General features: G+C 46.7%; 2 protein-coding genes across 2 annotated transcripts in view; one reads left to right on the top strand and one right to left on the bottom strand.

Moving 5' to 3' along the window:
* mrpl42 (mitochondrial ribosomal protein L42) overlaps nucleotides 1-540 on the bottom strand; it is a 15,652-nt gene extending 15,112 nt beyond the window's left edge. Inside the window, exon 1 of the mRNA XM_055652801.1 lies at nucleotides 273-540. Coding sequence (XP_055508776.1) covers nucleotides 273-525 — 253 coding nt within the window. The 5' untranslated portion in view covers nucleotides 526-540. The remainder of the gene's footprint in view (nucleotides 1-272) is intronic.
* A 20,247-nt stretch (nucleotides 541-20,787) lies between these two features.
* On the top strand, nucleotides 20,788-62,008 carry socs2 (suppressor of cytokine signaling 2). Its single transcript, XM_055652800.1, has 2 exons — nucleotides 20,788-21,075; nucleotides 59,721-62,008. Exons 1-2 carry the CDS (start codon nucleotides 20,934-20,936, stop codon nucleotides 60,179-60,181), a joined length of 603 nt encoding a protein of 200 aa, XP_055508775.1. The 5' UTR covers nucleotides 20,788-20,933; the 3' UTR covers nucleotides 60,182-62,008.
* Nucleotides 62,009-71,856: the final 9,848 nt, after the last annotated feature.

Below are 71,856 nucleotides of genomic sequence, written 5' to 3'. Positions count from 1 at the left end.
CAGCATCTGCTCCCTGATGTGGACGTACCTGATGTGCAGAGTAATTCCTGCAGGTTCTGTGCATGGAACCAGAGGAATGAAATGATGTTTTTTTTTAAACTGCAGTTGCTGGAAAACCTTAAATAGAAACAGTTTCTGGTAGAGAGCCGTCAATATGAAATATTAACTCTGAGAGAGCGCGGTTGGGGGGAGAGGGCGAGTGTCCCCACTCACTCACTGTCGGCACCACTGACCCCACACACGGGGATCCGCGCACCAGCAGCGCCCGGTACCTGTCACTGCCGCCGCCGCCGTCGCCGCCACCAGCCGCCCGAGCACCGGCCGTCCCGCCGCCGCTGCCAGCGCCGCCATCTTGGCGCTCACCGGAAATGGAACGGAGATTCTTTCTTCCCCGCGCCCGTCAAACAACGTGGTCCGACCGGCAGCCGCGGACCGGGCCCCGGCACAACATGTCCGGTTCACCCGCCGACTCACAGATAATCGCAGCGTGAAACCGGCGCCGGGAATGGGCACCGGGCGGATCATGTATTGTATATATTTATTTCTCGAATAAAGTTTATTTAGACATTTAAATATATATATTGTGCTCGTTGATTACACCAGACTTTAACTTACAAAAGGGGGTTGGAGGGAACTCACTCTGGGAAGTAAAGAGTTGAGAGATAAAGTAGATTGGGAGGAGAAACATATTTGGACATTTGAAGAGAAACATTGCAACTAACCCTGAACTCCTTCCCAGCACTGGGATTCCCATATTTGACTAAACTCTTCCATTTGTGCTGTGATAATGAAAGAGGGTAAAACAAGAGGTGGTACAAGACCATCAACTAGGCAAAGTCCAGTGGTAGCTAGCTGGGCTGCACTGATGTGCTGAAGTACGTGACTACATAACATGGGCAGTGGAAGCCCAACACACTGAGGGGGATTATAGTTTTACACTCTCCACATGGTACAGTGTGAGTTAGAAGCAGGGAAGTTAAGGGCAGTATCAGATAGTTTAGTTTAGAGATGCAGCGCGGAATCAGGCCTTTCGGCCCACCGAGTCCGCACCTACCAGCGATCCCCACACACTAACACTATCCTACACACTAGGGACAATTTTCAAATTTACCAAGCCAATTAGCCTTCAAACCTGTACGTCTTTGGAGTGTGGGAGTTGACGTGGCAAATGGAAAATGAGTATAGCCTGCAGATCAACATAGACAGATAGATTTCACAGGATGTTTAAGAAGGAACTGCAGATGCTGGAAGATCGAAGGTACACAAAAGTGCTGGAGAAACTCAGCGGGTGCAGCAGCATCTATGGTGCGAAGGAAATAGGAAACGTTTCGGGCCGAAACCCTTCTTCAGACTGATTCTCCCAATTTTGTTAGCCCTTGCTGTCTCCTCCCCTTCCTATCAAAGATACTAGAGGAGCTCCTCTTGTATCTTTGCTTCCTATCTCTCCCTCAGCCATCGGGCTCCTCCTCCTTTTTCCTTTCTTCTCCCCAGTCTGAAGAAGGGTTTCGGCCCGAAACGTTGCCTATTTCCTTTCGCTCCATAGATACTGCTGCACCCGCTGAGTTTCTCCAGCATTTTTGTGTGCCTTAGATTTCACAGAACCCTTGCTCTAGTCATAAAATAAAGGGTACTATTGATTGATCACTTTACCCACTGGGTAATGGTATTCCCATGCCAAGATAGAACAGCTAGAATTGTGACATGGAGTCAAAGAGATAATATTTAGGTCGGGGTCCCTCTTCAGATGGACTCTGATCAGGGAACACATTTCACAGGGAAGGTGATGAAGGAGGCTTCTGTATTGTAAGTAGTTAAAAAGTGATTTTACATCCCCCATCACCAGTAGAGTTCTGGATTTGTTAAGCGAATGAACAGGACACTAAAGAGCCTTAAGTAAAGCCTCAACCGAGAACGGACAAGAATAGGTTAAGGTATTCCCAGCCATTCTGATGGTTCAGAGCAACTCCAGCTAGAGAAAGGTTGTCGTCACCCCCTATCAGTCTGAAGAAGGGTTTTGGTCCGAAACGTCACCTATCTCCTTCGCTCCATAGATGCTGTTGCACCCGCTGAGTTTCTCCAGCATTTTTGTGTACCTTCCAGCTAGAGAAACAAGGTTGACACCGTTTGAACTGATAACAGGACAAGCTATGAACCTACCAACAGATGAGATAACCAGAGGAGCAGTGGTTTGTAATGGAAAGGAAAGAGTTTACAGACGCGTCAGGAAAACCATTGCATAAACTTAAAAATGACGTAATTGATCGGTAGAGGATCAATGATTGGGAAAAAAAGGGAAAGTCAGTATTGAAATTAAAATGCCAATGAATGGAGATCAAGTAATGGTTACAATCCTACCAGATATGGCTGGTCATCAGTTCCATTGGGTGGTCAAATAGTGTTATAGCAGCAGGAGAAACGTGCATTAGTGGGCATGAGGGGTTACCTCACTTCTGCAGGAACCCCCATTTGTAACGGCCCTTCTCGTTGATACCTTCCTCCAAGCTCTGCAAAGCAGAGTAAATAGCTGCGATAAAGTGCGCCCCCCCCCCATGCATAAGCTTTAGATATGGTCTCAAAAGTTAATGATATGGCTGTTAAGGTAGCCAAAAGTGTTTTCATGAGGCCCTTTGTCACTTACTCTTCCCTTTACCATCCTATGATTTATTTTGTAATCCTAGCGGATTTATTAAGGGACATTCAGGAAATTGCTCCTAAACAGATGTTCCCCTATTTAGCAGCTGTTGCTCACGGACAATGTCATGTGAGCCGAGGGGGGATGATTAAATTACTATACAAACACTGTGATATGCACCGGGATTTTCTTCCACAGCAGCACGACGGAGTGGGAGATTGCAACCTTCACGTGGTCCACCCTGTTTCAACGAATGCAATCAACCTGGCGTGCACAAACAGAAGATCAAACAGAACATGTTGTCTTACAACTTTAGGCCGTGCACGCCATATTGAAGCTGAAGAAGAAGCAGCATGACACTGCGCAGGATGTGCAGTATGACACAAGTACAACGCAGGGGAAAAGAGTGCAAACGCACCAGACTCGTGGTAAAGGGAGAGGAACCTTTTGAATGATTACAGATAGATTTTATACAATTAACTAAAGAAGGGAAGGAATATGTGTAGTTATTGTACATACCTTCTCTGAATGGGTGGAAGCTTTGGCTACTAGAAAGGTTGACATCACCACTGTGGTAAAATTATTGTTAGATAAAGAATTTGTAGGTATGGAATACCAGGATACTTAGATAGTGGCCACTAGGGGCGCCGCATTGTCTGTGTTAAAGTCTGTCGTGTTCTGTGCTAAAGTGTATCGTGTTCTGTGCTCTTTATTATTCGTATGGCTGTATGGTGACAACACATTTCACTGTACCAATTGGGACTTGTGACAAATAAATGTATCTTGTATCTTGTAGTGACAGAGGATCGCATTTTACAGGGAAATAATGCAAGAAGTTTGCATGGCACTGGGAGTTAAACTGAAATTACATTGCCCGTATCGCCAAAAATCATCAGGCTTGATGGAAAGACAGAAGGGGGTGATCAAGAACAAATTGGCAAAATGTCGTCATGAAACTGGACTGAAATGGCCTGATGCACTACCCTTCATACTTATGAGTGTGAGAATGACTCCGGACCCACAGTCAGGTCTAACCCCATATGAGATGATCATGGGAGGAGTAATGGGAACACCACTAGGATGTGTCGGTCAAGAGGAAGTTACTCTACGAGGAGTGAGACAAATGGAAGAATATAGCAGAGGAATTGTGACGTCCCAAAAGAAAATAGGGAACGCATCCAGGAGGCGCAAGGGCAAGTCGCCTCGGAGCCATGTAACTGTGGATATGCAGGGATTTGGGTACTTTGGGAAATGGCAGCTGTCTATGAAAGACTGGGCTTCACTGATAGTGACAATACAGTGCAAGGTGCTGGAGACCCATGTCACCTAGCTGTCGCCAGTAGGTCTGGACCTCTGCAGAAGCTCCAGGAAGCTTCTGCCCATGTGACCCACCTGTCGCCACCAAGTCTGGGTTCCTAAAGAGGTTTCTGTTATGTTTCAATTCACTGACGCTTGTTCTGTGTTGGTGATTGGTCCAGAGGGGTTACCTCACTTAATATGTTTTACTTTGTTTCTGTGTACTGAATAGGTGCTGTGATTGGTTTGTAGGGGTAACTTCCCCCTGTACTTTTGCGCTGTTAGTTTTCCTGCCACTGTATAGGGGTATATAAGGGCGATCGTTTCGTTGGGGCTTGTCGGTTGACTTTTCTTCTGTTCTGTTTACGCGAGGCTGCTGAGGGCTCGAGTGAGTGGATCCGAGGCCGGCCCCGCGGTGTTGTATACAAATAAAGAAGGGTTTGGACTCCAGTGTTCAACTCAGTGGTTTACTGAACCAGACTAGGGAGAGAGTATTAGATCCAAAATCAACATTGCAATACAAGTCTGGGGGATATTGGATAATGATTAAAGGCCATAAACAGTTTTGAGTATAGGAGCAGGGAGGTTCTACTGCAGTTGTACAGGGTCTTGGTGAGACCACACCTGGAGTATTGCGTACAGTTTTGGTCTCCTAATCTGAGGAAAGACATTCTTGCCATAGAGGGAGTACAGAGAAGGTTCACAAGACTGATTCCTGGGATGTCAGGACTTTCATATGAAGAAAGACTGGATAGACTCGGTTTGTACTCGCTAGAATTTAGAAGATTGAGGGGGGATTCTTATAGAAACTTACAAAATTCTTAAGGGGTTGGACAGGCTAGATGCAGGAAGATTGTTCCCGATGTTGGGGAAGTCCAGAACAAGGGGTCATAGTTTAAGGATAAGGGGGAAATCATTTAGGACCGAGATGAGGAAAACTTTTTTCACACAGAGAGTGGTGAATCTCTGGAATTCTCTGCCGCAGAAGGTAGTTGAGGCCAGTTCATTGGCTATATTTAAGAGGGAGTTAGATGTGGCCCTTGTGGCTAAAGGGATCAGGGGGTATGGAGGGAAGGCAGGAACAGGATACTGAGTTGGATGATCAGCCATGATCAAAGTGAATGGCGGTGCAGGCTCGAAGGGCCGAATGGCCTACTCCTGCACCTATTTTCTATGTTTCTATGTTAAGAGAACCATGCCCTAGCTCCAATATGGAACACGTGCTTCTGGTAACAAACACTAGAAACATAGAAATATAGAAAATAGGTGCAGGAGGAGGCCATTCGACCCTTCGAGCCAGCACCGCCATTCATTGTGATCATGGCTGATCGTCCCCTATCAATAACCCGTGCCTGCCTTCTCCCCATGTCCCTTGACTCCACTAGCCCCAAGAACTCTATCTAACTCTATCTAATACTGCAGGAAAAGCGAACTGGATTCATGCTTCGCATTGTAAACAGGTGAAGAACCAGGATGATGAAACATGAAGTACCAGTTGGTAGCGATAACTGCCAACTATGATCTTGGTCGACCAGAATGAAACTGTCCAGAAAATAGCTGAAGAATCAATGAACCAAACTGTGTATCTATGTTTTGGCCAAGTGGTAACATGTAACAATGCTTTACTAGTGTCTGATGTATGGAACTAGACGCTGATACGATTAACGAGACATAGTGCAGCTTTCCATAAAATTGAGATTACATGACAAGGCACGCCAGATTAGTTTAAGGTATAGGAGGCGGGAAAGGAGGGACAGTGAATGATATCATATCATATACTTATTAAAAGTCTGATCTTGTACATGTGTATATGTGTGGGTATATGTGTGTGTATATGTGGTTGTCCTTACATCTTCGCAAAAACACTACGCGGTAACGATTACATATTTACATATTCTGATTGACATTTTTCCCTTCGAGGCTGGGAACACCTTATCTGAACATTTTATGCTTTATTTCTCGACTTATTCTCGACATTACTGAGTAAAAGTCTAAAAAGTCAAAAAACTTGAAAATTAAAATGACCAGCTTCAACTGATGACGTCACAATGGCTAGGCCGGCAATAATCAACCTCACTGAAGATTTAATCTTATATTTGACACGTTATTCGCGATTAAAGCATTAAAAATGCCAACTTTCACAAGATTTTTACATATTCTGATTCACATTTTCCCCCTCTAGGCAGAGAACACCTTCACTGCACATTTTATGCTTTATTTCTCGACTTATTACTGATCAAAGTTTTAAAAAAATCAAAAGACTTTGAATTTAAAATGACCAGCTTCAACTGATGACGTCCCAATGACTTGGCTAGCAGTGATCAGCTTAACTCACGTTCGGGAACGGCTAGACTTGGAGGACCATGCCTCCCGTGGGGGCTACGGGTAGGGAACGGGTGCATTGGGGGTGCAGACCGAATGGGTCTGCACTTGCTCTAGTAACACTTAAAAGGGAGATGTTAATATGTTTTTATATATGGCTTATAAGTATGCAGAAATAAGTAATCTTTCCATCTGTTGGGTATATACACACACGCACCTATCCATTTTAAAGCAGGTATCCGCCTTAAACACTTTCTAGGGGTGGTACCAGCCCAAGTACAGTTATTGTTGACATTCCCTATTCTTGGCCCTTACCAATACCTCTGGTGAAGGGTGGTTGGAGGGGGCAAGTTGCCTTATGAGGCGACAGAGGTTGAGGCCACAACGTTTGTGCCAATAATATGTCAACGTCTCTGATGGTCCCTATGATGGTATACATATGGGACACATTATGGCCCTTCAACTGGAAACCTTTTACAGGACACCAGGTTTCCCCTCTCAGTAGAATCCTTGACCATCTACAATGGTAACTACTTTGTCTGTGCCATAAAGTTTATGCCTGGCTGCCCGAGGATTGGTCAGGTTCCTGTTATTTGGCCTATGTGCTGCTTTTCATTGACCAGCTCCTTATCAGAAATGTACTCTCAGTCAACACAGATAAACAGGGATATCACTGAGAATGAAAGGTTCTTTGCTATTGCATTCACACGGTACATGGTAGAAAAGGTGGCAAGAGACAGCATCAATCTAGCCTCTAGAAAAGGTTGTTAATAATACCTCGATAACCTTTAAAGAAATAAATGCAGAGATAGTGATCATCCGGACAGTTGCCCTGCAGAATCAAATGGTTTTGGATTTCGCCTTGGCAGAAAGAGGGGGACATGTGCTGTAATAGGATCTGAATGTTGCACATATATCCCTGACGTAAGTGAAAACATCACCAGCCAAGTCAAGTCAGGTCAAGTCAATCTTATTTCTATAGCACATTTAAAAACAACTCACGTTGACCAAAGTGCTTTACATTGGTGGAGGTGCTAACGTTATACAACAGTGGTTCATAGATTTACATACATAAATACACACATATAGCCCTCCCTCAGAGGACGTCAAGAAAGGCTTGAGAGTAAAGATGAGTTTTAAGTCTCGATTTAAAAGAGTCGATGGAGGGGGCAGTTCTGATGGGGAAGAGGGATGCTGTTCCATAACCAGGCTGATCATATCCACAAAGAAGCAGCCATGGTACAAGTTGGTAACAGGAGGCGTACATGGTCTCTGTGAGGATGAGCTTATGGGTAGGCTGGGATTGAAAGGAAACTCCTTGGTACAGGAGTTGATTGTTTTTGTCCTGGTATTGTACGTCACGTTTGCGCATCTTAAATGTTGTGTGAGGATGATGGAGCAAAGTGTTCCTTCTTCTGAAGGAATGGGGCCTCAACCACCGAGGGTTTCAGGATACAAATATTTAGACGTGTCTTGGATACCCTGCAAATAGTGCCTTGTGATCACATGTGTATTGGATAGCATTAATTAATTGCAAAGAATTTACATGGCTTCACAAACCTTTTTAATAAATTGTAAGTAACATTTGTACTTTGTGGTTAAAGTGGAAAAGGGGGAATTGACACAGATAAATTGCAAAGCTTCAAGAAGACAGAATGGGATAGGGATAAGCAGAGCTTAAAATGTTTAAAGCTCTCTTCATGCATTATAATAATTCTGTGCTTCAAGGAAGGTTGAAACTGAGCATATGTAGCAGACACTGCAGTCTACTTTAGTCAGATTCTGTTCTCTGTTGTCAAAGGACAAATGGCAATCATAAAACAATAAAATAAGGTCGAAAGGGTAACAGGACATCTGTTTATCTGTAATGGAGCAGAATTGGGCTGAGTTCACTCTGCTGTGTCTTTCCGAGGTCCGTGAAGTATATTTGTAATAAGACCATTTGGAAGAAGGAAAAACCTCTAAAGTGCTTGCTATGGTAAACAGAACATCAAAAGGAAAGTGTATATAAGGAGCAGATGAATCGTTGTTCGTTGAGCAACCTCCTAAGATTGCTCCCAATGAGCACTGTGTTTGGCGCTTTTGAATAACGTCTTGATTGTCTCACCAGATCTTTGTGTTGTGTTTTAACGTTTTCTTTAACAGGCTGATGTCAGAAGATCCTTCAATAGACAATAGGTGCAGGAGTAGGCCATTCGGCCCTTCGAGCCAGCCCTGCCATTCAATGTGATCATGGCTGATCATCCCCAGTCAGTACCCTGTTCCTGCCTTCTTCCCATATCCCCTGACTCCGCTATCTTTAAGAGCCCTATCTAGCTCTCACTTGAAAGCATCCAGAGAACCTGCCTCCACTGCCCTCTGAGGCAGAGAATTCCACACACTCACAACTCTCTGTGAGAAAAAGTGTTTCCTCGTCTCCGTTCAAAATGCCTTACCCCTTATTCTTAAACTGTGGCTTCTGGACTCCCCCAACATTGGGAACACGTTTCCTGCCTCCAGTGTGTCCAAACCTTAACAATCCTATATGTTTCAATAAGATCCCCTCTCAACCTTCTAAACTCCAGAGTGTACAAGCCCAGCTGCTTCATTCTCTCAGCATATGACAGTCCCGCCATCCCGGGAATTAACCTTGTAAACCTACGCTGCACTCCCTCAATAGCAAGGATGTCCTTCCTCAAATTAGGGGACCAAAACTGCACACAATACTCCAGCTGTGGTCTCACTAGGACTCTGTACAACTGCAGAAGGACCTCTTTGCTCCTATAGGTAGACAAAAATGCTGGAGAAACTCAGTGGGTGTAGCAGCATCTATGGAGCAAAGGATATAGGCAACGTTTCGGGTCGAAACGCTTCTTCAGACTTCTTGGCTCCTAAACTCGACTCCTCTTGTTATAAAGGCCAACTTGTCATTCGCTTTCTTCACTGCCTGCTGTACCTGCATGCTTACTTTCATAGACTGATGAACAAGGACCCCCAGATCCTGTTGTACTTCCCCTTTTCACAACTCGCTACCAAAATCGATAATCTCACATTTCTCCACATTAAATGTCATCTGCCATGCATCTGCCCACTCCCCCAACCTGTCCAAGTCACCCTGCATTCTCATAGCATCCTCCTCACAGTTCACACTGCCACCCAGCTTTGTGTCATCTGCAAATTTGCTGATGTTACCTTGAATCCCTTCATCCAAATCATTCATGTATATTGTAAATAGCTGCGGTCCCAGCACCGAGCCTTGCGGTACCCCACTAGTCACTGCCTGCCATTCTGAAAGGGACCCGTTAATCCATACTCTTTGTTTCCTGTCTGCCAACCACTTCTCTATCCATGTCAGCACCCCACCCCCAATACCATGTGCCCTAATTTTGCCCACTAATCTCCTATGTGGGACCTTATCAGATGCTTTCTGAAAGTCCGGGTACACTACATCCACTGGCTCTCCCTTGTCTATTTTCCTAGTTACATCCTCAAAAAATTCCAGAAGATTATTCAAGCATGATTTCCCCTTCGTAAATCCATGCTGATCAGACCGATCCTGTTACTGTTATCCAAATGTGCGGCTATTTCATCTTTTATAATTGACTCCGGCATCTTCCCCACCACCGATGTCAGGCTAACTGGTCTATAATTCCTTGTTTTCTCTCTCCCGCCTTTCTTCAAAAGTGGGATAACATTAGCTACCCTCCAATCCACAGGAATTCATGAGGGTGAACCCTCAGAAACCATCCAACTGTAATGTATCTGGCTGTATTCATAAAATCAGCTCACAGCAACCAGCTGTAGTTTTTGTGGACATCTTCAACTTTTGTGGTGTAAGGGTCAAACAGACAATTTCAGCTAAAATGGGAAATGGAGTTATCTGCTAAATTAGCAGCCATACATTCCATCGCCCCTCGAAAGCGAGATTCAAACAAGCTGTTTTCCAGACAGAGGGAGATATTTTTTCCATTTGTCCATGTGTGGGGACTCACATTGCCTGGGAATGTAGCCTTTCTCAGGCCATTCTATGGGAAAGTGTAGCATTGGTGGACAAAACACAACAGCAACAGCTGGGTAGACCACCCGCGTGCCCTGCCGCTAGTAGCGCCGAAACGTTGCAGGCAAGGGGGGCTTATGATTGGCTCGAGGAGGGAGGGGGCAGTGGCACGGTCTGCTCCAATACGAAATGCCATAAGGGATGGTGTTGGGTGCCCTTACGATGAGAGAGCCCCAGCCGTGCCAGGTGATTGAGAACAGGAACATGCTGTGGCGTGCTCTGCTGTGCACTCGGGCTTTGCGAGTGCATACAGGGATATTCGGAGATACGTGATTGTATGTGCCTTATTTGACAGCGTAATACATTACTGAATGAATCAAACTGTTGTCTGAATCCGGTGATTTATCGAACATATGTCTGTTGTCTCCATCTGCTATAAAAGGACATTCATAATACTTGCTCGTGCATAGCAAGGTGACATGGCTCAATGACTACCACCAGCTAGTGGCACACACATCTTTTATGATGAAGTGCTTTCAGAAGTTGGTTCTGACACACATCAATTCCTGCCTAGGTAATGTCCTGGACCCACTGCTGTTCACTTACAACCATAATAGATCGATAGCCAATGCTTTAGACTTTAGAGATACAGCGTGGAAACAGACCCTTCAGCCCACTGAGTCCGTGCCGACCACCGATCACCCCGTACACTATCACTATCCTACCCACTAGGGGCAATTTACAATTTTTACCAAAGCCAATTAATCTGCAAACCTGTATGTCTTTGGAGCGTGGGAGGAAACTGGAGCACCCGGAGAAAACCCACGCAGTCACAGGGAGAACGTGCAAACTCCGTACAGATTGTACCAGTAGTCAGGATAGAACCGGGTGTCTTGCCATCTGTGCCATCTTATTTTATATTAGTGTGGTCCCTAACATGCACAGTGTACACCTGCTGGGATTATGCACTTATTTAGAGAATCGTGGACAGTTCTGTGTGGAGTTGCAAAAGCAAATAAATGTAATGCTTGTTAGAGATGGAGGCTCAAAGAAAGTCTCAGTTTCAATTTGGTTTATTATCACGTGCACCGTGGTACAGTGAAAAGCTTTAGTTGCATGCTAACCAGTCAGCGGAAAGACAATACATGATTACAAACAATTACAATTCACAGTGTACGGACTAGAGATTTAAAAGTGTGGAGCGATTGTAATGTGTGATTGCAGATCCACTTCTGTGACTAAAGGGCCTGTCCCACGAGCATGCGACCTGCATGAGGCAAGCGCGACCAAACTAGAAGCGGGGGCCGCGCAGAGGTCGAGTGATCCCCGTACAGGGCCGGTCCCACCAGCATGCAACCTGCATGCGGCAAGCGCGACCAAACCGGAAGCGGGGCTCGTGCGGAGGTCGAGTGAGTGACGTGAAGTTCGAGTGTAGTCCGCGGGAAGTTTGCACGTGACGTACAGCGGCAAGACGCTGCGTACGGGGTCAAGACGCTGCGCACGCCCGTCGAGGCGGTGCGTACCGCGTTGAGGTGGCTGCGGGCCGGCAGGCCGTTGCCGCGCGGAATTTTTGAACACGGTCAGTTTTTCGGAGCCCAGCGCGATGTCGGGACCAGCTCCGCCCAACCCCATACGGCTCTGGCGATCGAAGTGTGACCGGCCCCGCGAGGCCGTACGGCTCAAGCGACCACGTTAGGTCACGCTTGCCGCGTGGAGTTGCATGCTGGTGGGACAGGCCCTTTACACACAAAGAGTCGCCTGTGTTGGGCGCCATCTTGGATCCATTAACTCATGGTTTAAATACATGAGTGTACTTGAACAACAGTGTGTGCAGTTGGAGGGATACGGCACTGTATGTCCATGCGAGTACATGTGGGGGTGGGGATTGTCACCAAGTTCTCCTCTCACCACCCCCAGCAGTGTCTTCCCACTGCCTTCTAGCTTCCCTGCCTCTCGTAGGCACAACACAATCCTCCCGCTCGCTCCTCACCAGAGCCTCCAGAACCCTTGGACCACGCGCTCTCTCTTCCTCTGGCCAGGCCATTCTCGCTGCTTCTGGGATCAAAGTCACTTCCACTTGAAACCACGTGGCATCACAAACACCAGAGATGAAATACCAGTGTTAGACACAAAGTGCTGGAGTAACTGAGCGGGTCAGATGGCACCTGTGGAGAACACGGATAGGTGATGTTCAGGGTCTGTGAGTGGTTGTGGTAGGTGGGGGAGGAAAGTGGAAGAGAGGTGGGAGTGGGACAGAGCTTGGCCACTGAATCTCCTCAAGCTATGCCAACTTTGAATGCCGACGAGTATTCTGCAACACCCTCTCTCACTGCTTCCCCTCTGTGATTCATCCTGCTCTCCAGCTCTTCCACCACGTTTTACATTTGTTCAAGTCAGGTCAAGTCAAGAGAGTTTATTGTCATGTGTCCCAGATAGGACAATGAAATTCTTGCTTGCTGCAGCACAACAGAATATTGTAAGCAGTGTGTCTATGCAGCAGAGACCATATATATACACATAAATAAAACAGATAAAGAGCAATAGGCTGTTATAGTTCAGAGTTTGTTTGAAGTGTTTAATAGCCTGATGGCTGTGGGGAAGAAGCTGTTCCTGATCCTGGATGTACCAGATTTCAGGCTCCTGTACCTTCTATCTGATGGCAGCAGAGAGATGAGAGTGTGGTCAGGATGGTGTGGGTCCTTGATGATGCTGCCAGCCTTTTTGAGGCAGAGACGGCGATGGATCCCTTCGATGGTGGAGAGGTCAGAGCCGATGATGGACTGGGCAGGGGTCACAACTTTCTGCATTCCTTTCCGTCCCTGGACGCTCAAGTTGCCGAACCAAGCCATGATGCATCCAGTCAGCGTGCTCTCTGCTGTGCACCTGTAGAAGTTAGAGAGAGTCCTCTTTGACAAACCGACTCTCCGTAATCTTCTCATGAAGTAGAGGCGCTGATGTGCTTTCTTTATAATTGCATCAGTGTGCTGGGACCAGGAAAGATCTTCAGAGATGTGCACGCCCAGGAATGTGAAGTTCTTGACCCTTTCCACCATATAAACAGGATTGTGGGTCCCTATCTGACCGCTTCCAAAGTCCACAATTAGTTCCTTGGTTTTGCTGGTATTGAGAGCCAGGTTATTGTGCTGGCACCATTTGGTCAATCGGTTGATCTCACTTCTATACTCTGACTCGTCACCATCAGTGATTCGTCCCACAACAGTGGTGTCGTCAGCGAACTTGATGATGGAGTTTGCACTAGGGCCGGCTACGCAATCATGAGTATAGAGTGAGTACAGCAGGGGGCTGAACACGCAGCCTTGAGGTGCTCCAGTGCTGATTGTTATCGAGGATGACACATTTCCACCAATACGGCCAGACTGTGGTCTGTGGATGAGGAAGTCGAGGATCCAATTGCAGAGGGATGCGCAGAGACCCAGATCTGAAAGTTTGGTAACCAGCTTGGAGGGGATGATGGTATTAATCCTCTGGTGAAATCCTCTGGTGAGATTCTGGTGAACTTCTACCGCTGCACCATCGAGAGCATCCTTACCAACTGTATCACAGTATGGTATGGCAACTGCTCTGTCTCCGACCAGAAAGCACTGCAGAGGGTGGTGAAAATTGCCCAACGCATCACCGGTTCCTCGCTCCCCTCCATTGAGTCTGTCCAAAGCAAGCGTTGTCTGCGGAGGGCGCTCAGCATCTTCAAGGACTGCTCTCACCCCAACCATGGACTGTTTACCCTCCTACCATCCAGGAGGCGCTACAGGTCTCTCCGTTGCCGGACCAGCAGGTCGAGGAACAGCTTCTTCCCTGCGGCGGTCACACTACTCAACAATGTACCCCGGTGACTGCCAATCACCCACCCCCCCCCCCCCCCCCCGACACAACTCCCACAGGAAAAACACTATGACTGTATGCATGTAAATAGATTTATTGATTGAAATCATAGTCGCTCTTCCAGGGAGATGCTAACTGCATTTCGTTGTCTCTGTACTGTACACTGACAATGACAATTAAATTTAAAGTTGAATCGTAAATGCCGAGCTGTAGTCAATGAATAACAGCCTGACATATGAGTTTTTGTTATCCAAGTGGTCCAGAGCGGAGTGGAGAGCCAGTGAGATCGCATCCACTGTTGATCTGTTGTGGCGGTAAGCGAGCTGCAGTGGGTCAAGGTTTTTGTCGAGGTAGGAGTTGATATGCGCCATAATCAACCTCTCAAAGCACTTCATCACCACAGACGTTAGTGTCACTGGTTGATAGTCGTTGAGGCACGTCACCTTGCTATTCTTGATCACCTTCTATATCTCTTGTTTCACCTTTTCCCTGACACTCAGGCTGAAGAAGGGTCTCGACCCGAAACGTCACCCATTCCTTCTCTCCAGAGATGCTGCCTGTCCCGCTGAGTTACTCCAGCATTTTGTGTCTTATCTTCAGTTTAAACCAGCATCTGCAGATTCTTCCTATACAGATGAGAGGGGTGGAGGAGGGTTGATTGGACAAAAGCCAGAGATGAAAAAACAAAAAGGAGATATGGATAGAAGATAGACACAAAATGCTGGAGTAACTCAGTGGCTCAGGCAGTTACTCCATCATTTTGTGTCTATCTTTGGTGTAGAGTTACTCCAGGATTTTGTGTCAATCTTCCGTGTAAACCGGCATCTGCAGTTCCTTCCCACGCTCAGAAAATGCATGAAATGGGAAGCCAGAGGAAGGAATAAGCCAGAGGAGATGTGAAAGCAAGAAGTGTGTGTGCCTCCAGGTTGGCCACGGGGAAGACAGAGGGAAATCATTTAGTTTCAGAGAATCAACGCGGAAACTGGCCCTTCGGCCCACCGAGCCCGCACCGACCAGCGATCCCCACATCTGAACATTAGGAACAATTTACATTTGTACTAAAAACCAATTAACCTACAAATTTGTACGATTTTGGAGTTGGGGAAGGAAACCGAAGATCTCGCTTGTCACATGGCATCTGTACAAACAGCATCTATATTCTAGGTATGTTACAAAACCTACCTGAATCGTCATTGGGAATCTGCCCTCAGCCATGGCCGCGATTTTGGCGCTGTTTGGAGGGGGCGGGTTTAAAACGCGATTTTTACTAGGCTGTACTAATCGCACATGTTCAGCCTAGTAAATCATTAACGAAAAATCGCTGCAAGACCCGGTCGCAAAAGGTATTATTAGTTTTATAGGCCTCGATAATATAGTTATAATAGTTTTAAAATTACTCTCTGATTCCGCAACCTCTCGCAGCCCCAGGGTTTTATAGAGCAAACAATTAAACGTATGTACCTTATTTTTACATTAAATGGGGCATATATATAACCCTATATATCAAGTTATCTATAGCGAGTAGCTCATTTTGGGATTTTTATATCCCGCAGTATTTTTCTCGGCATTTGAGGGCACTAATCCAGCGCTATGTCAACGTTCTAAACCAGCGCGTTCCACATGAACCCACTAGAAAGCCGATTTAAATGGGCATTTATTTACAGCAATTGAACACTAAATTCCTTCCATTTGGCCTATAAATTAATGTAAATTAGATATAAAAATCATGTTATATTGTGAATTATTTGTGAATAATCTTTGGACACTTAGGCTATTTAAAAATGTTAATCTTTCCTTAATAAATGGGCTTTTGATTATCCAAGATCACAGCTTTTTTGTAATGTCCATTGAAAATCAATAGGGAACAAGATGCTAATTTCCGAGTATGAAAATGGTCATAACTTTTTTAATACTCGAGATATGAAAGTGAATTTGGTGTCAAATTAAACTTATTGTTATGCTTTATCTGATGGGATAAATTGCAGACTTGATTTTTTAAATCTCAAAATTTTGTAACATTGCTACATATTCAGCATCGAACGCGAAACCTCTCACGTCCATACAGGCGACCCCTGGCGACATGTCCATACAGCCTGTATGGTCGTGAGAGGTCTCCTGTGGTAGTGAGAGGTCTCCAAAGAGTCATAGCGTCTTTCAGTCGCCGCTGAATTTTCAACAGGTTGAACATTTCGGCGACCTATCACAGGTGCCGGCAGTCCCCTGTCAATATTGCATAAGTGGGACAGGCACCGAAGGCAGCCACTCTGCCGCTGCGCCACCGCTGTGTGTCTGAGTTATCTTTCTGCTGCCTATCCACCGGAGATGACTGTGCCCGCTTTTGTCCCGGCTCTGTGGGAGCGCGGGAGCTAAAATAATGTTATCGCCAAACTAAAACAGTGGAAATGGTCAACCGATCAGCGAGGCAGAGAAACGAAGGTGGAGCCTGAAGACACAGGCAGCATCTCTGGAGAGAAGGACGAGGCGAGGTTTCGGGTTGAGACCTTTCTTCAGACGAGAGTCAGGCGAGAGGGAAACTTCGGTGTAAGCCGGCATCTGCAGTTCCTTCCTGCACATTACAGTCTGAAGGGTCCCGACCCGAAACGTGGTCCTGTCACGCTGTGTTCCTCCAGCACTGTGTGTGTTTTACTTACTCTAGATTTTCCAGCCTCTCTCTGTGTGGCCAAACAGGATAGTATCAGGGTCAGCGGCCTCTCATCACAACTGTGGAAAGAGCAATGACCCGCTGAGTATTTCCCAAGGTTCGTTTTTATTTTGGATTTGCAGAGCGACAGCGTAAACTGTTGACGAACATTTATTTCCACGGTGTCAACTCCCCACTGCCCGGCCGACAAGCAAGGACCCGAACCCGTCACCGTCCGTGTGTGTGTGTGTGTGTGTGTGGGTACTGATACGGTCCAGGCATTGATTTATAATGGATTAGGTTAGAGATACAGCGTGGACACAGGCCCTTCGGCCCACCGAGTCTACGCCGACCAGCGACCCCCGCATATTAACACCATCCTACACACTGGGGACAATTTAATCATCTTTACCAAGCCAATTACCCTACAAACCTGTACGTCTTTGGAGTGTTGGGAGGAAACCAGAGCGCCCGGAGAAAACCCACGCGGTCCCAGGGAGAAATGTACAAACTCCGTACAGACAGCACCCGTGGTCAGGATTGACCCCGGCTCTCTGGCGCTATAAGGCAGCAGAAAGATCAGACCAGATCCCCCATTATATACCACAAAATGACGCAGAAACCGGTCTGAAGGATCGAACCCGCTATGGCATGGCATGTTGGCCTTTATAACAAGAGGAATCGAATATAGTAGCAAAGAGGTCCTTCTGCAGTTGTACAGGGCCCTAGTGAGACTACACCTGGAGTACTGTGCGCAGCTTTGGTCCCCTAATTTGAGGAAGGACATTCTTGCTATTGAGGGAGTGCAGCGTAGGTTTACAAGGTTATTTCCCAGGATGGTGGGACTGTCATATGCTGAGAGAATGGAGCAGCTGGGCTTGTACACTCTGGAGTTTAGAAGGTTGAGAGCGGATCTCAATCTTATATAAGATTGTTAAGGGCTTGGGCACGCTAGAGGCAGGACACATGTTCCCGATGTTGGGGGGAGTCCAGAACCAGGGGCCACAGTTTAAGAATAAGGAGTAAGCCGTTTAGAACGGAGACGAGGAAACACTTTTTCTCACAGAGAGTGGTGAGTCTGTGGAATTCTCTGCCTCAGTGGAGGCTGGTTCTCTGGATGCTTTCAAGAGAGAGCTTAAAAATAGCGGAGTCAGGGGATATGTGGAGAAGTCAGGAACGGGGTACTGATTGGGGATGATCAGCCATGATCACATTGAATGGCGGTGCTGGCTCGAAGGGCTGAATGGCCTACTCCTGCACCTATTGTCTATTGTCTATCAATACTCAGTAGGTCGGCTCCAGGACTTTCGACATGAGATTAAATATTAAATGCTTCCCGGGACGAGGTTGTGTTCTGCGGAATCGGAAATGGCCATCCCGGACGTGGCGCTTTGGAGGAGAGGGATTTACTCGAGGCTGTGGTTTGGCTCCAGTTTCAAACAACAGCAGTTCCTTGAAGACAGACACAGAAAGCTGGAATAACTCAGCGGGACAGGCAGAACCTCTGGGGAGAAGGAATGGGTGACGTTTTGGGTCGAGACATATTCCTTTTATCCAGAGATGCTGCCTGTCCCGCTGAGTTACTCCAGCTGTTTGCGTCTGTCTCCGGTGCAAACCCAGTTCCTTTCCACACATGCAGTTCCGTGTAAATTACTCGGCATCCCTCCCACCGCCTGGCTTTGCCATCGAGAGTAACAAAAAGGCGGAGACTTCGCTCCAGCCCTGATCTGATCTTCACCTCGAAGAATTCATCGAAACACCTCTCCTTAAAGGGAGGCAGGAATTAGAAGCGGCTGGGCGCGTTGAAGCCAGCGAGGGAGAGAGAGAGAGAGCCGGACACGGCGCCGCACCTGCTTTAAGACTGGATGCCGGCCAGCCTCGTCACGGGACCCAGTTCTTGGAAAGTTCCTGGAAAGCAGCCTGCGTGTTTTGTAGTGGGAGAGGGGGGGGGGGGGGGGGGGGGGGGGGGGGGGGGGGGGGGGGGGGGGGGGGGGGGGGGAGAGGGGAGGGGAGGGGGGGGGGGAGGGGAGAGGGGGGAGTGGATAACAGAGGAGGGGGGGGGAGGGGAGGAGAGGGGGGGTTAGAGGGGGAGGGGGGGAGGGGAGGGGGGGAGAGGAAAAGGAAGGGGAGGAGAGGGGAGGAGATGGGGAGGAGAGGGGAGGGGAGGAGTGGGGGGGAGGAGGGGGGAGGGGAGGAGAGGAGGGGGGAGGAGAGCGGAGGAGGGGGGGGGAGAGGGGAGGAGGAGAGGACAGGGGAGGAGAGGAGAGGGGAGAGGAGAGGAGGAGAGGGAGAAGGGGGAGGAATAGGAGAGGAGAGGGGAGGAGAGAGAGAGAGTAGAGAGAGAGGAGGAGGAGAGGGGAGAGGAGAGAGGAGAGGAGGGAAGGTAGAGAGAAGGAGAGAGGGGGGGGGAGAGGGGGGGAGGGGAGAGGGAGGGATGAGGGGGAGAGGAGGAGGAGAGGAGAGGGAGAGGGAGTAGGAGGGAGGGGTAGAGTGGGGGTGGAGAGTGAGTGGAGAGGGGAGGAGGGGGAAGAGAGAGAGAGGAGAGAGAGAGAGTCGGGGAGGAGAGAATCCCCCCCCCCCCCCTCGCAACAGCTCACAGCAAGGCTGGAGTAGAGAAGGCAGATTCCCTGACCCCATTGCCGCTTGCCCTCTCTAACCCCTCCCCTCCTCATTAACCACCTCCCCCCCGCCTTCATATCCCCAACCCTCTCTCCCCATCTCTGTCCCCTCTCTCCTCTCTCTCTGGCCCCCCCTCCCCCCCCCCCCCCCCCCCCCCCCCCCCCCCCCCCCATCCCCCCCCCCCCCCCACCCCCACTGCCGTCACTGCCGTCACGCCGTTGTTATTGCCAATCCCCAGTGAATGGCATTTCCTTTTCGAGTCGAACGCAACTGGTCCGAGATCAGATATCCCGGGATAGAGTGAAATATGTTACAGCAGCGAGCGTTCGCTTAAAGGGGAAACCTCAGATAGCTAATGGGGCTGGAAATTCCTCCTCCGCTCGCCTCTTCACACACTCGCTCGGTTAATAGTCTGAAGAAGGGGGTCTCGGTCCGAAATGTCACCCATTCCTTCTTCTCCAGAGATGCTACCTGTCCCGCTGAGTTAACTCCAGCATTATGTGTCTCTCTGCGATTGCCCCCCCACCTCGTTCGGTTAAGATGGGATAGGGAGAGAAAGACGGATCACATACAGCCCCTGTTGCTGGAAAACCGATTGGAAAACTATTTGCCACTATTCTCGCTGCTTGCTCCAAACGCGGGCACACTCGTGATGGCACACCCGAGTGTAGATCCACGGTGTGCCATCACCAAGGCTAGTCCTCACACACGCAGAGAGGGTTTATATAACTCAACCCCCGACTGGAAACCCCGTCCGTAGAAGGGTCTCGACCCATTCCTTCTTCCCCGGAGACGCTGCCCGTCCCACTGAGTTACTCCAGCCTTTTTTTTTGTCCGTCTTCGGTTGGAAACAGAATCTGGGGCCGCCGGGCTGAAGCGAGTAGGAATCTCATTATTCCGGTTCATATCCGGAGCACATGACACAGAAAAAAAAGAAAAAACGCTCGTGAAATGTCCCCTCAAGTCGTTTCCGAGTATCGCGGATCTCCGGCAGGTGATCACAGGCTGGGTGACTGTCTCCCAAACCCTCTCCCTCTTCCTCTCGTTCTGTCCCTACCCCTGCCTCTGCCTCTGTCCCTGTATCTCTCTCTCTGCCTCTGTCTCTCTCTCTGCCTCTGTGCCTCTGTATCTCTCTCTGCCTCTGTCTCTCTCTCTGCCTCTCTCTCTGCCTCTGTCTCTCTCTCTGCCTCTGCCTCTGTCTCTCTCTGCCCTCTCTGCCTCTCCTCTCCCTCTCTCTCTTCATCTCTCCCTCCTCCCTCCCTTTCTCTCACACTCCCTCCCCCTCACTTTCTCGTTTTCCCTCTCCCCCCCCTCTCCCTACCTCATGCTTTCTCCCCCCCCTCCTTCTCCCCTCCCCCTCCCCTCTCCCTCTCCCCCCCTCCCCCCTCCCTCTCCCTCTCCCTCTCCCTCTCCTCTCTCCCTCTCCCTCTCCCTCTCCCCCCTCTCCCTCTCCCCTCCCTCTCCCTCTCCCTGCCTTCAGAGAGGGAGCGAGTCGTTAATACCTTGTGTTGCAAAACCAAAATCCCGCTTCCCGGTGGAAACCTCTTGGGACTACAAGCGTTTGAAACTTGGGAGAGCCATTTTCGCTGGAGTTTCCACCCACACCAATGACTGGCCTGGAAGCGGCGGACGATGTGAATTCAATGCAGAATGAACGGGGTCCTCAGCGAGAGCCGGGGGCGTCGGAAAGCGACCGGGACCGAGACCGGGACCGCATCTCGGCGGCCATGGCTGATTTACAGAGGACAGGTAGGTGTCCAACATACACCTTCACCTCCCCATGCAACGCACCTGTGATTTGTCCCCCCCTCCCCCACACTAAAGCCACCTCCAGCCGCTCTACCGCTAACCCCACTTACACCAAAAAGAAATATAAACATTTTGAATGATTTCATTGTACTAGTCTTCTGGGAATGGACTCTCTCTCTCTCTGCAGCAACTAAACGCCCCGCTATCTCACGCTTCGATCTTCGGCGGAGTTTACTGAACAATTGTTTACAGAATCTCGTCCTTTCCACCGCCCTTTGCTGCTGTTGATAAAAACATATCTGCACAACCCGTAAAAATGACCGCTACACGGTGCAATATCCGCCGAATCTTACCGCGCGGGAATGATAGATGTTGCCTTGTGGCCGCGCTAGCAGTTATCCCATTCGCCCATTTTACCCAACACAAATGTTTTGCATTCTGTTCATCTATTTAATTTGTTTGTAAAATTCGTTTCGTACACTGTTTGTTACATTGCAAATCTTACTGACACGGCTCAGTGGCCTGGCCGCCAGTTTGACGTTTTAAAGCGATTGAAACGACATTTTCTATTCAAACTTGTGGAGGGTTTATTTTATAGATGAAAACAACCTTTCATAAAAGTTCAAAACTGAAGCAGAATCTTTAAAGGGATGGGCTAAGACTTGTTATGTGTGGATTTGAAATAAAGTCATATTTAAAATGAAATTGGTGACATCAGATTTTCCTTCATTCCTGAAAGAGATGAAGTGAGAATCTTAGAAAGAAAATATGAGCACACAGGGAAGGGAATGGAGAGAGGGGGCGAAGTGGAGAGGGGGCAATTTGAGAATGGCGGGCAGTTTCAGATTGAGGAGATACAGCGCGGAAACAGACCATTCGGCCCACCGAGTCCACACTAACTAGCGTTCACCCCGTGCACTAGCACCATCCTACACACTTGGGATAATTCACTTTTTTTGTTTAACCCAAGCCAATTAACCTACAAACCTTGTACCTTGTGGCCACCACTCCCAAAGAGTCCACCAGGGAATATACTGGAAGTTGAGGGGGTCGGGAGAGTCATAGAAACATAGCAACATAGAAATTAGGTGCAGGAGTAGGCCATTCGGCCCTTCGAGCCTGCACCGCCATTCAATATGATCATGGCTGATCATCCAACTCAGTATCCTGTACCTGCCTTCTCTCCATACCCTCTGATCCCTTTAGCCACAAGGGCCACATCTAACTCCCTCTTAAATATAGCCAATGAACTGTGGCCTCACCTACCTTCTGTGGCAGATAATTCCACAGATTCACCACTCTCTGTATAAAAAATGATTTTCTCATCTCGGCGGGTCCCAATGGCGGGACCCGGTGCTGGGGCGGCTGCCCGGAGCTGATGCTGTAGCGGGCCGTCTCGGAGCGGAGACGGCGTTCCGGCTTTCGGCGGCGGCGACATCACCACGGAGGTCCGCTGGATTGGAGAGCGGCATCTTCGGCCTGGATCAATCGCCTCAGCGCAGAGGGAGAACAAGGAGGGAAGAGACGGAGACGAAGACTTTGCCTCCATCACAGTGAGGATGTGCTTGGTGAACTCACTGTGGTGGATGTTTAATTTGTGTTTATTATATGTTTTGTTATTATTGATTCTGTGTATGACTGCAGGCAACATAATTTCGTTCAGACCATAAGGTCTGAATGACAATAAAGGATCTATCTATCTATCTATCTATCTATCTATCTATCTATCTATCTATCTATCTATCTATCTATCTATCTATCTATCTATCTATCTATCTATCTATCCATCCATCCATCCATCCATCCATCCATCCATCCATCCATCCATCCACCCACCCATCCATCCATCCATCCATCCATCCATCCATCTATCTATCTATCTATCTATCTATCTATCTATCTATCTTCCCACTTATCCTTAAACTGTGACCCCTAGTTCTGGACTTCCCCAACATCGGGAACAATCTTCCTGCATCTAGCCTGTCCAACCCCTTAAGCATTTTGTAAGTTTCTATAAGATCCCCCCTCAATCGTCTAAATTCTAGCGTGTACAAGCCTATCCAGTCTTTCTTCATATGAAAGTCCTGCCATCCCAGGAATCAGTCTGGTGAACCTTCTCTGCACTCCCTCTATGGCAAGATTGTCTTTCCTCAGATTAGTCATGTGCAAAGTCGCAATTATACACTCTTACACTCACTAAGAACCTTTGGGGTTTAAAAAAAAACATTTACCAAGCCATTTGAACCTACACTCTTTCGAGTGTGGGAGGAAACCGGAGCATCCGATGAAAACCCACGCAGGTCACGGGGAGAACGTACAAACTCCGTACAGACAGCACCCGTGGTCAGGATCGAACCCGGGTTTCTGGCGCTGGAAGGCAGCAACTCTATCCATAAATACATAAATACATAATTACATAGGCAATAAGCGCAGGAGTAGGCCATTCGGCCCTTCGAGCCAGCACCGCCATATACTGTGATCACGGCTGATCATCCACAATCTGTACCCCGTTCCTGCCTTCTCCCCATATCCCTTGATTCCGCCAGCCCTAATATCTAACGTAGACTAAACAAATGCTGGAGAAACTCAGCGGGTGAGGCAGCATCTATGGAGAGAAGGTATTCGCGACGTTTCGGGTGGAGACCCTTCTTCAGACTGAAACGTCGCTAATTCCTTCTCTCCACACCCGCCTCACCCGCTGAGTTACTCCATCATTTTTTGTCGACGTTCGATGTTTCCAGCATCTGCAGTTCTTTCTTGAACAGCTCTATCTAACTCGCTCTTGAATGCAACCAGTGAATCGGCCTCCACTGCCTTCTGAGGCAGGGAATTCCACAAATTCACGACTCTCTGGGTGTAAAGGTTTTTCCTCATCTCAGTTATAAATGGCCTACCCCTTATACTTCAACTGTGGCCTCTGGTTCTGGACTCCCCCAACATCGGAAACATGTTTCCTGCATCTAGCTTGTCCAATCCCTTAATAATTGTATATGTTTCTATAATATATCCTCTCATCCTTCTAAATTCCAGTGTATACAAGCCCAGTCTTTTATCATATGACAGTGCCGCCTTCGTGAACCTACGCTGCACTCCTTCAATGGAAAGAATGTCCTTCCTCAAATAGTCAGCTGTATGTTGTGAAATTCATGTTCCAATCAAATACTTATATTTGTTTTATCTGTCCGGAGTCAACGCTGGCGATTAGAAATGATAATTTCCCCCAAATTCCCAAACAATTTCAAAATGTAAAAAATATCAATAATCTTACATTATAACATATAACAATTACAGCACGGAAACAGGCCATCTCGGCCCTACAAGTCCGTGCCGAACAACTATTTTCCTCTTAGTCCCAGCTGCCTGCACTCATACCATAACCCTCCATTCCCTTCTCATCCATATGCCTATCCAATTTATTTTTAAATGATACCAACGAACCTGCCTCCACTACTTCCACTGGAAGCTCATTCCACACCGCTACCACTCTCTGAGTAAAGAATTATATTTAAAAATTCTTAACTACAGAGACCTTTAAAGACTTCTAAAGACGCTCCAGTCGCATCTCTGTTTGTTTGAATGAACCTATTTTAATTATTGGAGCCACAAGGAGATGCTGGATTCTTGAGTTCAAAAAAATGAAAGTTCAGACCTCAGACTGAAGGAGAGACTTGACCCGAAACTAAACACAAACTGCTGGAGTAACTCAGCCGGTCAGACAGCATCCCTGGAGAGAAAGAACAGGTGGCGTTTCGGTTCGAGACCCTTCATCAGACTTTGTGTCTATCTTCGGTGTAAACTATCATCTGCAGTTCCTTCTTACACGTGTTGTCGGTCATCGTCCCCCCCCCCCCCCCCCCCCCCCACACACGGAGCCCCACGGAGCACTTTGCTTTTTAGTTTAGTTTAGAGATACAGTGTGGAAACAGGCCCTTCGGCCCACCGAGCCCGGGCCGACCAGCGATCCCCGCATATTAACACTATACTACACACATGGGACAATTTTACAAGGCAATTCACCTCCCACTCTGTACACTGTGCCGGAGCACCCGGAGAAAACCCACACAGGTCACGGGGAGAACGTACAAACTCCGTACAGACAGCACCCCGCAGTTAGGATCGAACCCGGGTCTCTGGCGCTGTAAGGCAGCGACTCTACCGCTGCGCCGCCCTATTTCTGACTGATGTCCTAGATCCCGATACCCCCACCGCATTGAGGGAAGTGGATTCCTACTCTAGGAATATCCATCCCAGTTGCTGTGCTGACTAGCTGGGTTCCAGAGGAGATCGCTTCCCTAGCCGTTGACATGTCGTGTGGAGACTGGTGCAGGATACTGCTAGCCAAGGCAACCAGCCAGCGACTGAAAACGCCAGTAGACCGTACTCACCTTTTCAGACCTGCCCGCGGTCTCCCAGCCTATAAGATAGACAACGAAGAGAAAAATAGATCCCCTTACATCCAGCATCAAGAAGGATTCCGACTGTATATATTCTTGTTCTCCAGAGTTGCTGCCTGACCCGCTGAGTTACTCCAGCATTTTGTGTCTGTCTCCGATATAAACCAGCATCTGCAGTTTAGTTTAGAGATATAGCGCGCAAACAGGCACACCAGGTCCCCGCCGACCAGCGACCCCCGCACAATAACACAAGGGAGGATTTTACAATGTTACCCAAGCCAATTTACCTACAAACCTACTGTATACGTCTTTAGGATATGGGATATTTATTCACATGTGTATATATTTATGCAATGGTATATGGACTCTTGACTCTTGACTTGACTCTTGGATATTTATTCACGTGTGTATATATTTATGCAATGGTATATGGACACACTGATCTGTTCTGTATTCATGCCTACTATGTTCTGTTGTGCTGAAGCAAAGCAAGAATTTCATTGTCCTATACAGGGATACATGACAATGAAACTCTTTTGAATCTTGAGGAAATCGGAGCTCCCGGAGAAAACTCACGCGGGTCACGGGCAGAATGTACAAATTCTGTACAGACACAGCACCCGTAGTCAGGATCGAACCCGGGTCTCTGGCGCTGTAAAGCAGCAACTCCACCGCTGAGCCCAGTCCCTTCCTGCACATTTTGTCTCCCAGAGATGCTGCCTGTCCCGCTGAGTTACTCCAGCTTTATTGAGTGTACACCAGCATCTGCAGTTCCTTTCTCTATATATACCCAACCCAACGTACGGTTCCAGGTCTTGCCACAAGCTCCCCGCAGTCTCAGTGTCCTTGCACCGCTCTCATTTATTCGCTGCCCCCCAGTCTCTTCAGATCAATGTGCAGGAAGGAACTGCAGATACCGGTTTCTCACGAAGAGGGACAACAAAAAAAGCTGGAGTGACTCAGCGGGTCGGGCAGCATCTCTGGAGAAAAAGAAATACGTAACTTTTCAGGTCTGAAGAAGGGTCCCGATCCGAAATGTCACCTATTCCTTTTTCTCCGGAGATGCTGCCTGACTCGCTGCGTTACTCCAGCATTTTGTGTGTCTCTCTTCAGATTTAATGCAGCAGGGAGGCACCGTTGTAACCGGGCAGGCAGCGTAAGTGGGACAGGCCCGTAATTACGTGGCGCTGCGGTAGAGTTGTTGCCTGCAGCGCTCGCAGTCTCGGAGACCCTGTCCAAACGAAGTTTGTACGTTTTCCCCGTGTCTGCGTGGGTTTTCTCCGGGTGCTCCAGTTTCCTCTCAAACTCCAATGACGCACAGGTTTGTACGTTAATTGACTTGGTACAGTCGTGTGTGTCTCTCGTGTGTGTAGGATCGTGCTAATCCACAGGGATCGCTGGTCGGTGGACAATTCTTTCTTACAGTTTACTGTCTTTCACCTGCTGCATGCATAGAATTATGATGACTTAAACCACCTTATCTATTAAAAAAATATATAAAACAATTACCTGTACAATTAAAGTTGAAATTGTTAAAGTAGTCAACTTAAAACACTTCACTAAACTTAAAACACTAACAAGTTAACACTGTCCCACTTAGGAAACCTTGAGGTTTCCGTGAGGTTCCCGGAGGTTTTGGTCACTCCCCCTAATAGTCGAAGGTTTCTGCATAGTGGAGGCTTCTTCTATGTTCCTGCGATTATTTCAACAAAACCAAAACCGGCCCCGACTAAAAATAGGTTGCCGTTTGGTGGAAGCCAGTGGAGTGGGGTCGCTATTTACTTACAGGCAGTCGAAGGCCATCTCCTTCCTGACTGGCCATTTTGATTGGCTCATTGGAGTTTTCAGCAAAGATCCTGTAGGATCTTTAGTTTTCAGGACCTAGCGCTCCTCCGCTGTCCCTGGCCCCCACCTTCACGTGTGTTTGTGTTTGTGTGTGTGTGTGTGTGTGTGTGTGTGTGTGTGTGTGTGTGTGTGTGTGTGTGTGTGTGTGTGTGTGTGTTTGTGTGTTTGTGTGTGTGTGTGTGTGTGTGTGTGTGTGTTTGTGTGTGTGTGTGTGTGTGTGTGTGTGTGTGTGTGTGTGTGTGTGTGTGTGTGTGTGTGTGTGTGTGTGTTTGTGTGTGTGTGTGTGTGTGTGTGTGTGTGTGTGTGTTGTGTGTGTGTGTGTGTGTGTGTGTGTGTGTGTGTGTGTGTGTGTGTGTGTGTTTGTGTGTGTGTGTGTGTGTGTGTGTGTGTGTGTGTGTGTGTGTGTGTGTGTGTGTGTGTGTGTGTGTGTGTGTGTGTGTGTGTGTGTGTTGTTTGTGTGTTTGTGTGTGTGTGTGTGTGTGTGTGTGTTTGTGTGTGTGTGTGTGTGTGTGTGTGTGTGTGTGTGTGTGTGTGTGTGTGTGTGTGTGTGTGTGTGTGTGTGTGTGTGTGTGTGTGTGTATGTTTGTGTGTTGTGTGTGTTTTGTGTGTTGTGTGTGTTGTGTGTGTGTGTGTGTGTGTGTGTGTGTGTGTGTGTGTGTGTGTGTGTGTGTGTGTGTGTGTGTGTGTGTGTGTGTGTGTGTGTGTGTGTGTGTGTGTGTGTGTGTGTGTGTGTGTGTGTGTGTGTGTGTGTGTGTGTGTGTGTGTGTGTGTGTGTGTGTGTGGTCGGTAGCAAAGATCCTGGAGGATCTTTGGTCAGTAGATGCAGCTCACGCTTCGGTCGAGGCATTCCAGGCGAGTGACCAAAACCGCTGGCGACTCACGGAAACCTTGGGTGGGGCGCAAGGCCACCAGAGGTTTCCGTTCAGGTTTCCTAAGTGGGACAGGGGCATACTTACCAGTCAACCTCACAGGCTCTGCTCCACCAATGGTTTGGGCTGGAACACCCTCAACAAGCCTACACTCCAGCATAGCGCTGATTCCCGCCGCCACATCGCCGCCAACGTCCTCTCCCCCACTACGGTCAGTCTGAACAAGGGACCCCACCCCTATTCATGCCCTTCTGACATGCTGCCCGACTCGCTGAGTTACTTTGTGCCTTTTTTAGTAAAGCCGCATCTTCAGTCTACACACTTAATGGGGACTAACATTGGTGATTCCCAGCAAGTTCCTGTTCCTTATTCTCGTGTCATTGTTGGCTGTTCACATTGCCATATACGCCAGGGTGCAGTGACATTCCCAGTTTACTTTATTGTCATGTCACCTAGATACAGTGAAAAGCTTTTGTTGCGTGCTAACCAGTCAGCAGGAAGACAATACATGATTTTAATTGAGCTATTCACAGAGTACAATAGACAATAGACAATAGGTGCAGGAGTAGGCCATTTGGCCCTTCGAGCCAGCACCGCCATTCAATGTGATCATGGCTGATCATCCCCAATCAGTACCCCGTTCCTACCTTCTCCCCATTTCCCCTGACCGCTATTTTTAAGAGCCCTATCTAGCACTCTCTTGAAAGCATCCAGAGAACCTGCCTCACTGCCCTCTGAGGCAGAGAATTCCCCAGACTCACCACTCTCTGTGAGAAAAAGTGTTTCCTCATCTCCGTTCTAAATGGCTTACTCCTTATTCTTAGACTGTGGCCCCTGGTTCTGGACTCCCCCAACATCGGGAACATGTTTCCTGCCTCTAGCGTGTCCAAGCCCTTAACAATCTTATATGTTTCAATGAGATCCCCTCTCATCCTTCTAAACTCCAGAGTGTACAAGTCCAGCTGCTCCATTCTCTCAGCATATGACAGTCCCGCCAGCTCGGGAATTAACCTACACTGCACTCCCTCAATAGCAAGAATGTACAGATATATGATAACGGGGAATAACTTTGTTAGCAAGTAAAGTGTGATCAATGATAGTGTGAGGGTCTCCAACAAGGTAGATGGTAGCTTAGCACTGCACTCTAGTTGTGGTAGGATGATTCAGTTGCCTGATAACAGCTGGGAAGCAACTGTCCCTGAATCTGGAGCTGTGCGTTGTCACACCCCTATACCTTTTGTCCGATGGAAGAGTGGAGAAGAGGAAGTGGCTGGGGTGCGACTCGTCCTTGATGATGCTGCTTGCCTTGCCGAGGCAGCGTGTGGTGTAGATGGAGTCAATGGAAGGGAGGTTGGTTGGTGCGATGGTCTGGGCTGCGTCCACAATTCAATGTAATTTCTTGCGATCTTGGACGGAGCTGTTCCCAAAACCAAGCTGTGATGCATCCCGATAAAACGCTTTCCATGGTGCATCTGTAGAAGTTGGTGAGAGTTGGTGGGAGCCGAACTTCCGGAGCCGAACTTCCGGAGCCTTCTAAGGAAGTAGAGGCGCTGGTGTGCTTGTTTTGCTTGAAGCTCATGAATACAATAAGTACACCACTAAATACAAAGACAAATGCAAAACAGCGGATTGGTGCAAAGATTGTGGATTGTAGTACAAAAAATAAACTAAAGAGTAAATAACAGAATAAGCAAATGAGAAAGAGTTAAGAGCAAGAATATGCACCAGCATTTCCTGGCAGAGAATGTGAGAGAGCTGGATAGTTCAGGAATCCGATATCAGTGGTGACTGAGTTATTTTAAAATCTGGGTTAGACACAAAAGCTGGAGTAACTCAGTGGGACAGGCAGCCTCTCTGGAGAGAAGGAATAGGTGACGTTTCGGTTCAAGACCCTTCTGATGTCAGCGGAGAGGGAGACATAGATAAGGAAGTATAAGGTGTGAAAACAGGACAAAGAGGGTGAAGAATGAATGCATTTCGTTGTCTCTGTACTGTACACTGACAATGACAATTAAAATTTAATCTGAATCTGAATCTGAATCTGAATCAAGGAAAATGTAGCTGGGAGAAGGTAAGAACAAAGCAAACACAGATTAAATGTAGTCGGAGACAATGGGACTGGTCAGAGAACTGGGAAGGGGCAGGGATGGAGAGAGGGGGAAAGCAAAGATTACTCGGTTAGAAAATCTGGATTTCCAAGTTTTCAAGATCCTACTTCTTCCACCTGTACATAGAGCATATAACAGTACAGCACAGGAACGGGCCCTTCGGCCCACTAGATCTGTGCTGAACATAATGCCACGATAAACTAAGCTCATTTGTCTGCATGTGATCCATGTCCTTTGACTCACTGCATAGTGCATGTACCTATATAAAAGCCTTTTAAACACCATAGTCGTATCTGCCTCCACCACCCCACCTGGCAGACAGTCCCAGGTACCCACCACTCTCTGCAGAGAAAAGGGAAAGCAGGCATCCTTGTCGATATTTCCAGCCTTCCTGATGCAACACACTGACGATGGACTGGTTGGAAGGAGGCCAAGTTTGTTGTCATATGCACAGTACAGTGAAGTAGAGGTACCTGTACAATGAAAATCTTGCTTGTAGCAGCATCACAGGCGCATATACCCAGACAACACACGGACCATGTTGCACATAAATTATACAACACAGTAAGAAGAAAAGACTTGCAAAACCAAGATATTAGTGCAAAACAATATTGTGCTCAGTTCTGGGCACCATGTTACAGGAAAGATCTTGTCTCCAATGTAATTTCGTTGTCTCTGTACTGTACACTGACAATGACAATTAAAATTGAATCTGAATCTGAGTCAAGTTTGAAAGGTTGCAAAGGAGATTTGCAAAGATGTTGCCAGGGATCGAAGGTCTGAGCCATTGGAAAATGTTGAGCAAATTGGGACCCTACTCCCTGGAGCGCAGGAGAATGAGGGGTGATCTTATAGAGGTGTACAAAATCATGTGAGGAATAGATAGGGTTGATGCACAGAGTCTCTTACCCAGAGTGGGGAAATCGAGAACCGGAGGGCGTAGGTTTAAGGTGAAGGGGGAAAGAATTATTAGGAATCTGTGGGGTTAAACTTTTCACACAAAGGGTGGTGGGTGTATGGGACAAGCTGCCAGAGGAGGTAGTTGTGGCAGGGACAATCGCAACGTTTTAAGAAGCAATTAGAAACATAGAAACATAGAAAATAGGTGCAGGAGTAGGCCATGCGGCCCTTCGAGCCTGCACCGCCATTCAATATGATCATGGCTGATCATCCAACTCAGTATCCTGTACCTGCCTTTTCTCCATACCCCCTGATCCCTTTAGCCACAAGGGCCACATCTAACTCCCTCTTAAATATAGCCAATGAACGGGCCTCAACTACCTTCTGTGGCAGAGAATTCCACAGATTCACCACTCTCTGTGTGAAAAATGTTTTTTTCATCTCGGTCCTAAAAGATTTCCCCCTTATCCTTAAACTGTGACCCCTTGTGCTGGACTTCCCCAACATCGGGAACAGTCTTCCTGCATCTAGCCTGTCTAACCCCTTAAGAATTTTGTAAGTTTCTATAAGATCCCTCCTCAATCTTCTAAATTCTAGAAAGTACAAGCCGAGTCTTTCCAGTCTTTCTTCATATGAAAGTCCTGCCATCCCAGGAATCAGTCTGGTGAACCTTCTCTGTACTCCCTCTATGGCAAGAATGTCCTTCCTCAGATTAGGGGACCAAACCTGTACGCAATACTCCAGGTGTGGTTTCACCAAGACCCTGTACAACTGCAGTAGAACCTCCCTGCTCCTATACTCAAATCCTTTTGCTATGAATGCTAACTTACTATTCGCTTTCTTCACTGCCTGCTGCACCTGCATGCCTACTTTCAATGACTGGTGTACCATGACACCCAGGTCTCGTTGCATCTCCCCTTTTCCTAATCGCCACCATTCAGATAATAGTCTACTTTCCTGTTTTTGCCACCAAAGTGGATAACCTCACATTTATCCACATTATACTGCATCTGCCATGCATTTGCCCACTCACCCAGCCTATCCAAGTCACCTTGCAGTCTCCTAACATCCTCCTCACAGCTAACACTGCCCCCCAGCTTCGTGTCATCCGCAAACTTGGAGATGTTGCATTCAATTCCCTCATCCAGATTATTAATATATATTGTAAATAGCTGGGGTCCCAGAGCCTTGCAGTACCCCACTAGTCACTGCCTGCCATTGTGAAAAGGACCCATTTACTCCTACTCTTTCATTCCTGTCTGCCAGCCAGTTCTCTATCCACATCAATACTGAACCCCCAATGCCATGTGCTTTAAGTTTGTATACTAATCTCTTATGTGGGACCTTGTCGAAAGTCTTCTGAAAGTCCAGATATAACACATCCACTGGTTCTCCCTTATCCACTCTACTAGTTACATCCTCGAAAAATTCTATAAGATTCGTCAAACATGATTTACATTTCATAAATCCATGCTGACTTTGTCTAATGATTTCACCACTTTCCAAATGTGCTGCTATCCCACCTTTAATAACTGACTCTAGCAGTTTCCCCACCACCGATGTTAGACTAACTGGTCTGTAATTCCCCGTTTTGTCTCTCCCTCCCTTTTTAAAAAGTGGGGTTACGTTTGCTACCCGCCAATCTTCAGGAACTACTCCAGAATCTAAAGAGGTTTGAAAAATTATCACTAATGCATCCACTATTTCTGGGGTTGCTTCCTTAAGTACTCTGGGATGCAGCCTATCTGGCCCTGGGGATTTATCCGCCTTTAATCCATTCCAATTAGACAGGTATATGGAGAGGGTGGCATGGTAGCCTACCAGTAGAGTTGCTGCCTTACAGTGCTCGCAACGCTGTAGATCCGGGTTCAACCCCGACTACAGGTGCTGTCTGTACGGAGTTTGTACGTTCTCCCCGTGACCGTGTGAGTTTTCTCTGAGATCTTCAGTTTCCTCCCACACTCCAAAAACGTACAGTTTTGTAGGTAAAAAGGCTTGGTATTAGTGTAAATTGTCCCTAGTGTGTTAATGTGTGAGGATCGCTGGTCGGTGTGGACACAGTGGGCCTGTACTGTATCTCTAAACCAAACTTAAATAAAGACAGGTTTAGAGTGATATGGGCCAGGCACTGGCAAGTGGGACTAATGTGCATGGGACAGGTTGGCTGGTGTGGGCAAGTTGGGTCGAAAGGCCTGATTCCACACTGTATCACTCCATGTCCAGTTGACTGAGTCCATGAAAGCGCAAAAAGTGTTCTGTCAAGAACCTGATGGTTGCAGGAAAGTAGCTGTTCTTGAAGCTGGTTATGTCGGACTTCAGGCTTCTGAAAAAAGGGCATGGCCAGATTGTGGCATCCTTGAAAATAGATGCTATCTTCTTGAGGCAGCGCCTCATGTATGTGGTTTCAATGTTGCCAATGATGGACTGGGCCGTGTGCACAAACCTCTGCAACTTCTTGCATTTGAATTGCTGTTCCAATTCATGTTTAGTTTAGCGACACAGCATGGAAACAGATTCTTCGTTGCACCAAGTTCACGCTGACCGTCAACCTCCCGTTCACACCAGTTCTTTATTATTCCACTTTCGCATTCACTCCCTAACAATCAGGGGCAATTTTATGGTCACCAATGAACCTACAAAACCCGCACGCCTTTGGGATGTGGGAGGAAACCGGAGCACCCGGCGGACACCCACGTTCACAGGGAGAACGTGCAAACACCACACAGACAGGATCCGAGGTCAGGATTGAACCTCGACCCGCTGCGCCACTGTGCATGTTGCAACTAAACTGTGCAGCAGTAAGTCTGTAAGTGTATTTGGTAACATGCCAGATCTCTTTAAACGCCCAGGTAAATACCGGCATAGAAGCATAGAAACATAGAAAATAGGTGCAGGAGGAGGCCATTCGGCCCTTCGAGCCTGCACCGCCATTCATTGTGATCATGGCTGACTGGCACTTCTCCTTCGTGGTTATATTGTGATTCAGCAATCAGCCTGTGATGGACGGGGCTGTGTTCATCATTCTATGCAAGTTCAGGCAGACATGAGCAGAGCAGTTGCCCACACCAGGCTGAGATGCATTCTGCCTGAATACTTTACAGAGTGCATCTGTAGAAGTTCAAGAGAATCCTCGTGGACAGGCTGAATCTGCTCAGATGTCTAAGAGTTAATATTCTGATGTGCTTTCTTGATCACCGCATCAGTGTGACGGGACCAGGTTAGGTTGCTGGCCGTACAGATCCTAGGAACTTTAAGTTGTTGACTATCTTTGCAGCACCTCTTATGATGAGAACGTGTTCACTGCAACCTCTTTGCTACCTTAGTTGAACATCATCCACTTTCATAGTAGTGCTAGTATGGCTGATCTATCTCTCCCTCTCAACACCATTCTCCTGCCTTTATCCCCATAGCCCCTGACACCGTTAATAATCAAGACTGCTCCTAACACTGCCACTAAGATGTAAGGGACAGGCTCGGGCAAAGCTTGAGGGAAGGGGCGGGTAGTGTTACAAGGTGAATCTTTATTTGCTTGTTCAAAGAAGGAACAAAATGTCAAAAGTAAAAGCTGCATCTTTTATAGACAGTTAACAAATATATTATTTTTTTGACTACTGACACACTGATGTTTGCTAAAAATCCATGTTGATTTGTAAAAAAAACAGTGCATGCACTTTATTTTAACTTTCATTCTTTACAACATGTTTGTTTGCTAACATTGTTGGACGTGGCTACAATAGTGTTTCACCTGTGGCTAGTTAATGATTTCTACGGAACTATTGTGGACTGAACTGAAATCGGTTGAAGTAAAAGCCAGAAATAATAAATCTTATAATTAATGGGCAATTTATTGGAAGCTTTGCTGGTGAGGCTCGGTCTGATCGGGGAGATGCCATGTCTGCTGCTTGCTGCCCATCTATCTTTTTTCTTTATCCAAAAGGCCCTTTTGATTTATCTGTTCAATTACACACGGCATGTCACAAGTTGTCACGTTTTATTACGGAAGCAAAGCAAATCCTAACAGACGGAAACAAGCTAATCATTAATCTGGTTTCCAAAATGCCCGTCACAAGGTTGGGCCTCGTGTCAAACAATTGCAGTTATTTGGATTCTTACTGAGTACGTGAACATTTAAAGGGCCTGGTCGACACGGTGGCAACAACTATGCTCCAAACTACCCATTGGCCAAGATATTCCTGTCACCAACTTGTCCATTACTTGTGACACATGCACCATTGGGCTTTCTGTACAGCAGGCAGTGAAGAAAGCTAATAGCAATGTTGGCCTTCATTGTTAGAGGATTTGAGTTTAGGAGCAAGGAGGTCCTACTGCAGTTGTACAGGTTGTCCTGGTGAGACCACACCTGGAGTATTGTGTGCAGTTTTGGTCTCCTAATTTGCCGAAGGACATTATTGCTATTGAGGGAGTGCAGCGTAGGTTCACCGGGTTAATTCTCGGGATGGCGGGACTGACATATGATGAAAGAGTGGGTCGACCGGGCTTGTATTCACTGGAATTTAGAATGATGAAAGGGGATCTTATAGAAACATATAAAATTCCTAATGGATTGGACAGGCTAAATGTAGGAAAAATGTTCCCGATGTTGGGGAGTCTAGAACCAGGGGGTCACAGTTTAAGAATAAGGACTGAGATGAGGCAAAACTTTTTCACCCGGAGAGTTGTGAATCTGCAGAATTCTCTGCCACAAAAGGCAGTGGAGGCCAATTCTCTGGATGTTTTCAAGAGAGAATTAGATTTAGCTCTTAGGGTTAACCGAATCAAGGGATATGGGGAGAAAGCAGGAACGGGGTACTGATTTTGGATGATCAGCCATGATCATATTGCTGGCTCGAGGGAACAACTCCTACACCTATTTTTTATGTTTCATAAGGTGCTTTCATTATTAACTCAGCACAAACTTTCTTGGTTGCATCAAGCTTTTGGAGTCATATTTATAAAAAAAGATTGAAATTTCTTTTGTTTATTTTGTTACTTAAGTGTACTGTGTTTACAGAGCTGTCGTGCTGCTGCAAGTAAGAATTTTATTGTTCCGTTTTTTGTACATATGACAATGAAGTATTCTTGATTCTCGACAATACAATGAGTTTTGCACACTCGTGGCTTTATAGCAGATTCTTGCAAAAGCAACAAAGAAATGAAGTGGCTTTATGGAAAGCAATTGGCCCGAGTGATGTCCAGGACTTGTTTGCATTACCTGAGAGGGTGAAGAGAGGGATTTTGTTAAATTTATATTCCTTCGCTTCTCCAATTGATTAGGATGGCCATTTGCTTTGCATGGAACTAGGCGACAGTCTGATTTATTTAGCAGATGTTCAACGGTGTTTTATTTGTCAAATATGCAGCTGCACAATTAAATTATTTTTGCATATTTACACATGTGGGTTCCGCCATGTTTTAGCGCCATTCCTACAAAGTCCAAAGTCCGGTCGGCCCGCATGCTCGGTCTACTGGAGCAGTTCGTGATCCAGGAAAGCCCCAGGCTCCTGCAGGGCCTTCTCCGTCACCTTCAACCGGATCGGCCATCTTTGTGTCCCAGGGGCTCCTCCTTCAGCTGACGGTGAAGGCGCTGGAAGAATCACCTTCCTCGCGTCCAATGTCTTCAATGGCGCCTTCCCAGTCACGCCGTCTGCCGAGCCTTCCTGGTCATCAGGTGTAGGCTGCGGTGGAGCATGTGGGACCTTATCTAACACCCATGTATGCAGTATCCACTGCCCTACCCTCATCCATCACCTCCTCAAAAACTCAATCCAGTTAGACACTACCTGCCATGTAAACAGCCGTGCTGGCTGTCGCTAACTAACCCATTCTCTTCCAAATCGGAGTAAACCCTATTCCGAAGAATCCTCTCCAATAGCCTTCCTACCAGTGATATGAGGCTCACCGGCCTATAATTTCCTGTATTCTCACTACTACCCTTCTTAAATAAAGGAACAACATTAGCTATTCTCCAGTCCTCCGGGACCTCACCTGTGGCTAGAGGAGATGCTAAGATCTTCATCAGGCTCCCATAGTCTCCTCTCTTGCCTCTCTCAATATCCTGGTATAGATCCCATCAGGTCCTGGGGATTTATCCACCTTAATGCGTTTCCAGACCCCTAACATCTAACTCCTCCGTAATCTCAAGCTGTACTTACACATTAGTATTTTTTTACTTTAGAAATACAGCGTGGAAACAGGCCCCTCAGCCCACCGAGTCTGCACTGTCCACTAATCCCCACACATTAACCCTACCCTACATATACACTCTGGACAATTTACATATTAACCAAACCAATCAACCTACATATCTGTACGCCTTTGGAGTGCGGGAGGAAACCAAAGATCTCGGAGAAAACCCACGTAGGTCACGGGGAGAACGTGCAAACTCCGTACAGGCAGCACTCGTAGTCAGGATCGAACTCGGGTCTCTGGCGCTGTGAGGCAGCAACTTTACCGCTGCGCCGCCGTGCCGTCCCTAAGAACTAATTGTTAATTTTATTCTCCACTCTGACCTCACTGCTTTCCTTGTCCTGCTCCTTGGTGAAAGCAGGCGCAAGGTACAAACTCATTTAGCACAAGCACAAATTCCCCCCTTTAGTCCTGATTATTTAATTATTCTGAAGAGGGTCTCGACCTGAAACGTCGCCCATTCCTTCTCCTCAGAGATGCTGCCTGACCTGCTGAGTTACTCCAGCATTTTGTGTCCACCTTCGATTTACACCAGCATCTGCAGCTCATTCTTACACATTCCCTCCTTTAATCTTGAGTGGTCCTGAGAAGCATCTCAACCCCGAAACGTCACCAATTCCTTGTCTCCAGAGATGCTGCCTGTCCCGCCGAGTTACTCCAGCTTTGTGTGTCTGTCTACAGTACCTTCTCCCTAGTTCCCCTATTGTTTTCAACATAGAAATAAAAAGTATTGGGATTTGCTTTAATCCAACTCGCCAAAGGCATTGATGGTCCCTTTTGGCCTTTCTACTCAAACACTTTTTTCCCTCTCCTTTCTTTATATTCCTCAAAGGCCCCATCCTATTCCACCCCCTTCAACTCGCATGTGCTTCATTTTACTATTGGACCAAATCTACGGCGTAGTTGGCCATTCCAAGGTCCTATTCAACGGTGTTGCACCCGTCTTTAAAAAGATACATTTGGCACTCAATGTGGCCTCCATGGAGTGATATCCAGTCCCTTGTTTGAGAGGGGTCCCCCAATGAAAACAGCCTTGCAATGTCCAGCAGGGGAAGGATTCTGTTCTGCTGTCCTTGAATGCACAGGTTCCTTGCATAGAAACTCGAGCACTAGCAACTGAGCGTGTAACAAGAGGCCGCTGCATCGCATGGTGAAAGGACAGAGATTAGAGATACTCCTGCCATTTGCAATTCCAATCGACCACCGTGGCGAATCACCGTTGTCTGTCATGAAAGATATCAGAATCTTGAAAGATGATGTTTTGAAAAGAATCTGCATTTCTAAGCAAATCTACGATGAAAATTGTGGCCTCAACATCAAAGATAAAATACTTGTTTGGCAACGCAGAAGGAGGGTGAATAGAGTTTCCCTTTACAAATTAGCTTGTATATAAAATACAGCTAATCAAGCTAATTAATGAATTAATTAATTAAAGCGTGGCAACTAATGAAAGCCACTTGTAGTGAGGAAAAGAATTGACAAAAGCTTTTTTTGTCACAATGTTTGTCGATATGGAGATGATTTTAAACGGGCTCGTCATTCACCTGTACGGAAACAAAGAAACAAACAAATTGAAGGGATGCTCCTTGCCTTTCACCCAGTGTCACCTGTTTAGTTTAATTTTTCCTTCTCTCCAGAGATGCTGCCTGACCCGCTGAGTTACTCCAGCATTTTGTTTTAGTTTTTAGTTTAGTTTGGACATACAGCACGAAAAAAGCCTCTTCGGCCCACCAAGTCCACACCAACCAGCGATCCCCATACACTTAACACTATTCAGATTCAGATTCAGATTGAATTTTAATTGTCATTGTCAGTGTACAGTACAGAGACAACGAAATGCATTAATGTATCCTACACACACCAGGGACAATTTACATTTATACCAAGCCAATTAACCTACAAACCTGTATGTATTTGGAGTGTGGGAGTGTAACAATTTCTCCCTAGCTGGAGGCCCGGGTTCGGTCCTGACTACGGGTGCTGTCTGTACAGAGTTTGTACGTTCTCCCCGTGACGTGCGTGGGTTTTCTCCAAGATCTTCGGTTTCCTCCCACACACGAAAGACGTTCAGGTTTGTAGGTTAATTGTCTTGGTCTAAATGTAAATTGTCCCTTGTGTGTGAAGGTTGTCTTAAGGTGTGGGGATCGCTGGGCAGCACGGACTCGGTGGGCCGAAGGGTCTGTTTCCGTACTGTATATCTAAACTAAACGAATCTAAACTAAACTAAACCAGTGGAGCAACAACATGCTACATTCCTCTTATGAAAATGAATTGAGCGGAACATGTTCTCGCATCTTAACAGAAAATATATCCAATGGAACCATGCTGATATATCTGTAACTATGATTATTGATGGTCAGGGTGTAAATGGCTGATGTCCCTCTCTGCCCATCTTCCTTTGAATGTGCTGGGATTCTGGCTTTGGGGCCTACTTGTAACATTGGATGCTTTAATGAAACTATTGAATTGTCAGGCACATTCCCCCTTCACCACAGTAGTTAATCGTGTTGGTCTCTGTAACAATAGTTATCGGTGAGACCAAACAGAGACTGGACGATCGTTTCTCTGAACACCTTCACTCAGTCCGCCTTGACCTACATGATCTGCTGGTTACCAAACACTTTAATCCCCCTTCCCACACTGACCTTTCTGTCCTGGGCCTCCTCCACTGCCAGAGTGAGGCCAAACGCAAATTGGAGGAACAACACCTTGTATTTTGCTTGGGCAGCTTACAACCCAGCAGTATGAACGTTGATTTTGTCTAACTTCAAGTAACCCTTGCAACTCTTCTCTCTTCATCCCTCTCCCACCGTAGTCGTTGTGCTAGTTTCACTGTCAACCTGTTGATTAGTATGGGTGTCAGTGGTTTTGGGGCCCTAGGCAGGAGAATGGGGTTGATAGGGAAAGATACTGTAGATCAGCGATAATTGAATGGCGAAGTAGACTTGGCTTCGAAAAATAGAAAACATAGAAAATAGGTGCAGGAGGAGGCCATTTGGCCCTTCGAGCCTGCACTGCTTCTATCACTTATGAATTTATGAAGTTTCATAGACTATAACTCATCAACACCTTGCCCACAGCCAACAATGGACCATTGTGGGCTCTACCGCTACTTGATCAACATTACTTTTTTGTATAACTTGCATTCTATATTATATCTCACTTCCCTTTCCCCTGAGTCTCAGTCTGACGAAGGGTCTCGACCCAAAATGTCTGTAGCTCCTTCCTACACAAGGTTCCTGATGGTTACATTGATCGACCAGCTGCCCTTGCTATAATCCCAAAACCATACCGAATCTATTTAAGATGCACACAAAGATCTGGAGTAACTCAGCAGGGCAGGCAGCATCTCTGGAGAGAAGGAATGGGTGACGTTTCGGGTTCTGAAGGGGTTGTGGATAATGAAGTAGATTTTCAAAGTCTACAGAGAGATTTATGCCAGTTGGAAGAGTGGGCTGAAAGATGGCAGATGGAGTTTAATGCTGATAAGTGTGAGGTACTACATCTTGGCAGGACAAATCAAAATAGAACGTACATGGTAAATGGTAGGGAACTGAAGAATGCAGGTGAACAGAGGGATCTGGGAATAACTGTGCACAGTTCCCTGAAAGTGGAATCTCATGTAGATAGGGTGGTAAAGAAAGCTTTTGGTGTGCTGGCCTTTATAAATCAGAGCATTGAGTATAGAAGTTGGGATGTAATGTTAAAATTGTACAAGGCATTGGTGAGGCCAATTCTGGAGTATGGTGTACAATTTTGGTCGCCTAATTATAGGAAGGATGTCAACAAAATAGAGAGAGTACAGAGGAGATTTACTAGAATGTTGCCTGGGTTTCAGCAACTAAGTTACAGAGAAAGGTTGACCAAGTTAGGGCTTTATTCTTTGGAGCGCAGAAGGTTAAGGGGGGACTTGATAGAGGTCTTTAAAATGATGAGAGGGATAGACAGAGTTGACGTGGATAAGCTTTTCCCACTATACCTTTTGCCAGATGGGAGAGGGGAGAAGAGGGAGTGACTGGGGTGCGACTCGTCCTTGATGATGCTGCTGGCCTTGCCGAGGCAGCGTGAGGTGTAGATGGAGTCAATGGAAGGGAGGTTGGTTTATGGGTGATCCGGGCTGCGCCCACAATTCACTGTGATTTCTTGGGGATATTCCCAAACCATGCTGTGATGCATCCCAATAAAAGGCTAGTGGTTAATATATGAGCACTGCAGCAGTGTGGTAAATGGTCGGAGATATGTCCAGGGGCCTGGTCCATTGATCCAGTGACAAGAGGTCAAAACCTCCATGTTCGCTGAAACTTTAAATGAAATGATCGAGGAGTAAGAAGCTAGGATGAAACTACCTAAGGCTGCTAACACCTTTACCTTTAGGAAGGAGATAAGGAGGAATTTCTTTAGTCAGAGGGTAGTGAATCTGTGGAATTATTTGCCACTGAAGGCTGTGGAGGCCAAGTCAGTGGATATTTTTAAGGCAGAGATAGACAGATTCTTGATTAGTACGGGTGTCAGTGGTTATGGGGAGCAGGCAGGAGAATGGGGTTGAGAGGGATAGATCAGCCATGATTGAATGGTGGAGTGGACTTGATGGGCCGAATGGCCTAATTCTGCTCCTGTAATTATGCACTTATAAAAATGGGTGTACATCAGGGAAGGCGATCTACCATTATTACCACGTCCGCCCTCTGACTCCGGAGCCAAACATGTTGTTGATTTTTAACTGCATCTTCTGTTCAGAAATAATTTGGAACAGATATCCACAACTTGTTAGAAAATTGAAACAAATGATGACCCCCAGTTCTCGCATGGAGGAGGTCTCGTTGAAGGAGACTGCAGATGGGAATAACCATGTGCCACATTGTCCAGAGACTGTAGGTTTGGTCTGAACAGGTCTGCAGAAGAATCTCGACCCGAAACATCACCGCTTCGGTCTGAAGAAGGACCTCAACCCGAAATGTCACCTATTCCTTCTCTCTGGAGACCCGCTGAGTTACTCCAGCATTTTGAGAAAAATTTTGTTGTGGACCAGCGTCTACAGTTCCTTCCTGCACACTTCCGATCAGTACAGATATCCGTAGACCCTTTTGTGTTTCTAGTGTTACTATCAACCAAGACCCCCCTCTCACTGATCCGTTCTCTGCTGTTGCCTTGACTCCAGAGTCGTGTTGTTCACCTCCTCTATTGTACAACTCCAGTTGTTCAACTCAAAGCACAACTTGACCATCCCAACTGGCAAATGCCCTCCTCCTTGACATTGTTGAAAACATTTATGGTGGCTCCCATCCTGACATTGATCATTTGAACTCGTCCAGAACTGCAAAATCCCTCTGGAAAATGTTTCCCAGTGGGAACAGTGGGAGTCCGAGTTGATGACTGCATTGGGGCTGCGTCCTGCATCCATGCAGAACTCCTGTATGACTGAGGATATAAGGAGGACATCAGTCTAAAGAAGGGTTTTGGCCCGAAACGTCACCTATTTTCTTCGCTCCATAGATACTGCTGCACCCGCTGAGTTTCTCCAGCAATTTTGTCTACCTTCCATGCAGAACTCGTTGAGTTCATCATCTTTACCACTAAAATTCACCTGAACTATCTCTGACAACTATCTCTCCTTTCTTGACCTCACTGTTTCCATCACAGGGATAGATTCTTGATCTACAACACACCGACTTCCACAGTGAACGACCACACCTCCTCCCACCCTTCCTCTTGCAAAGATGCCATCACTTACTCTCAATTTCTATGTCTCCATCGCATCTGCTCCCAAGATGAGACTTCCACTCTTGGGCAGCATGGCGGCACAGCGGTAGAGTTGCTGCCGCACAGCGCCATGCCGTAAAGAGTTTAGAACTGTCCTCGACTTGTTTTCCAGGTTTCTTCTCTTCCGCTGTCCGGTTTCCTCCACTCCACTGATCCTTCTCCTTGGTTAAGCAGGCGCATTGTACAAATTGTAAACTACCCCATGGTGTCTTTCCTTTCCACTGCTTTCCTGGGACATTAACTCAATTGTTATGGAGCATCATGGTCCTTACCCCACTTCCACTGCTGTTATCCCTCTGAAACTGAAAATATTTAACACCCATCCTTGACACACATTCTTCCTCGCATTTTCAGTGGTCTGACCCTGAGAACATCTATCAAACCAAACTCTCCCTCTGCACCACCCTTTCTTTTTCCCTCCGTTTTAGTCCCCCCCCCCTTTCTCTCTCATCCCCTTCCTCCTCTTGGTCCATTCCTCCTTCTCCATTAGTTCCCCTCCGGCTGCGCCAAGTCCCTTCTCCTCTTCCCAGCTTACTGCTTGCCTCAATCTGCCTTTTCCCCTTCCTTCCCCCCCTCCCTCCTTTTTCCCTCTTTCCCTTTCCCTTCTCCCCTGTCCCCTCCCTCTTTTTCTCTTTCTCCCTTCCTAATCTCCAAACCCCTTCTTCCTCCTCTCTTTTGTTCCCCCCCTCTCTCTCGCTTCCTGCCCTTCTTGGTCCCTCTCTTCTCTTCTTTCCTTCCCTTCCTCTGCTCGGCCTCTCTCTCCTCCACCTTTTTTTCTCGCCCTCACTTCCTTTCTCGCTGCCCTGTCTCTCCTTCTGGATTCTCTCCATTGGTCCACCAGGCCTGATTTTCCCCTCCTTTTTTTCCCCTCTTATTTCTCCTTTTCCTTTTCCTCCTTCACAGATATTTTTCCATTCTTCTCCTCTTTCTCTTCTTCCTCCTCTCTCCCAATCCTCCCCTTCTCTCTTCTCACCTCTCTCATCCCTTTCTCTTCTTCCTCCCCTCAAAGATCTCCTCTTTCTTGTCCTCTAATCCCTTGCTTTCTCGGTCCCTTCTCTTTTCATTTTCCTTGTCCTCCAATCTTCCTTCCCTTTTTTCCTCTTTCGACTTTTTTCTCTCTCCCCTCGGTGTCTCCCCTCCTCTCCTGTCTCCTCTCCTGGTTTCATTCTCTCCCTCCCCTCCTCCTCTCCGATCTCCTCTCCATCCTCCTTCTCTTCCCTCCCTTCCCTCCTCTCTCCCCTCCTTTTCTCCAACTGTCATATCTCTCTTTCTCCTCTTTTCCTCCTCCTCCCTCCCCTCTCTCCTGTCTCCTCTCCCTCCTCTCCTTCCTCTCCTTTCCTTTCCTTCCTCCTCCTCCTCTGGTCCTTTCCTCTTTCTCCCTAGTGTGTCATGTTTGGCCCTCGTCCTCCTCTCCTCCGGACCCTTGTTCTCATTCCTTCTTCCTCCTCCCCCTCTCCTTTACCTCTCTCCCCGTTTTCCTCTTCTCCCTTATCTGCGTTTCCTTTCTCTGTTTTTTTTTTTTTAAATAAGCTTTTCTCTCTTTCCCTCTCTTTTTTCATCCCTAACCTCCCTCTAGCGATTCGCCCTTTTTTCTTACCAAAGCCTCCCCTCCCTCTTGTCGATCCCCGTCTCCCTTTTCCTCTCTCTCCCTCTCCTCCTTCTCTCTCCTCTCCCTTTCTCTTTTCTTTTTTCTCCCCTCCTGTGTGTCTTTACTTCCCTCGTCCGTCCCTTCTCTCCTCCCTCCCTCCCTCTCTCCTCTGTCCATTCCTCCCTGTTCCTCTTCCTCCCCTCTACTCCCCTCCCTCCTCTCTTCTATCTCCTCTCCCCCCTCCTCTTTTCCCTCTCCTCTCTCTCTCGCATCCTCTCTCTCTTTCCCCCTCTCTCTACCTCTCTCCCTCCTCGACGTTTCTTCTCTCATGTCCCCACTCCATTCTTTTTCTCCCCCTTCCCTCCTTCCTCTCTTCCCCTTCAGATTCCTCCCCTATTGTCTCTCTCTTTCCCCTCTCAATTCTCCTCTCCTCCCCTCCCCCTCCTCTTTCTCCTCTTTTCTTCTCCTCTCTCCTCCCTTCTCCTCTTATCTTCTCCCTTTTTCTCCCCTCTCCTTTTTTCTCTCCTCTTCTCCCCCTCTCCTTTTTCTTTCTTCCCCTTCTTTTTCCTTCTCCCCTTCTTCCTCCACCACCCCTCCTTTTCCCTTATTCTACCCCCTCCTCCTCTCTTTTCTCCCTTCCCTTCCTCTTCTCTTCTCTTTCTCTTCTTCCTCTCCTTGACTCTCTACCCTCTCCCCTCTCTTCTCCTCCTTTCAATTTTCTCCCTCCCCTCCTCTTTTCTCCTTTTTCTCTTGTTTCCCCTCTCCTGTTTTCTTTTTCTTCTTCCCTCTCTCTCTCTTTTCGCTCCTTTTCTCATCTTCTCTTTTCTCCTTTCTTTCTCTCTTCTCTTGTCTCTCCCTCTTTCTTCCCTTTCTTTCTCCTGATCTATTTTCTTTTTCCCTCTCCCTTCCCTTCTCTCCTCCCGGGATCAGGCCCCTTCCTCCTCAATCCTCCTTTAGGCTTTTCCTCTTCTCTCTCCTCTCCTCCCTCTTTGTCCTCCTCTCGCTTCTCCCACTCTTTTTTCTCCTCCCGCTCTTTCCTCCTCCTCTTCTCTCTCCTTTCCCTTCTCTTCTTTCTCTTCTCTTTCCCCTCTCCTCTGGTCCTCTCTCTCTCCTCGCTGTTCTTCCCTATATCTCCTCCCTCTCCCTCTCTCCCTTTTTCTCTCTTTTCTCTCTCTCTTTTCTCCTCCTTCTCCTCTCCTCTTTCCTTCTTCTCCTCCCCCCCCTCTCCTTTTTTTTTTTCCTTCTTCTTTTTTTTTCCCCTTCTTCCTTTTTTTTGCCCTCTCCTCCTTTCCAACTCCTCTCTTCTCTTTTCTCCTTTTTCAGTGCTCTCCCCTCTCCTCTCCCTCTTCCCTCCTCTCTCCCCTCTTTCCAGTTTTTTTCCCCTTCTCCTCCCTCTTCGTTTCTTCCCCTCTCCCCTTTTTTCCTCTCCCTAACTCCTCCCTCCCGCTCTATCTCTTTTCCCCCTTTTCCTCCTTTCCTTTCCCCCTCCTTCTTTTTTCCTTTCTTCTTCTTTCCTTGTCTAGAGCTCTTTCCCCTCCTCTCTTTTTCCTCCCTCCCTCCTCTTTCCCATCTCCCCCCCTTTCTTCCCCTCCCCCTATCCCCATTCCCGATTTCCCTCCTCTCTCCTTCCACCTCTCCCTTCTTCTTTCCCTCTTCTCCTCTCTTAGCCCTCCTTTTCCTCTCTCTCTCCTCTCCTCACCCCTCTACTCCTCTCCACTCACTTCCCTTTTTCTTCCTTCTCCTCTCCTTCTCCTCCAGTTTTCCCTTCCTTTGCTCTCCCTCCCCTCTTTCTTCCTTTTTTTATTTTTGCTCCTTTTCTCCTTCTTCCATAACCTTCTCTCCTCTTTTTCTCTCCTCTCTTTCCTTCTCTTTCTCTCCTTGATCTCCTTTTTTCCCCTTTCTTCTCCTTTCTTCGACCATGTCTTCTTTTCTTTTTTTCCCCTCACCCTCTTCCTTCCCCCTCTTTTCTTTTCTCCTCTTTTTCTTCTTCTTTTTCTCCACTTCCTTTTTCTTTTCCTCCCCCTCTCCTCTTTTTTTCCTTTTTTTTTCTCTTCTTTCCCTCTCTATTCCTCTTCAGCCTTTTCTCTTCTTTGTTTTGTTTTCCTCCCTCTTCTCTTTCCTCCATTCTCGGTCCCCTTCCTCCCTGTCGGTCTGATTTTTCTCTTTTCCCCTTTCTTTCCTCTCTTTTTCTTCCCCTTCCCTCTTCTTCCCCTCTCTTTCTTTCCTTTCCTTTTCTTGTCCTCCCCTTTCTTATCCCCCTCCTTCCTCTCCTCTCTTTCTCCATCCTCTCCTCTCCTCCCCTCTCTTTCCCTCCCCTACCTTTTTTCATCCATCCCTCAGTCCTTTCCTCCCCCTTTCCCCTCCTCTCCTCTTCTCTTTTTTCCTCTTTTCTTTCCTCTTTAACTTCACTTCCCATTCCCCTTTTCTCTCTTCTTTTTCTTCCCCTCCCTTCTTCTCGTTTTCTCTCTCCCCTCTCGTTCTTGTCTTCCCTCTCCTCTTCTTTCATCTCTCCTCTTTCTTCTTCCCCTTTTTTTCTCCTCTCTCCATGCATCTTCCTCTGGTCCTCTTTTTCTCTGCTCCGTCTTCCTCTCTTTCCCTTCCCCCCTCTGTCCTTTCTCTTTTTCCTTTCCCCTTTTCCCTTTTCTTCCTTCTCATGTCCTCTCTCTTCCCTCCTCTCCTCTCTCTTTTTTCTTCTCCATATCCCTCTCCCCTCTCTCCCTCCCCCTTCTTTCTTTCTCTCCCTCTTCCCTCCCCCTTTCTCCCCCCCTCCTCTCTCCCTCTTTTTTTCCCCTCCTTTTCCCCTTTTTTTCCTCTTTCCCCCTTTTTTTTTTCTCCTCTTTCTCCCTTCCCCCCTTCTTCTCCTTTTTCCCCTCCTCCTCTTTCCCCTTTGTCCTCCCTTTCTCCTCCTCCCTTTCTCCTATTTTCCCTTTCTCCTCCTCCCCTTTCCCTTCCCTTTTCAAGTCCTCTTCCTCCCCTTTTTTTTCCTCTCCTTCCCCCTTCTTCTTTGTCTTTCTCTCTCTCTTTTTCTCTCCCTTTCCCCTTTTCTCAGAGTTTCCCCTTTCCTTCTCCCTCCTCTCCCCTCCCCTCCCTTTCCCCATCCCCCCTCCCTTTTCTTCCTCTTTTTTCCTCTTCCCTTCCATGCTTTTCTCTTTTTTCACCCTTTCAGGGGGAGGCTCCCTCTTTCGTCTCTTCTCCTGCCTTCTCATCCCTCCCCCTTCCTGCCCCCCCCCCCTCTTTCCCTTCTCTTCTTCCAGTCCCCTCTTCCCCCCTCCTCCCCCCCCCCCCTTGCCCTCTTGGTCTCTCCTTCTCTCCCTTTTTTCCCCCCTCTTTCTCCCTCCTCTGTACCTTTTTTACCCCCCCTCCTCCCCCCGCGATCCCCCCTCCACCCCCCTGTCCCCCCATTTCTTCCCTCTTCCCCCTTCCTCTGGGACCCCTCCTTCCCCTTCTTTTCCCTTTCCCCGCCTTGTCCTCCCTTCCCTTCCCTACGTCTTTCTCCTTTCCCTCCCCTCCATCTCCCTTCCTTTCTCTTCCCCCTTTTTTTCTTTCCTCTCTTTCTTCTTTTCCTTTCCCTTCCCTTTTCTCTCCCTTCTCCCCTCCCCTGTTCCCTTTCCCTCCCCTCCTCCTCCTCCTTCTCCTGTCTCCCCTTCTCACCTCTCCCTTCTTTCCTTCTCTTTTCCCCTTCTCCCTTTTCCTTTTCTCTATTCCCCTCCCCCTCCCCCTTTCTCTTTCTTTCCCTTTTTTCTTTTTCTCCTCTTTCTTCTTTCCCAGTGGACTCTCTTCTCCTCCTCTTTCTTTTCTCTTCTTCCCTTTTCTCCTCTCTCTTCTTCCTCCCTCTCTCCTCCTCCCCTTCTTTCCTGTTCTTTCCCCCCCTCCCCCTTTCCCTCTTTCCTTTCTTTCTCTCCCTCCTTCCTCTCTATTTTTCCCTCTCCCCTTCCCTCCCTCTCCCTTCTCTTTCCTCCCCCTCTTCTCCCCCTTTTTCCCCCCTCTTCCCTTCTCCCTTCCTCTCCTCCTTCTCCTCTGAAGAATTCTCTCTTCTATTCTCCTTCCTCCCCTCCCCCTCTCTCGCCCGCTTCCTTTCTCTCCTCTATTCTCTCTTTTTCTTTCCTTTCCTCCTTCCCCAGCTCCCTCTCTCCTCTTCTCCTTTTCTCCGCTCCTCCCTCCTCCTCCCTCTCTTTTTCCCTTTCCTTTTCTTCCTCTCCTCTCCTCTCCTCTCTTCTCCTCCCCCTCTCTCTCCCCCCCTCCCTCTCTCTCTCCTCTCCTCTCCCTCTTCCTCCCCTCTCTCTTTCTCCTTCTTTTCCCTCCTCTTTTCCTCTCCTCTCCATCTTCTCCCTCTCCCCTCCTCTTTTCCCTTTCTCCTCTCCTCTCTTCGTCTTGTTCCTCTTCCTTTCCCCCTTCTCTTCCTTCTCTCTCCCCTCTTCGTTCCTCTCTTCCTTTTCTCTCTCTTCTCCCCCCCCCTCCTCTCCTTCCCTTTTTCTTCCACTTCTTCTCCTCCTCCCTCCCCCCTTTCCTCTTCTCTCCCTCTTTTCCTCCCCTCTCTCTTTTTTTTCATCTTTCCCCCTCTCTCTTCTTTCCCCTCCGACCTTTTCCTCCTTCCCTCTCCTCCTTTCTTCCCTTCTTCCTTGTTTTCCCTTCCCTTCTTCTCTTCTCCTCTCCTCTTCCACTTTTCTTTTTTTGGTTCTTTCCCTTCCCCTCCCTTCTCCTCTTTTTCTTCCCTTCTCTTCCCCCGTTTCTCTTCTATTGCCCCCCCCGTCTCCTCTTTTCTCCTTTCCCCCCTCCCCTTTCCGTCTTTCTTTCTTTTCTCCTCTTTCCTTTCTTCTCTTTCCTTTTCTTTCTCTTATCCTCCCCTTTTCCCTCCTTTGTTCCTTTTCTCCAGTCTTCTCCTTCTCTCTTTCCCTCTTCTCTCTTTCTTTTTTTCCCCTCCCCTCTCTTCTCTCTTCTCCCCCCTTTTTTTCTTATTTTCCCCTCCTCTCTCCTCTCCCCTCCCTCCTCTTCCCTCTTCTTCCCTCCCTCTCCTTCCCTCACTTTTCCCTCTTTCCTTTTCTTTAGATTCTTTTTTCTCAACTTTCTTTCTCCACTCTTCTTCTTTTTTCTCTCCCTCCCTTCTCTCTCTCTCTCTTCCCCTTTTTTCCCTCTTTTTTTCTCCTTCTCTTTCCACTCTTCCTCTCCTTCTATTGTCTCCTTTTTCTTCTGCTTTTTTTCCTTTTTCTCTCTTTTCAGCTTTCTTCACGCCTCCTCTTCTCCAGGAGACAACGCGTCAGCGTACGGAGTTTGTCCGCTCTCGGGAATTCTCGTCCATGACCTGCGTGGGTTTTCTCCGGGTGCTCCGGTTTCCTCCCACACTCCAAAGACGTACAGGTTTGCAGGCTGATTGGCTTGGCAAAATTGTAAACTAACCCCAGTGTGTGTGGGATGGCGTTAGTGTGCGGGGACCGCTGGTGGGAGAGGACTCAGTGCGTTGAAGGGCCGGTTTCTGCGCTGTATCTCTAAACTAAAAATATGTAACACCTGGCATGACACCCTCTCTCTCACTTTCATTCACGGAACCAAACGGTGTCTCCAGGTGAGACAGAGGTTCACGTGCTGGTCTTTGAATGTCATCTATTGCGTTTGGTGCTCCCAATGTGGGCTCCCCTACATTGGTGAGACCAAGCGTAGACTAGGCGACTGTCTCACCTTACACCCACGCTCGGTTCTCGGACATCATTCCCATTTTCCCTCACGGACCAGCTTCTTTGACTCCCTTGGTAGATGAAGTGTCGAAAAAGGCAACAGCGAACGTTTATTAAGGTGTTGCAAATTACCACCAAGGCCCCAATTAACTTTTAAAACAAACCGTTATCTACAAAATCCCTTCCATCGGTGAGACGTTTCACCAAACACTTGCGCTCGGTCCGCCAAGGCCTGCTGGATTTCCTGCTTGCTCGTCAGTTTAATTCTGCTTCCCATTCCCACACCAACCTTTCTGTCCATTGCTTGAATGAGGCCACACGCAAACTGGAGGAACACCTCGTATTCTGCTGACAACACAATGGTATAAATATTAACTTCTCCAATTTCTCCCCCTAATACCTCCCCCTAACCCCATCTCATTCCCCTGCCACCCACTCCGATGTGGACATCTCTCCCATTATCTCCCCTCACCCCAGTCACTCTGCTCCGTTCCTCTCCTCTGCAAGCTCATCTCTCATTCCCGAGTCCATTATTTTCCTTTTCCGCCCCCTCTTTTCCCTCCCTCCTTCACCCTTCTACCCACATCTCTCCTTGCGGCTTTACATTTCACCCTTCCTCTTCTTTCCTGATCTCAAACCTGTAATGTATATCATGTAAATGGTGTAACCTGCGTCCAAGTTAAAGGGGGAGCAGTGTAATGTATATAATGTAATTAGCATATGTTATGTCTTGTGCGAGGTGACCCATGCGCTAGAGGAGACTGATGGTGGCGTCCAGCAATAAAGAAGCTTGTGAGTTTACTCCTGTATCTGAGAGTTCTTTTGAGTCAGTTCCAAGTACCCAAAATACACTACAAAACCCTTTCTCCTCCAGCCTTTGTTACTTTCTTCATTCATCGGCTAATCTCCCCCCCACTCCCCCGCACCCCTCAACTGTATCCACCTACCACTTGCCAGGTTTTGCCCCACCCCCGCTTCTTTTTCTCCCTTAGCTTTCTCCGCCCTTAGGGGCCTGTCCCACTTGGCAATTTTTTCAGCGACTGCTGGCATCATTGACTGACGTATCAGGTCACCGAAAATGTTGCTGCGTGATACGGCGTGACGTGGCAGTGATGCGACGTATGACACCCGCTGTTTTTTCAAGTGCCGCAACATTTTTTTTGTCGCCGCTGGATTTTGAAATGTTCAAAATCTTTTGGCGACACTGATGTCATCCCCAGAGCTATCGCTGCTCTGAACCGGCCCTGTTGAGTCCCCCCCCCCCTCCACCACCCCCCACCCCCATGAACTGTATCACGCACATCGATCCGACACAGACATATTTGTACTTTAGACTGTTTTACTGTTCTTTTTTTTATAAATCATGTTTCTCGGGGTATCTAAATTTATTAATTGTTTAAGTTATGACTATCGAATGGAAGCTACATACCAAATCTTGTTGCACCTATGTGCAATGACAATAAAAATATATTATTATTATTATTATTATTATTATTATTATTATTAGAAACATAGAAACATAGAAATTAGGTGCAGGAGTAGGCCATTTGGCCCTTCGAGCCTGCACCGCCATTCAATATGATCATGGCTGATCATCCAACTCAGTATCCCGTACCTGCCTTCTCTCCATACCCCCTGATCCCCTTAGCCACAAGGGCCACATCTAACTCCCTCTTAAATATAGCCAATGAACTGGCCTCAACTACCCTCTGTGGCAGAGAGTTCCAGAGATTCACCACTCTCTGTGTGAAAAAAGTTCTTCTCATCTCGGTTTTAAAGGATTTCCCCCTTATCCTTAAGCTGTGACCCCTTGTCCTGGACTTCCCTAACCTCGGGAACAATCTTCCTGCATCTAGCCTGTCCAACCCCTTAAGAATTTTGTAAGTTTCTATAAGATCCCCTCTCAATCTCCTAAATTCTAGAGAGTATAAACCAATTTATTATTTATTATTATTATTATTATTATTATTATTATTATTATATTATAATAATATGATGCCGGCAGCCGCTGAAAAAAATCGCCAAGTGGGACAGGCCCTTTACTCTGACAGTGTGAAGAAGGGTCCCGATCCGAGATGTCATCTGTCCATTCCCTCCACAGATACGGCCTGACCGATGAGTTCCTCCAGCATCTTTGTTTTTGTTTCAGTCTGAGCTTTTAGACGTGTCATCCATTCTGAACTCTAAATGACCCTCTGAATAATTGTCTAATCTTGCCTCTAGATCATTGGCAAATTTCCCGATCCCTGACAAGCTCACTCTGGAGATGTTAAGTTCAGATCCCTGCTGAAATCTAGTTCAACAGTAAAAGATAATGATAATTTAACTGTGGCAAGCAGGCTGCTTGCATTCAGTGCAGACGTTGGGACGATGGAGTCTGTTATGTCCAACTCCCCCATACATCTTGTCATTGTCGGTTAAAATCCAAACCACTTATACATGAAATCATGTTGTAAAACAATGTGTTTTGCGTATCTGAAAGATTGATGTGAAATACTTCATCTTATCTGTCTACAAGTAACAAAGTAATGGAGACCATGTTTCACCAGTCCATAACCACAAGACATTGCACAGTGGCACAGCGTTAGAGTTGCCGCCTTACAGTGCCAGAGGCCCAGGTTTCATCCTGACCACAGGTACTGTCTGTATGGAGTTTGTACGTTCTCCCCGTAACCACGTGGGTTTTCTCAGAGATCCTCTGTTTCCTCCCACACTCCAAAGATGTACAGGTTTGCAGGTTAATTGGCTTGGTATAAATGTAAATTGTCCCTGGTGTGTGTAGGGTAGTTAATGTAGGGGAATCACTGGTCGGTGCGGACTCAGTGGGTTCTTTCCATGCTTTATCTCTAAACTAAGTGAAACTAAACCCATTCCTAAATTAATAAAAGTGTTGAATTTCTAGGGATAAAAACATTCTGTTTAAGTAAAATTTCATAAATTGATTAGGGGGTGGGTGTGGGCATTCTGGTACAGTGTATTCCCATGGGCAGAGAGTGCTTGATATTATATACCAGGATATTTCCTATTTGTCATATATATATGTCAATTTGCCCTATTTGTTTCTATGGCAAAACCCCAAAATGTCTGGTGGCCCAGGGTCTGATCTCCACCTTTGTAGGCCAAATCAATGGATATTTTTAAGGCAGAGATAAATTTGATTAGTTTGGGTGTCAGGGGTTTGGCCCATATCCCTCTAATGCTGTCCTATCCATGTACCAGTCTAAATGTTTCCTAAACGTTGCGATAGTACCTGCCTCAACTACCTCCTCTGGCAGCCTGTTCCATACACCCACCACCCTTTATGTGAAAAAGTTACCCTTCAGGTTCCTATTAAATCTTCCCCCCCTCACCTTGAACCTACTATATACTCTGGTTCTCAATTCCCCTACTCTGGGAAGAGACTCTGTGCATCTACCCAATCTATAGATCTCATGATTTTGTACATCTCTACAAGATCACGCCTCATCCTCCTGTGCTCCATGGAATAGAGTCCTAGCTAGCTGAAACTCTCCCCATAGCTCAAACCCTCGAGTCTTGGCAACATCCTCGTAAATCATCTCTGCACCCCTTCCAGCTTGACAACATCTTTCCTATTACTTGGTGCCCAAAACTGACCACAATACTCTAAATGTGGCCTCATCAACATCTTATGCAACTGCAACATGACCTCCCAACTTTTATACTCAACATGCTGATGCCTATATCTCATGCTTTTTGTCTTTTCAATTCCGGCCTTTGCCCAACCATCTGACAATAAACCTAACTTCAGCTGTATCCACCTATCACTCACCAGACCTCATCCCCTCCCCATCTAACTGCGAGCTCTCTCCCTCTTCCCCAACCCCAGTCCACCATCACCACAATTAGACGAAGGGGAGAAAACAAGAGGAGGCAAGAGAGAAAGAGAGAAAACAAGAAAGTTAGGAGGGAGAGATAGATCAGCCATGATTGAATGGCAGAGTAGACTCAACGAGCCAAATGGTCTAATACTGCTCCTATCACTTATGAACCACCACCCACCTCCCCCCCACAATCCCACCCCCAATCGTGGGACTTCTCAGTGTCTCTGCTGGTTTAGTTCAATTTAGTTTAGTTTTGTTTAGAGATACAGCACAGAAACAGGCTTTTCGGCCCACCGTGTCCGCCCCGACCAACGATGCCCGCACATCAACACTATCCTGCACACGCTAGGGACAGTTTACAATTATACCAAAGCCAATTAACGCACAAACCTTCACGTCTTTGAGTGTGGGAGGAAACCGGAGTTCCCGGAGAAAACTCACGCAGGTCACGGGGAGAACGTACAAACTCCTTACAGACAGCACCCGTAGTCAGGATCGAACCCGGGTCTCTGGAGCTGGAAGGCAGTAACTCTACCCGCTGTGCCACCATGCTGCCCTTGGTGATGTAACTACTTAAATTGGAGTGCTAGGAATTGGCAAGTTCTGCACATGATTGAAATGAGACTTGTGGCTTGCTCTCAGCCAAAGAATATTATGTTCTTTACTGTACTGTACTTGGACCTTTTGATTATAGAATGTTCTTTGCTAATGGTTATAATTTAATTTTCCAATAGCAATGTCTGGATATTGCTAGAAACTCTACGAACATTGCTAAGTGTGAAGTTGGCTGAATTCTGCATTGTGTTGGACAGATTAGAAATACTGCAGAATTATATGGTGTTGTTTCTAAGCTCTAGGGAAAAGAAACATTTTGGTAACATTATGATTTAATAATAATTGTTTAACTGTTTCCTCTAGTTTAGTTGAGATATACAGCGTGGAAACAGGCCCTTCGTACCATCGAGTCCGCTGCTACTAGCGATCCCCGCACATTAACACTGTCTTACACACTCTAGCAGATTTCCAATTTTACCAATGTCAATCAGCCTACAAACCTGTGCGTCGTTAGAGTGTGGGAGGGAACCGGAGCTCCCGGAGAAAACCCACGCAGGACACGGGGACAACGTACAAACTCCACACAAAGACAGCACCCGTGGTCGAGATTGTAGCCGGGTCTCCGGCGCTGTAAGGCAGCAACTCTACCGCTGCCCCACCGTGCTGCCCAGAGGTCTATTGGTCTCTCATTATTGACCAACGACTCAATGTGTGATGGAGTCGACCAGTAGCATGCTGAAACTATGCTTCCACTCCTTTGAGTGTTTTGGACTATTTGACATGGGGATGCGTGAAGAGTCAGGGTGGTGGGTGGCACTGAATTACCATCTTGCCTGCAAAATACACCTCTCATAGGCCCGGCTGGCAGGCTGAAGCCGCCCGACTCTGGGAGATGAGTGAATGGCCCCATGTGATTTCCAGTCCACATCACACGGGACAATGAGGGCGGCACGTTGTCCCCGGCATTGTCAGATCGTCAATGTGAATACGATGGTTGAAAGGGTCAAGAGCTACAAATTCCTGGGCGTGCACATCTCTGAAGATCTTTCCTGGTCCGAGAACACTGATGCATTTATTAAGAAAGCTCATCAGCGCCTCTACTTCCTGTGAAGATTACGGAGAGTCGGTTTGTCAAGGAGGACTCTCTCTAACTTCTACAGGTGCGCAGTAGAGAGCATGCTGATCGGTTGCATCGTGGCTTGGTTCAGAAACTTGAGCGCCCTGGAACGGAAAAGACTACAAAAAGTAGTAAACACTGCCCAGTCCATCATCGGCTCTGACCTCCCTACCATCGAGGGGATCTGTCGCAGTCGCTGCCTCAAAAAGGCTGGATGTATCATCAAGGACCCACACCATCCTGGCCACACACTCATCTCCCCACTACCTTCAGGTAGAAGGTACAGGAGCCTGAAGACTGCAACGTCCAGGTTCAGGAATAGCTACTTCCCCACAGCCATCAGGCTATTAAACTTGGCTCGGACAAAACTGAACATTAATAGCCCATTATCTGTTATTTGCACTTCATCGGTTTATTTATTCATGTGTGTATATATTTATATAATGGTATATGGACACACTGATCTGTTCTGTAGTCAATGCCTACTATGCTCTGTTGTGCTGAAGCAAAGCAAGAATTTCCTATCAGGGACACATGACAATAAACTCTCTTGAATCTTGAATCTTTAATACCAAGGACAGTGAGTTTTCATAAACAGCGCCTGCTGCTCTACACTGGCTAAGTTCTGATTATATGAAATAAAAAGGGATAAAGGTAAGCATTTTCTGGTCAGGCAAAGTAAGAAATGGAGCCTTCAGCCCAACACATCTACACAAACTTTTTTATCCATCTACACAAATCCCATTTGCCCGCAGAGAGTACCATTGAATGTGAAGACTGGTGAATATCGGGCAGTGACTTTGCTCTGAGTACAGTTCAGTTTCAATTGAGTTTAGTTTATTGTCACGTGTACCGAGGTACAGTGAAAAGCTTTTGTTGCGTGTTAACTAGTCTGCGGAAAGACAATACATGATTACAATCGAGCCGTCCACAGTGTAGACACATTATAAGGGAATAACATTTAATAGGAGGAGGGAAGTGAGAGCAGAAACGGGACAAACGCTACAGGGGTTATTGTGTCGTGTCAACTATGGTGGATGGGATGCCAAGATTACAGAGGATCCAAACACATTTCAGAAGCACTTGTGTGGAAAGCCATCATCTGAAGAGATGAATTCAAGGAACCAGGGAGAATGGGGTGGATTCCCATAAGAGCCAGAGTAGGAAGAGTTAGCTCGGGGAGTTGGTGAGCTTGCAATGAACCATCACTGCTTGGCTTTCCCATGAGATATAAGCAGTTGAGAATAGGACGGGAAGAATGAGAGAGGGGCAGCACATTGCTGCAGCCAATATACTGTATTGCTGCCTCACAGCACTGGGGACATAGGTTTGATCCTGGCCTCATGAGATCTCTGTGTGGAGATTTCAATCCTTGCCGTGACTCCACGGATTTCTCCCGGTTGCTCTGTTTTTTTTTCCTGGACCCCTAAGATGATACATGGTAAATTAACCCTTTGTGTACTCAAGTAGCAAAATAATTTAAGGGGCGGGGGGGGGGGTGGATGGGGCATGTCAGAAAGAATGTTGTAAGCCAACAAAGAGAATAACAAGGGTTATTATGAGGCAGGGTCTCGACCCAAACAATCACCTATTTCTTTTCTCCTGAGATGCTGCCCGACCCGCTGCCTATTCCAGCATTTTGTGTCTATCAAGGGGATTAGGACTGACGGATTGCTCTGTTGGGAGCCAAATTCCACACAATGGGCCGAATGGCTTCCTTTTCACAATACGTAAGAAATCAACCTTGTGAAAGTTAACAGTGGAAGCTGGCAGTAAAGGCTTCACGTTGTGTGTAAGAGCAATAAGCAGCCCTGAGGTAGCCATCAATATGCTGGAGTTAGAGGTGAAAGAGGGAGGGGTCTGCTACCTTTCACATTATTGCTTAATGACTTAGACGAGGGAACTGAAGGCTTTATGGCCACGTTCGCAGATGATACAAAGATAGGCAGAGGGGCGGGTAGCGTTGAGGAAGCAGGGAGGCTGCAGAAGGACTTGGACAGGTTGGGAGAGTGGGCAAAGAGGTGGCACATGGAACACAGAGTAGCAAAGTGTGCGGTCGTGCACTCCGATAGAAGGACTAAAGGCACAGACTACTTTCTAAAAGGGGAGAGGATTCAGAAATTGGAAGTGCAAAGTGCTGGTACAAAAGGTTCCCAAAAGATGAATTTGCAGGTTGAGTCAGCAGTAAGGAAGGCAAATGCAATGCTCGCATTCATTTCAAGAGGAGTAGAATATAAAAGCAAGGATGTAATGCTGAGGCTTTATAAGGCACTGGTCAGGCCACATTTGGAATGTGAGCAGTTTTGGGTCCCTTATCTAAGGGGGCCTAATGATGTGTTGGTTTTGGTGATGAATGATTGGGTTAAGGCATGAGAGTTTTAATGACTCAGGGCCTGTACTTCCTGGAATTTAGAAGAAATAGGGGGATCCCATTAAAACCTACCAGATAATGAAAGGCCTAGAGAGAGCGGAGCCGGAAAGGATGTTTCCAGCAATTTGAGAGTCTTGAACCATAGGGCACAACCACAGAATAACAGGACGTGCCTTTAGAATGGAGATAAGGAGGAATTTCTTTAGACAGAGGGTGGTGAATCTGTGGAATTCATTGCCCAGACATTGGGTATTTTTAAAGCGGAAATTGATAGGTCCTTGAAATAGGAAGGGTGTCAAAGGTTACGAGGAGAAGGCAAAAGAATGGGGTTGAGAGGGAAAAATAGAACAGCCATGATTGAATGGCAGAGTAGATGTCAGAGTAGATGTCATTCCAATGGGTTACCAATGGGTTGAATGGCCTAAATCTGCTCCGATGTATAACGGTCTTCAATGGACCGTTGACACTGTGGTCAGGTCTCCGTCATGAAATATCATGAGAATGGACAAGGACATTGAAGCTGGCTTGTATTCTTGCTGATATCACTAAAAGTAGCTAAAACCATTTGTAAATAATATTTTTTTTTTCCTCTAAGGACCATCACTTAAATTGGCATTGGAATCATTTTCTGAGCTGCTATATTGTGCCGGTATCACACTGGAGTTTTCAAAAGCCAAGTTTCCCCTCAGGCTCCTTTTAAATCTTTCCTCCCTCACCTTGAACCTATGTCCTCTGGTTCTCAATTCCCCTACTCTGGGCAAGAGACTCTGTGCGTCCATCCGATCTATTCCTCTCATCAGGGACTAACTTTACTGTACCACTCTACTGCTTTTTTTTTTAAATTGCTGTTTTTTCCCTTTTTCCTTTTGCCCACAATATTTAATATGTAAAAGAATATGTGATTCTGTTCCATTCTGTTTGTTGTTTGTTTTGGTTGTTTGTTTGTTTGTCTTTTTGCACAAAGTCCGCGAGCATTGCCACTTTTCATTTCGCTGCACATCTTGTATGCGTATGTGACGAATAAACTTGACTTGACTTGACTTGACGATTTTGTACATGATTTCCCTCTGGTTTTTATTGTGCAATCCATTTTGGTTGAAATAATCAAAAATAATTAATTTATCTTTTGAAAACTTAAACAAAAAACGACAAACAAGTGGCACGATGGTGCAGCGGTATAGTTGCTGCCTTACCGCGCTTTCAGTTTGTACGTTCTCCCCGTGACCGCGTGGGTTTTCTCCGGGTGCTCCGGTTTCCTCCCACACTCCAAAGTCGTACAGGTTTGTAGGCGTATGTGTAAATTGTCCCCAGTGTGTGTAGGATAGTGTTATTGTGCGGGGATCGCTGGTCGGCGCGGACTCGGTGGGCCGAAGGGCCTGTTTCCGCGCTGTATATCCAAACTGAAACTAAACTAATCGTTTATGTGTGTTGTTTATCGTAGGATGGTACTGGGGAGCTCTTAATGCGATCAAAGCAAACGAGAAGCTAAAGGAGGCGGCTGAAGGCACCTTCCTGGTGAGGGACAGCTCACACCGCGATTACTTTCTCACCATCTCTGTGAAGACGGTTTGGGGACCGACCAGCCTGAGGATCGAATACCAAGACGGCAAGTTCAGACTGGACTCGGTGATTCTTGCACGACCAAAGCTGCAGCGGTTTGACAGCGTGGTGGACATGGTGGAGTACTACGTGATCCTGTGTCAGATGATACAGAGGGCCCAGCGTCCCGCTCTGCAAAGCGGCGGTGTCCAGCTGCAACTGACCAGACCGCTGTACAGTCACACGCCAACACTGCAACACTTCTGCCGCATTAATATCCATAGAGCAACCAGAAGGACTCACGAACTTCCTCTCCCCACCAGACTCAAGGAGTACTTGTTGGAATACAAGTATCAGGTTTAAAACTCTTTTCAAAGGGAAAGGGAGCACAGGAGAGAAATTCTGTTCAGTGCCTTCCCCAGCCAGGAACTTTGCCCAACATGTTTCCCTTCAAATGTTTTTTTTTAATAGAATATTATCTAATCTTTTCACCTCAGTGTCTCCATACCCTGCTGTTCTGCTCCTTCTTTAATTGGAATGGGATATTCAGGTATTGCAGCAGCAAAATTGATTCATTTATCTGAAGACGTGTCTCGGCCCAAAACGTCACCTATTCCTTTTCTCCAGAGATGCTGTCTGACCCATTGAGTTACTCCAGCTTTTTGTGTCTGACTTTGGTTTAAACCAGCATCTACAGTTCCTACCTGCACATATTCATTATTTGGTTCCTGAATTGGTCTGACCTGAAGCAATCTAACCTTGGAAAGGCCTCCAGAAATCAATATTTAACAGTGTTACCCTTGGAGTTGACTTTCATAGTGTTCATACAGTGTGGAAACAGGCCCTTCAGCCTAACTTGCCCACGTCCATCAACATGTCCCATCTACACTAGTCCCACTTGCCTGTGTTTGCCGCATATCCGTCTAAACCTGTCCTATCCATGTACCTGTCTAACCTTTACTTAAACATTGCAATAGTACTTGCCTCAACTACCTCCTCTGGGAGCTCATTCCATACACCCACCCTCTTTGTGTAAAAAAAGATATCCCTCAGGTTCCTATTAAATCTTTCCCCCTCACCTTAAACCTATGTCCTCCAGTTCTGGGCAAGAGACTCTGTGCGTCCACCTGATCTATTCCTCTCATGATTTTGCACATGATTTCTCTTCAGTTTTTATTGTGCAAAATATTTTGATTGGTTAGAATAATGAACTAATCTGCAAATACGCCTTACAATCACAATTAATCACATTAAATCAATACACTTCCTTTGTATTGCTATTTATTTATGGAACTACTATTCTTCTTCAGTCCACCGTCCGTTATGTTGAAGAAAGATACAAAGGGCTGGAGTAATTCAGCGGGTCAGGCAGTGCCTCAAGAGAACATGGATAGGTGACATTTTGGGTTGGGACCCTTCTTCCGACTTGACATGATCTCCAGAGGTGCTGTCTGACCCGCTGAGTTACTCGAGCATTTTGTGTCTTTGTTTGGTATAAAGCGGCATCTGCAGTAAGTTCCTTGTTATTATATTCCATTATATTGATGGCTGTTTGCCTATATTGCTATTTGCTCCTTGCTGCTGTTGATGGGTCTTTGCTGCTGGGTTCCAGCAACCTTTAACTCCTTCACCTGTGTGGAGTGTGAAACATTGTCAAATAATGCTTCTGATTACAACTTGTTGCAAGAGATTGGGGAGAAATATTGCAAGCAAAATATATATATTTCTGTACTCTTAATTAAATGTTTTGCATCCATTTGGTAATTTGAACATTTTTATTTGACCAATTATTGTCCAACCTCTCCCTGTAGCTAATACCCTCTGATCCGTGCAGCATTCTGGTAAACCTTGCCAAAGCCTCCACTTTCTTCCTGCAAGGGGGTGACTACCTACTTATGATACTGGAAATGAGGCCTAACCATCAATATCTGTTGTGGTCCATTACTTGTTGCATTGCCTAATAACATGAGTGGGAAGCCCTGGCCATCAGCTACGTGGTAAAGCGCTGATAAACAAGAGTTGGAGAAGAGGAACAAAGAGCAGGGAGGTGGCAACCTCGACAATCACTCACTGCTGGTCCTTGATGTCAAGAACTACTTCAAGCAAAATATCAGTGATTGCAACCCCAAATCCCCATGCAACACCAGTCCCCTGTCATTGTCTATCTCACCTTCAGCTGTGTCACAGTGTAAAAATAAATGCCACTAAAAATAATTTCAAACCATACTTACTGTATAAAACGATTCATGCCACGTTCACAAGTTACAGGAGAATTAGCCCATCAGCCCATCGAGTCTACTCCGCCATTCAATCATGGCTGAACTCTGTCTCCTAATCCCATTTTCTTGCCTACTCCTCATAACCCTCGGCACCCGTTCCAATCAAGAACTTGTCTATCACTGCCTTCGAAATAGCCAGTGACTTGGCCTCCACACTCAATGGCAATGAGTTCCACAGATTAACTACCCTCTGACTAAAGAAGTTCCTCCACACCTCTTTCTAAAAGTGTGCTCTTTAATTCTGAGGCTGTGACCTCTGGTCCTGGACTCTCCCACCAGTGGAAACATCCTTTCCACATCCACTCTATCTGTGCCTTTCATTATTCTGTAAGTTTCAATGAGGTCCCCCCACAGCCTTTTAAACTCCAGCGAGTAGAGGCCCAGTGCCGTTAAATGCTCATCATATGCTAACCCACTCATTCCTGGGATCATTCTTGTAAACCCCCTCTGGACCCTCTCCAGAGCCAGCACATCCTCAGATATGGGGCCCTGATTTGCTCACAATATTCCAAATTCGGCCTTAGCATGTTACATGCAAAAGGTAAAACAGCATTCTACGCGTGGCACTGCCTTTTTTCAATATCCCTTTGCTTCCTGATGCATCCACACAAACCTGACCCACTCGCTAATGTTTCGCATACAATACAGAAAGTATGTAAAGGGTCACCACGTATAGGGCACTGACAAAGTTACAAAGTGTTCAATGCCGTCCTGACGGTTTCACTTTGTTCTCGGTGGGGTGACCTTGGCTGGCCGCCGGCATTCACGGGAGCCCGCCTTGTGCTGACTGGTGGTCAAACCAGCTTTTGGCACATTTGGCTTCATCTATCAGAATATTGTATAGAAGTTGGGAGGTCATGATACAGTTATACAAGACGATAATGAGGCCGCATTTAGAGTGTTGTGTTCAGTTCTGGGCACCGTGCTATTGGAAAGACGTTGTTAAATTGGAAAGGGTACAGAGAAGATTTATCCGGATGTTGCCAGGACTCAAGGGCCTGAGCTATAGGGAGAGGTTGAGCAGGCTAGGACTCTATTCCCTGGAGCGCAGGAGGATGTGGGGTGATCTTACAGATGTGTATAAAATCATGAGAGGAATAGATCGGGTAGATGCGCAGAGTCTCTTGCCCAGAGTAGGGGAATTGAGAACCAGAGGGCATAGGTTTAAGGTGAGGGGAGAAAGATTTTAAAGGAACCTGAGGGGCAACTTTTTCACACAAAGGGTGGTGGGTACTGGAGAATGAACTGCCAGTGGAGGTAGTTGAGGCAGGTAGTATTGCAACATTTAAGAAGCAATTAGACAGGTACATGGACAGAACAGACTTAAAGGGATATGGGCTAAACGCAGGCAAATGGGGCTAGTATAGATGTGACATGTTGGCTGGTGCGGGCAAGTAGGGCTGAGGCACAAGTTATCACACTGTATGTCTCTGGGGCTCCAAGGCAATGTGACTTTTTCGGAGGGCAATATTACTATGTCCAGGATCACGTACCAAGAATTACATGGAAGTTCACAGTCTTTGCTCTTTCAGCATTAAAATTGGAAATATTTGCAACTTGGATACTATTTGTATCTGTGTGGTTCATTTATCTGTTTAATGTTCTGTCTGATATGATATACATTCTTCCATGCATTAAGTGAGAACTCAAGGGGACATTTAACTCCCCAGGCTGTGTGCTATCTGGGCTGAAGTTCATCTCATGTCTGCTCGTGGAAAGTTACAGATATTAATCACAATGAAAACACAAAGCACGTGTGCTATAACACCAGGACAAGCTCTCAGCCAAGAAAACCAAGCCGAAAGCCAAAGTACTAGTCCTATTAGGTTAGGCAGAGGTTCACTTGCACCTCCTCCAACCTCATCCAATGTATCCGTTGTTCAAGATGTGGACTCTTATAAATCGGCGCGACCAAACGTAGACTGGGCGATCGTTTCGCGGAACACCTTCGCTCAGCCCGCCTGAACCAGCCTGATCTCCCAGTTGCTAAACACTTTAATTCTCCTTCCCATTCACACACAGATCTTTCTGTCCTAGGTCTCCTCCATTGTCAGAGTGAGGCTAAATGCAAATTGGAGGAACAGCATCTCATATTTTGCTTGGGCAGCTTATAGCCCAATGGTATGAATTTTGATTTCTCTAACTTCAAGTAAGCCGGCATTCCCTCTCTCTCTATCCCTCCCCCACGCAAGTCGCATTAGCTTCTCGTTTTCACCCAACAGCTAACAAAGGCCTGTTTCCTTTATCATATCTTTCATTCATTGTTCTACATCACCGTCTATATCTACTGTTTCCCTTATTTCTAACCAGTCTGAAGAAGGGCCTTGACCCGAAACGTCACCCATTCCTTCTCTCCGGAGATGCTGCCTGTCCTGCTGAGTTGCTCCAGCTTTTTGTGCCTATCTTCGGTTTAAACCAGCATCTGCAGTTCCTTCCTACACATTGTGCCTATCTACTATCTAAACTGATTATGCAAACTTATGCTACGGACAATAACTAACTCCATATGCGATGATAAGCTACCTACATGTAATGGGAATTTTAAACCTTTCCAATGCTTGGTGAATTCGGCTTCACAATGATAGAAAGAGCCGACATCGAAGGATCAAAAACGACATCGCTATGAACACTTGGCTGCCACAAGCCAGTTATCCCTGGTTAACTTTTCTGACACCTCCTGCTTAAAACCCAAAAGGTCAAAAGGATCGTGAGGCCCTGCTTTCATGGTCCGTATTCATACTGAAAATACAGATCATGCGAGCTTTTGCCCTTCTGCTTCACGGGAGGTTTCTGTCCTCCCTGAGCTCGCCTTAGGACACCTGCATTACGGTGTGACAGGTGTACCGCTCCAGTCAAACTTCCCACCTGCCACTGTCTCCGGCCTCTTCTCTTTGTTCTTCTGTTCAGTGTGAAGTAATTCAGGATGATCTTGTTTGCACACGTCACAAGTCATACGACTCTTGCAGTCTTTGGCCATGTCTCCATTTCCTTCAAACATCCAAAGCAGACTCCCTTCTCCTTTAAGAAGTCTATCTTTTCTTTATGCCCCTTCTGCTTGATCAGTCGACACCGCCCTAATGTGTGACCACTTTTATTACAGGACAAACAAGAACCTTGAGTGTTAATGGTAGACGCATCTCTTCTCATTCCACCTGTTCCTTTAGCTTGCCAGGATCTTTTTCAAAGATGCCTATAGCGATCTCCTTTCTTTTTTGAGTCAACAGCAAGAGCATTGCCCTTGGTTTAAGAAACCAAGCTACCACAGGCTTCAGCTTACTCCATGATGAGAAATAGGTAATTAGAAAGTTTGTTGAGTTCTTGACAATGGCGTTCACTGTGATGTTTTTAATTTCGTGTAATGGCAATTTAAAACTTTTACAATGTCCAACTTGTTATTGGCGTTACTACAGGCAGAGAGGAGAGGGATTTACGCAGTCGATAAAAACAAATCCTCCAGTCTTTCTTACCAGTTTCATTGGTATTTATTGAAGCAGTTGTACAGACAAAGAAGTAAACATACCAGATCCTCTTTATCCTTATACAAATCGTAGTTTTCCATTCTTACTGTCTGAGCTGGCTAAAACTGTATTCCTTCTCTCGTGCCGGCTCAAATCGATCTGACCACTCCCTGTAAATTTGCTTGGCTGATCGGATGTATGTCACGCCCATCTACGCATCAAAAGCCCACCCCAAGTGTACAAAATAATTCTGCAAGAAATATCTGGACCAAATAATTAAGTATGCTAACAGCAACTAGCCTAAGCAAGAATGGCTCCTACACTACATGTTAACAAGTACATAAAAACTGTTTGTGCAGATGCAAGTATATCATTGGGGTTATCAAGTGGGCACCTCACTTCACTGGTGTTTCGTTGAGTTTGGCCCACAACATCTGTCATACAATCTGGGTCGCAGTTCATCTCAAGTCTGTTTGTGGAAAGGTACAGAACAGAATCACAGGGGTGGAACAGTGTGAGAGGGTGATGCAGAACGCCCTGATGGAGAGGAGAAGAGCTTCTTCAAAGGACCTTGAGGAGATTTCGCAGTGGAGCAGAAAAAATGTGTAGGAGGGAACTACAAGTGCTGGTTTACACTGAAGATAAGATACAAAATGCTGGAGTAACTTAGCAGGTCAGGCAGCATCTCTAGAGAAAAGGGATGTGACGCAAAATGCTGGAGTAACTCAACGGGTCAGGCAGTGTGAGTTCCTTCCAGAATGTTCTTTTAATCTATAAAGAGACCAGAATGTACACATTACTCAATTTGCATCAGGGACCTATATTGCAATAATATACTTTTACTCACACTCAAAGCCTCTTGCAGTGAGAAGATAGCCCTCCTATCTGCTAGATTTATGCACGTTAATCTTGGCTGAAGATGTTTTATTGAATTTTATTAACTTGTCAGCGGTTACATGGGTCGACAGTTTTGTTTCACACAGTGCAGTTTAATAACTTGACTCACTTCCAGCAGACAGGGTTTGACTTTGTACGCACACTGAGATTTTGTTTCGCAGGTTTCAAGCAAGAATATAACACTTGCCAGAAGAAAACATGTGCAATTTTGCCTCAGCTTTCCATTTTGATCAAGCTTAATGATGATTGTAATGCATTTTGCTTTCATCAGTTGTAAGCATACGCACGATATTCTCATCAATGGGTCTGGTTTTCGTCCACTAGCTCCTGCTTTCTCCCCATTTCAAGGAGTGCTCTTGAATAGAAGTGGTGGAGCTATTATAGAGTATTTACATCATAGCTTTGATTTACTTTCATGTAGTGATCAAAGGCGTGTGGAGGAGGCATTACGTATTAATGCATTTTATACATTGAATAGAGCGTTCACTCAATGGTCTGCTGAATCTTCTTTGACTGGAAGGTTGCGCCGGGTGGCGCCAGCAATGGCTGCCTCGCCAACAGTCTATCTGTCCTTTCCTCCTTCGTGTTTAAATAGTACTAGACTAAGTGGGACCCGTTGGGTCTCATGTTCACATGAGAGGGCTGGTCCCCCAACGCAATATTCCACCTCTCCACCAATTCCAATATTGGTGGCCAGTGGGGGGGGGGGGTGCTTTCTGGAGCTATAGTATGGGTGTTGTGGGCCAAAGGGGCTGGTTTCCAGAGGGCTAGTATGGGCATTGTGGGCCAAATGGATTCTTGGGCTGGCAGCTCAATCACTCAGGCCTGGTGCACTGGCAGCTCAGAAACTGCCAGAAATTCTGCACAAAACAGGTGAGAGACTGTGAGAGAGACAAGGGGGAGAGGGTGGACAATCAATTTTAGACATTTTTTCATTTGTTTCTACAGATCACAGCAATGAAGGAGGAAATTATATCCTGGTCTGGATCTCACAGGGAGCCAATGAAGGGAGGGAGAAAAATACTGGGGTTAGGTGTAATACTTGCTGGGGGAATACTTACTGATGAGTTAAAGGGACTCCTCCTGGGCTAGTACAGGCCTGATGGGCCGAAGGGGGTCTTACAAAAAAACCTGGGTGAATTCTCAGTAAAAGGCACTTTTTCTGGACTTTTCCTGGCCTGGCATTGGCCTTTTGGGCCAAAATGCTCCGCCTGGGCTAATTCGGGCATTTTGGGCAAAAGGGTTTCTCGGCTAATAGGGGCTTTGTGGGCCGAAATTAGTGGTTTCAGGCAGACCAAACAACTTATTTCATTTCATTTCCATTTCAATTTCAAGCACAGGCCAAACAACTCATTCCATTTCCATTTCCATTTCAATTTCAAGCACAGGGCAGGCCGAACAACTAATTTCATTTCCATTTCAATTTCTATTGCAAGCACAGGGCAGGCCAAACAACTAATTTCATTTTGATTCCATTTCCATTACCGTTTCAAGCATAGGGCAGGGCAAACAACTAATTTCATTTTTATTTCATTCCCATTTCCATTGCAGTTTCAAGCACAAGGCAGGCCAAACAACTCATTGCATTTTCATTTCAGTTCCATTTCTATTGCAGTTTCAAGCACAGGGCAGGCCAAACAACTAATTGCATTTTCATTTCATTTCCATTTCCATTGCAGTTTCAAGCACAGGGCAGGCCAAACAACTCATTGCATTTTCATTTCATTTCCATTTCCATTGCAGTTTCAAGCAGAGGGCAGGTGGCAGAGGTATGTGTTGGGGAACAGTTCGGGTCCAGTGATCACAATACCATTAGTTTCAATATAATTATGGAGAGGGTCAGAACTGGGCCTAGGTTTGAGATTTTTGATTGGAGAAAGGCTAACTATGAGGAGATGCGAAAGGATTTAAAAGGAGTGAATTGGGACATTTTGTTTTATGGGAAAATGTGGAAATTGGAAAGAGCCATAGTTTTCAAGGGAAATTGGACACGGTTCGGAAAAAGAGAGATATCTACAATTGTATTGTATTGTATTGTATTCAAATTTATTGTCATTGTCTCAATTTGAGACAACGAAATGAATTTCCCTTACAGGCAGTATCATAAAAAAATCACAAAAAAAATAAATAAAAATAAATAATAAATAAATAATACAACATATTAAAAATAAAATTGTAATTGAATTAAAAATTTAAGAATTAAAAAAAAGCACAAACACAGAAAGTCCACGACACAACATACACAAAAGAGTAGGCACCAGAATCTTTATGTCCCTGTGGCCCGATGTTCAGGCCCTCACGCCGGGCTGGTGGAAAGGAAACGGTAGTCAGCGGCCCGGAAAATTGGAGTCCGCAAGAGTCCAGGACCCCGCGCTGTCCATTTGGGAGCTCCGCAAACCGGAAATTGGAGCAGGTCCGGTTCCGGGCTCGGTAAAAAGAGAGATATCTACAATCCAGGTAGGTAGGCCGCTGTGGGGGGAGGCGAGGACGCGATCGAATAATAGTAAATGAAGGCGTATCCCTTGACCGGCCCTCTTCCCCCACATAAAAACACCAAAAAACACAAAAAAACACACTTTAACAGTATAAAGAATGTGGCACCCAGCGCCAAAAAGAATCTTAAGAATGAGGTGCTTGAACAAAGAAAAAGAATCTAGAAAAAATTAGAAAAGATATGAGGTTGCTATGGCAAGTAAGGTGAAAGTAAATCCAAAGGGTTTCTACAGCTATATTAATAGCAAAAGGATAACGAGGGATAAAATTGGTCCATTAGAGAGTCACAGTGGACAGCTATCTGCAGAGCCAAAAGAGATGGGGGAGATATTGAACAATTTATTTTCTTCGGTATTCACCAAGGAGAAGGATATTGAATTATGTGAGGTAAGGGAAACAAGTAGAGTAGCTATGGAAACTATGAGATTCAAAGAAGAGGAAGTACTGACACTTCTGAAAAATATAAAAGTGGATAAGTCTCCAGGTCCGGACAGGATATTCCCTAGGACATTGAGGTGAAGTTAGTGTAGAAATAGCAGGGGCTATGACAGAAATATTTCAAATGTCATTAGAAACGGGAATAGTGCCGGATTGGCGTACCGCGCATGTTGTTCCATTGTTTAAAATGGGTTCTAAGAGTAAACCTAGCAATTATTGATCTGTTAGTTTGACGTCAGCGGTGGGAAAATGAATGGAAAGGATATTTAGAGATAATATATATAAGCATCTGGATAAACAGGGCCTGATTAGGAACAGTCAACATGGATTTGTGCCTGGAAGGTCATGTTTGAGTTGGTCAAGGTCATTCTAGAATTTTTGAAGAGGTTACTCGGAAAATTGATGAGGGTAAAGCAGTGGATGTTGTATATATGGACTTCAGTAAGGCCTTTGACAAGGTTCCTCATGGAAGGTTGGTTAAGAAGGTTCAATTGTTGGGTATTAATGATTGAGTAGCAAGATGGATTCAACAGTGGCTGAATGGGAGATGCCAGAGAGTAATGGTGGATGGCTGTTTGTCAGGTTGGAGGCCAGTGACTAGTGGGGTGCCACAGGGATCTGTGTTGGGTCCACTGTTGTTTATCATGTACATCAATGATCTGGATGATGGTGTGGTAAATTGGATTAGTAAGTATGCAGATTATACTAAGATAGGTGGTGTTGTGGATAATGAAGAAGATTTTCAAAGTCTACAGAGAGATTTAGGCCGTTTGGAAGAGTGGGCTGAAAGATGGCATATGGAGTTTAATGCTGATAAGTGTGAGGTGCTACATCTTGGCAGGCCAAATCAAAATAGGACGTACATGGTAAATGGTAGGGAATTGAGGAATGCAGTTGAACAAAGGGATCTAGGAATAACTGTGCACAGTTCCCTGAAAGTGGAATCTCATGTAGATAGGGTGGTAAAGAAAGCTTTTGGTGTGCTGGCCTTTATAAATCAGAGCATTGAGTATAGAAGTTGGGATGTAATGTTAAAATTGTACAAGGCATTGGTGAGGACAATTCTGGAGTATGGTGTACAATTTTGGTCGCCTAATTATAGGAAGGATGTCAACAAAATAGAGAGAGTACAGAGGAGATTTACTAGAATGTTGCCTGGGTTTCAGCAACTAAGTTACAGAGAAAGGTTGAACCGGAAAGATTGCCTTCCCGGTAGGCGGCGCGACTCTCGTCAGCAGCGGCCTCTGCAGCCCGTCTGTTTTTCGTCTATGTTTCTATGTAGTTTTTGTTATTTTTTGTTGGGGTGTGTGTGTGGGGGGGTAACTTTTAAATCTCTCCCTGCACGGGAGACCCGACCTTTTCTTTGTCGGGTCTCCGTTGTCGTTGGGGCTGCAACGAGGAGCGGCCTCCAACAGGAGAAGACCGGGGTCTCTGGTGCCGACGACTCACCTCACCGTCGCGGAGCTGGCCGAGTCCAGAGCGGGTGGAGCGGTGGTGGAGCGCTGCTGCTGCTGCGCCCCGACCTCCGGAGATTCGGAGGCTGCAACTGCGGGTCTGGTGGACGGCGGCACCAGGAGCCCGCGGGTCCCTGGAGGGAGACTGCTTTTCAGGGCTCTCGCAACGGCGACTTCTCCCGCCCGAGATGCGGGGTCGAAGAGCTCCTGGAGCGGGGCCTGACATCACCGCCCCGTGCGGCTTGGAATGGCCGCGGGACTCTGCGAGCGCACGCCGGGGGCTCTAACACCAAGACCTGGTGTGCGACCTCGCACCACCCGGCGTGGCTTTAATGGCTGCGGGACAATGTTAGGAAACCGAAGATCTCGGGAAAAACCCACGCAGGTCACGGGGAGGACGTACTAACTCCGTACAGACAAGTACCTGTAGTCAGGATCGAACCCAATTCTCTGGCGCGATAAGGCAACGACTCTACCGCTATGCCTCTGTGCCACCACGGTTGCTCTTTCCAGTATTGGTAGGTTCTTTCTATACATAGATACGGCTTTGGTTCATGAGATGCCCTTCCAACTGAATTAGAGGGCGGTGGATTCACATCCCACTGGAGATTTGGATGCATAAACCCAGACATGTCCTCCCATGGATGTAAGCAATCCTGCAACACTATTTAAAGAGCAGAGGAATATCTTTGGGACTCTGGCAGGCATTCGCCCTTCCATTAGCAGCACCAACAGGCTGCATCTGCTCATTATCACTGTGTAGCTGGGGGACCTATTGTCTCTGCACAAATCCACTGCCACGTTTGCAACATTTCAACACTTGCCCAGCAAGATGTGGGAGAGATAAAGTGTCTGTTCAGCTCCTGACATTTGAGCGATTGGACGGGGCAGAGAAAGGACAAGGGTGTGCGTGGAAAATATTAACCCACACAACTCTCGAACTGGCCGGAATTAAACTGCTGCGCTTCCAATCCTGATTGTCGCTGTCGCATTCACCACCGTTCCGAAACCTCAACCGT

Source organism: Leucoraja erinacea, chromosome 22 (genome assembly GCF_028641065.1).
Source record: "Leucoraja erinacea ecotype New England chromosome 22, Leri_hhj_1, whole genome shotgun sequence".
In the NCBI taxonomy this organism is placed as follows: domain Eukaryota; kingdom Metazoa; phylum Chordata; class Chondrichthyes; order Rajiformes; family Rajidae; genus Leucoraja; species Leucoraja erinaceus.
This window is presented reverse-complemented; position numbering and strand designations above follow the sequence as displayed.

Coding starts and splice junctions, on each gene's coding strand:
- socs2 (XM_055652800.1), top strand. CDS start 20,934: ATGACTGGCCTGGAAGCGGCGGACGATGTGAATTCAATGCAGAATGAA. Junction 21,076..59,720: donor GGCTGATTTACAGAGGACAG/GTAGGTGTCCAA, acceptor TGTTTATCGTAG/GATGGTACTGGGGAGCTCTT.